General features: G+C 44.5%; 1 protein-coding gene and 1 non-coding gene across 5 annotated transcripts; both read left to right on the top strand.

Moving 5' to 3' along the window:
• Positions 1-32,851: 32,851 nt before the first annotated feature.
• TRNAS-AGA lies at positions 32,852-32,933 on the top strand. Its single transcript has one exon. It is a non-coding gene; the product is annotated as a tRNA-Ser (tRNA).
• A 397-nt stretch (positions 32,934-33,330) lies between these two features.
• On the top strand, positions 33,331-54,450 carry CFAP418 (cilia and flagella associated protein 418). 4 transcript variants are annotated; one of them, XM_036436559.2, is made up of 7 exons: positions 33,331-33,606; positions 35,931-36,018; positions 39,246-39,310; positions 39,849-39,914; positions 45,230-45,325; positions 48,735-48,870; positions 54,264-54,433. In XM_036436559.2, exons 1-7 carry the CDS (start codon positions 33,449-33,451, stop codon positions 54,285-54,287), a joined length of 633 nt encoding a protein of 210 aa, XP_036292452.1. In that variant the 5' UTR covers positions 33,331-33,448; the 3' UTR covers positions 54,288-54,433. The 4 variants fall into 4 exon arrangements, with proteins under 4 accessions (XP_036292452.1, XP_036292451.1, XP_036292454.1 ...); XM_036436558.2 differs by having other exon boundaries at positions 48,735-48,877; XM_036436561.2 differs by lacking the exon at positions 48,735-48,870 and having other exon boundaries at positions 54,264-54,450.
• The last annotated feature ends 17,639 nt before the right edge of the window (positions 54,451-72,089 follow it).

The raw sequence follows: 72,089 nt of genomic DNA, 5'->3' as shown, positions 1-72,089 counted from the left end.
AAGATCTGAGTCAGGGGCTGAGCGAATGGAGTGGCCATTAAGGAAAACAGGAGATCCAGACATAAAATTCAAAGGTGATTCCAAGTTCAGGAATACACCCCGAGCAGCAGTTTGCACCCAGCAATCCATTCAAACAGGTGGAGCAGTAAAAGCTGTGGCTCAGTCAGGCCAGCAGGTCCCGATCAGAATATGTGTTCACAGCAGCAGCACAGGTTTGAGGCAAGGCCCCAATGCCAGAAAGCAGGTCTCCAAAGAGGAAGATAAGGTACCAGGGTCTGCAGTCACAGTCTGAGCCTATGCCCAAAAGAACCTGGCCAAAATGCCGTAAGAGCAGTAGTTATATCTGGCAGTGTGCGACTGAAGAAAACAAAACTATTTCGGCTATTTTCACGGAAAAGGGATTCAGCAAGTGCTGCCTGGAATTTCACTGGAAGGCTGGAGGAGTGGGCTCGGGGCCGAGACTCCATGAATGACTCCTGGAACAACACTGCCCATCAGTCTGCCAGGGACCGGCCTCCTCTGCTGATGAAGAAGGTGGGGAATCAGGAAGCTTCCATCGCCTCCCCTTGAACCCACAAAGCAAGGAAGTGAACACAAAACGCTGCTCAGTCGGTGCCATCAAAACAAAATCCCTGTAACTGTCACCACAGTCACCCTGGACCCTCACTAAGGAGCCAAAGGATAGGTCACTGCTGTCAAAAAGCTCACCTCCTCCTTTACCTTGCTCTAACAGTGGTCGGCAAACTCATTAGCCAACAGAGCCAAATATCAACAGCACGACGATTGAAATTTCTTTGGAGAGCCACATTTTTTAAACTTAAACTTCTTTGAATGCCACTTCTTCAACATAGACTCGCCCAGGCCGTGGTATTTTGTGGAAGAGCCACACTCAAGGGGCCCAAGAGCCGCATGTGGCTCAGGAGCCGCAGTTGTTTGCCGACCACAGCGTCTAGCAGAAAATAGCCAAGCAGTGTTCCAAACATCACACAGGTGTGCTGATGGGTGGCAATGAATTCTCATCCGGAATCCCAGCAGGCTTCCCGCCTCTGCCATGCAGGAAGGCACACTGGAATAAGGGAATGGATGCTGAGCACCAACCCTCTAGGCCAAGACCCAGTCCTATGGAACGGAGAAAGAAATTTCTGCCTGACCAGCATGGCTCTGTAGTTTTGAGTCTTACATTTAAGTCTTCAGTCCATTTTGAGTTCACTCTTGTGTGTGGTGTAAAGTGGTCTAGTTTTTCGGTGTGTTTTTTTGTTTGTTTGCACGTATCTGTTCAATTTTCCCAACACCATTTATTGAAGAGAATGTCTTTACCTCATTGGATGTTCTTGCCCCCTTTGTTATTAATTAACCATAAAGGCATGAGTTTATTTCTGGCCTATACTGTTCCATTGATCTATGTCTGGTTGTTTGTTTTTTTGCCAGTATCATGCTGTCTTATTATAGCCTTGTAGTATCATTTTATATCAGGTAGAGTAATAGGTTGCTCTGGATATTTGAGGTCTTTTGTGGTCCCATGTAAAGTTTTTGAATGTTTGTTCTAGATCTGTAAAAAGTTCCATTGGTATTTGACAATGATTGAATTAAATATATAGATTGCTTTGGGTAATATGGACATTTTAAAGAAGTTAATTCTTCCAATCCATTAACATGGTATATACTTCTAATTATTTGTATCTTCTTTAATTTCTTTCTTCAGTTTCTTAAAGTTTTCCAAGTATATGTGTTTTACATCTTAGGATAAATTTATTCCTATCTAACTTTGAAACTCCATTTACAATGTATTATGTTTTCAATGAAAAATAGTAAAATAAAATTTTTTTTTAATGTATTCCTACAACAGTGTGGTGATTTCAGGCAGAGGAGGGAAAGATGGACAAAGGCATAGAGGAAATAAATGGTGATTGAAAAAAATAAAATATTTTAAAGTAATTAAAATTAAAATAAGCCCACCCAGTGTGGCTCAGTGGTTGAACATCAATCTATGAACCAGGAGGTCATGGTTTGATTCCAGTCAGGGAACATGCCTGGGTTATGGACTCGATCCCCAGTAGGGAGTGTGCAGGAGGCAGCCAATCAATGATTCTCTCTCATCATTGATGTTTCTCTCTCTCTCCCTGTCCCTTCCTCTCTGAAATCAGTCAATCAATCAATAAATATAAATAAATTATCCCTAGGTACCTTTTTATTAAAACAATTATAAATGGAATTGTTTTCTTAGTTTCCCTTTCTGATAGCTCATTGTTGGTATATAAAAATGAAATTCATTTCTGGATAATTATTTTGTATCCTGCTACTTTACTGAATTCATTTATCAGTTCTAGTGCTTTTTTTTGTTGTTGTTTTTTGTGGACTCTTTAGGGTTCTCTATATATAGTACTATGTTATCTGCAAATAATGACAGTTTTACTTCTTCCTTTCCAATTTGGATTCCTTTTTATTTATTCTTATTGCTGTAGCTAGGATTTCAAGTACTATGTTGAATAAGAGTGGTGAAAGGAAACATCCCTGTCTTACTCCTTCATTTTTTAGGTAGTGTATCACATTTACTGATTTGAAAATAGTGTACTAATCTTGCATCCCTGAAATAAATTCCACTTGATCATGGTGTATAGGTTATTCAATGCATTGCTAGATGCAGTATGCTACTATTTTGTTGAGGATGTTAGCATCTATGTTCCACATGGACATTGGGCTATAATTTTCTTTCTTTATAGTGTCTTTATCTGTTTTGGGGATTAGGGTAATGCTGGCTTCCTCTTGAATTGAAAACAGGATCTCAAAGAGATATCTGCACACCCTGGTTCACTAGAACATTATTTATAATAGCCAGGGTATGGAAACAACCTAAGTGTGTCCATCAAAGAATGAATGGATAAAGAAAATGCGTGTGTATATACAATAGTATTTTATTCAGCCATGAGAAAGAAGGAAATCCTGATATTTGCACCAATGTGGATGCAAATATCAGGATCTTGAGGGCACTGTGCTAAGTGAAATAAGCCAGACACAAAAAGACATGTACTGTGTTATCTCACTAATGTGTGGAATCTAAAAAAAAAAAAAGCTGAACTCGTAGAAACAGACCGCAGCTACCAGGGTCTGGTAGAACAGAAGGTGAGGAAAAGGAGATGTTGCCTAAAGGTCACAAACTTTCAGCCATAAAAACGAATACATTCTGGTTATCTACTGTACAGCCCAGTGATTACAGTTAATTATAGTGCACCGTATGCTTGAAAGTTGCTACTAAGGGTGGATCTTAAACGTTCTCACCACAAAGACAGACATAGAGATTGTGTGACATGATGCACATGCTGCTCACGGTCGTCATTGGCAATACGTGAGAGCATCTAATCAGCACGTTGGAAACAAGTATGAGAATGTTACATGTCAATCGCATCTCAAAGCTGGGGGAAATGAATTTTTAATATCCCATCTATATGCTACCTCTGGATTTGCTTTTTCACATCCATCCTCCCAGCTCAGAGAGAGGTAGATTTTGTCATCACCAAGATGAGGCAGCAAGCCCAGAGGAGAACACTTGATCAGGGTCACATAGCAAGGATCTACCAGAGATGAGATTTATAATAGACCCCGATCGTGTACTTTTTACGACATCGGGCTGCTGTCTTTCGAGAAAGGAGGAGTGTCCCATCTATAGTCAACAAGCAGCCAGGAGTTGCTTTCAGGCCCTTTGCCTGAACCTATGAGAGAGTTTAGAACAAAGAGCTACAGTTATTGCCTTTAAAATGTGTTAGATCATCTAAGATGACAAAATCATTTTATTATTCTCACATAAAAAGATCACTGTTTGCACAAGACTCTATTATTTAAACAGGCTTTTTGGCTCAGTGGTCTACAGTCATTTGGTTCACCTTTGAGTAATATCCTGATGTTAAATGGTAAGAAATGGGGCAAGATTTTCAAACAGTGCATGGAAAGTTTGAGTAATATTGTTCCTTGTCTCGGGATTTGGATCATCTTGACTTTCCTGCAATTCTCGTAGTCTTTTTGCAGTGATTCTCGGGGAGATTCTGATTAAGTCATTTGGTGTTTACCACATCCCCACCACCCTATGGTCTCTGTGCAGCCCTTATGGCTAATACAAAATATATGTGGCTGCTTGCATGATTTCCTTTCCAAATCATGTCAGGGAGACAAGACTTGAAAGTTAAACAGACTAGAACTCCACTACACAGCTGGTGAGTATGTAAGTGGGTACCAACCCCCTTGGAAATGTTTGCTTAGCAGTGTGTACTAAAGCCAAACACATGTATGCCAATGACCCAGCAGCTCCACTCCTGCGTACATCTCCAACACTAAGTGACACATAAGAATGTTGCTAGGAGTTTTATCATCATAGTCCAATACTGGAAACAACCAAAATATTCATCAACATTAGAGTGCGTATATAAATTATGGTATTGTGTGCAATAGGACATGACACACAAATGAAAAAGAAAAACCTACAAATACTCTCAACAAAACGGAAGAATATCACAGATATAATGTTGAGGGGCAGAAGCTATACATAAAATACTACATACCATACGATTCCACGTATGCGAAGTTTAAAAAGAGCTTAAACGAATCTGTCATAATAAAAGTCCAAGCAGTGGCTATCTTTAGAGAGAGATTACCAGCGTCTCACGAGGGAATTTTCTGGAGTGTTGGAAATGATCCAGGTGGTGATTACATCGTTTTATATACACATGTGAAAATGAATCGATTTAACCAATGTGAAATTTAAGTGGTAGGTGCAGATGTATTACTATATGTAAGTTATACTGCAGTTTAAAAAATGAAGTTCAGTAAGTTGTGAGAGTTAGCTAAGATGTATCAGGAGGCAGAGTAAGAAAAATTGCCAAGAATATTGTACAAACAAACTCTAAGTATACAAATGATGGCAAGGGGCCTCGGTGGCCGGGGTGGGGTGTGGAGACCTCCACCTGAAGAGTGAGCAGGAGTTCTGTCTGTTCGAACAGGCACTGTTTGCACTGGCAGACTCGTTCCCTCTGGTTTCATTCTCACAAACCCCTGTGGACTCATTGGCCCCAGCCTTGGATCCCTCCTCGAAAATCGGGACTCAGTTCGTGTGGAAGGCTTGAAGATCTACAAGTTCTGAACCATCTGCCTACTGTTTCTCAGATGTGTGTGTGTGTGTGTGTGTGTGTGTGTGTGTGTGTGTGTGTGCAGCTCAGTCCTGGGGGGGTGGAGGCAGTAAAATGCTGATTTCCAGGCTCCCAGTTTTCTGATTTGATGAAATTCTGCATTTTTACCATGCATATCTTGTGTGTGTGTGTGTGTGTGTGTGTGTGTGTGTGTGTTTTAAGGGTGACCACACTTTGAGAAACATTTTGTGACTCTTGCAAACTGGCCCCAAGGCATTTTGACCCAATTCTGAAAACTCCTAATCAGTTCTGAACTTGCCTTAGTGAAACCAAGCTGTATGATTGTCTAATCAGAAGAAACCATGCTGCCAAAAGGCAAGACAAGACCGATGCTCCTGGTGGAAAGTCCTAGTTAGATGGTGAAGTAGGTGAATGCTGTGCTTGCCTCCTCCCACAACTACAGTGAAATCACAAGTAACCTGCAGAACAATAAGCACTGAGCACCACCTGAAGTCTAGCTGAGCAGAAGTCCTATAACCTAGGATATACAGAAGAAGCCACATTGAGACTGATAAGAGCAGTGGAGATTCTTTGACGTCAAGTGGATCTGAATTTTATTATCAACCCCAATATGCACTCTTTGTGTGACCTCGGTCGTAGGCTCCTCTTCTAAAACAAGGACATGAAATCTTCTACCACACCATAAATTAATAGAGGTTACATTTCTAAAGGTCCACAGTGAAGGACTTAACACGGTGCCCAGCACAAGTTCACCAATGATCAGTTTCCCTACCCACCTGGCTTTTCCATTCACATCTCTTCTCAGCCATCTTTCCAGCCTGAAATTATCACTTCCCACCATCTACTCCACAGGGGAAGCCTAAATTCTTCTTTAAGGAACATGCCCTAGCAAACCCTACTCTGGCCCCATTTTTGGTTTCCACATACTTTGCACCATCTAGTCTGGACCAACTACAAACTCATGCCCATGATCTCTAAATACTCTCTTCATCACACATCCCTTCCTTCAGCCTTTATCCCAGAATCCAGGAATATGCACACAATGACCTTGCAATAACTGCTTGGGTGATTTTAATTGGTGAGAGTGGGAAGCACTGGTGAAAATACTGCAGGGTGAACACACTACCTGCTAGAATACTTTTTAAAAATTTTTAGATATTTTAATAAACAATCTATACTTCATTCATGCTTGCCCAAACCTTAAGAGAAAATAAAGTAGCCTCTTTACTAAATGTCAAGAGTAAAGAACTATTAGGATAATTATCCCATAACAAATGCCAGAAATAAGTGGCTATCTTGACAATTTCATAATCACTTTCCAAAGTACATACTCTAGCCTTACAAAATACAGAGAAGAGGCATTAATATTGCTCAAATCTTCCTCATCCATGAACTCCTGGGTAGAAAGCCCTAGGTTTATCTATAATGGAAACCTGTCCGTGGACATAAAAGAAATTCAATTTCTCTGGTTATGTCTTTCCTCTGCTACCAGTGAGCTTCAGGGCATGTTAAACTCCTGAAGGAAGCCCATAAAAAAAAAATAATAAAATAAAAAATCCGTAATTCAGAGAAAACAAAATCCAGCTAGTTAAACTATCACCAATAAGAAGTTTAAACAGAAACCATTTTCATTTGCTTGGAATCAAAACTCAATTTAAAAAAAAAACTTCAAAACAAGAGTTTACTGTTTCCCAGACAGCTGCAGTTGGAAAAAGAAAAAAAAAAAAAAAAAAAAAAACACCCACAAAAACAGTGCTGGAAAGTGCTATCGTTTACTTCACCCTGAGCAATTTCCAGGTGTGAAGGGGATACTGGAGCAGACTAAAAATGAAACAAACATGAACCAAGAGTTTTTTAGGGTCATATTTACATATGACTTCCTGGCGGGTAACGTTTTTGCATGTAAATGCAGCATGTAGGACTCTGGAGTGCTGGTTTGAGAAAACCCTTATCCTGGGGGCTGTTTCAGGCAAATTGCCCTCTGACGAGCTACGAGCTCCGAGCCCCATACAGACTGCTAGCTCAGAGACCCCGCGGGGAAGGACCGGCTTGATACTATTTGTCATTGTCCCTCTGCCTGAAGCAGCAGGCAAAGCAAGAGCCTTTGATGGTGAGTGCCGCCGTTTAAAGAGCAGAAGTGCCAGGCAGCTGTGTGTGCTGTGGAACAAGCAATAAAAAGAAAAAAGCAGGAAGAGGACTGCCAACTTCTTGCAACATGGAGCCATAACTGTCGGAGCCAACCTGGTCATTTTTCCATCCAGCCAACCCCGAGGTTGGCATCTGACATTAGTGTGGAGAATGACATCAGAGAGTCTCCAACCACCTGCTTAACTACTAACAAGTTTGCTTAAGAAATGCCAGGGAAGCCAGAGAAGCAAGAAAAGAGTCGGGAGAGGGAACTGATGTTCAAAAGGCTCTGGATTTTTCTTAAATAGATTACTACTTCAACCAAATGAATAAAGCCAGCCTTACAGAACATGAAAAAAAAAAAATGGCATTTTCATTTCAGAGTTCAAAGGAGAAAATAAGACTAGCAAATTTAGGTTCATGCGAATCAGCTCAAGTCTTAATTTGCAAACCAAACAAACTGCCTTTGGCTGGTGTTACAGACTGAATGTTTGTTCCCCTCTAAAATTCATATGTTGAAGGGCTAATCCTAGTGTAGCTGTATTTGAAGAAGGCAATAAGGTTAAATGAGGTCATAAGGGTGGGGCCCTGATCCAGTAGGATTAGTGTCCTTGTAAGAGACACCAGAGAGCTAACTCTCTCTCTCTCTCTCTCTACACCCATGGACAGAGGAAAGACCATGTTAGGTCAAAGCAACTGTCTTCAAGACAGGAAGAAAGTCCTCACCAGGTTCCAACCTTGATCTTGGGACTTATCAGCCTCCAAGCCTATGAGGAAACAAGTTTCTATTATTTAAACTGTGGTATTTTGTTGTGGTAGCCTGAGCTGACAAAGACAGCTGGCTAACTCCAACCAAAGGAAATGAAGGGCTCACAGAACTGACTAGAGCATAACAGCCAGCCTGAAAACAGGCAGAATCCAAGTCAGTTCCAGAGAATAAGGAATCAGGAATTGAGCGCTGACCAGGACACCACTACTGGGTTAAGGAAATTCTAACTGTTTTCTCATTTTTTCCATCGCTCACTCAGAATTCAAAGTCTCTTGATGATGTGTCTGATTATCTAAGCCTAGGCCATGTAGCACTCCTGACTACACCGGATAGAGAGAGAACATGACCTTCTCACTTCCATCAACAGCCTGTTGACATGTTAAGTGAGGAATAGAGAAGGTAGTAAAGTAATAGAGATGCAGTTCTTTCCTCTATAACCTTGGAAAACAGCAAAACCTACAAACTACGTATATATAAAATAACCAGAGTAAAAGTAGCAATATATGAACAAGGAGGAAATTATTATAAACTAATTATACCAATGTCAATGTATGTGGAACAGTCCTAGATGGAGGTCTTAAATCTGCCAATTGACTTCAGGCAAGTAATGACTTTCCTGGGCCTTAATTTCCTCACCTGTTCAGTGAGGCCAGGATTAAACAACCTATATTAAGGTAGGTAGCTTCCAGCTCAGAGAACATGTCAGCCAATGCTTTTATTTTGTATTATTTTATTGTTATTGTTAATTCTCACCTGAGGATATTTTTTCCCATCTATTTTTAGAGAGGGTAGAAGGAAGGGTGAGAGATAGAGACAAAAAAAAAAACACGTCAATGTGAGAGAGACACATTGATTGGTTGCCTCCCACACCTGCCTGGTCTAGGGCAGGAATCAAGCCTGCCACCCAGGTATGTGCCCTTGACCGAAATCGAACCTGTGAGCCTTCAGTCTGCAGACGATGCTCTAACTGCTGAGAAAAATGAGCAGCTAGGGCTGCTAATACTTTTAATCTACTGAGTAAACAGATTGTGCGATAAGTCAGGGAAGGTTTCTGGAAAGGGGGTAAATTTTCAAACTGTTATAAGACTCTCCACAAATTTTATTACATGAGTCTCCTATACCCACCCAGAGGCCAGATCCAATTCTTGGAGTTCCATTCAGAACTTAGCTTATTTGATTCTTCTGTTGCCTTTGCACTGCTGACCATTTTGCCTTTCTTGAAATTTCTTCCTCCTGATGTCCCCAAGACTTCTCTCTCCTGGTCTTCTGCGCTCTGCCAATCCTCCTTGGGCTCCTCTCTGACTCCCCTTCTTCTACCCCTGCTTAATGCTCCTGATTCCTGAGCTCTACCCTTGGCTTTCCTCTTGTTCTTCCACACAGTCCACCTGGACAATTTCAGCCACACCTATGGCTACAGATACCAAGCTGCATAGTCTCTCACCTTTATCTCTAATGGTGCTTCCTTTTTCAAGTTCCAGATCCATACATCACCCACCATCTGGTAAGATAACATGTTCTCAGATGCCTCATTGACACAGATGCAAAACTGAGCTCATCAATTTTCCTTCAGAATCTTGCCCTTCTTCTAATTCATTGAATGAATAATGCCACAAGCTACCTGGGCACCTCTGAAGCCATCAAAGCCTCCTCCGCACATAGCTGGTCCTTACGTCCTGTCATTCCACATATCTCACAAACGCAGCCTCTCCTCTTCATCCTCACTGTCATACCCCAGCATTAAGCTCTCAGCATCTCCCCCTCTGCTTTCCCCCTCCCCCTCCCTGATCACTCTACCTCCTTGCTCACCCGCGTCAAACGCGCCAGAGACATATTTCCAGCATAATCATGATTTCCCATCACCTGCTCCATATTCTTCATATGTTATTGAACACTGATGAAAAAAAATCTTAATTCCTTTGCAGGTCAAACACCATGCATAGTATTCATGGCATGCTACACCAACGTCCCTGCCTTCATTATAACTTGCTTCGCACTGTACTGTGCTGTAGCTGCTTGATTGTGCCCATGTCACCTTTTTATGCCCAGTGCTTAACATGATGCCTGGACAAAGGAGCTCAAGAAAACACCAATTGCCTAAGTGGATGAATGGACCAATACAAATGATGAATGAACCAAATTTCCCCCCATATACAATTAATTATTTTTATTGCCATACCTTTAATACTAATACCAAGCTAAAATAACAAAAGTAAAGCTATATGCAATTCTCATTTATCTTAGAGTTTTAAATTAGTAAGACCTAAGTGAGCATGTAATTCAGTGGTTCTCACCCCTGGGTCTCCAGTTGGCAGGTGACAATGTGTGGGATTTCTCAGCCTCCATAATCATGTGAGCCCATACCTTATCATGGGCATACACAATCCCATTGTTTCTATTTCTCTGGAGAACTCTAATACAATGCTGAAATTAGAGAATGAAGGAGAAAGGGGGTATTTGCACAGTCTCAAAGGGTATCCCAGAAGAGGCTTCATTACCAAGCAGAAAGGGGTAGCTTTGCAGTGTGAAAGCTTACAGACATCAGCGTGATTGAGTAAGCAAACTTACTCTCACCAGCCATCAGGAATGGACAGACTGATACCGTGTACCCCGATATGATGGCCTGAAAAGGCCACAGCATCAAATCTATGACATGCTCACCAAAAATCTACAACTTTGATTATGAGGAAACATCAGACAAACTCAAAATGAGGGAGAACCTACAAAATAACTACCCAATTCTCTTCAAAAGTATCAAGATCACAAGAGGACAAAGACCAAGGAAACATTCCAAATTAAAGGGAACTAGGGAGATACAATGAAATGCAGTGCCTTAGTCCTGAATAGAATTCTGGGTCACAAAAGGACTTCAGTAGGGCAGTTTATGAAATCTGAATGAGGAGTGTAGATAACAGTATGTTATTCATGTTAATTTTCTGCTTTTGGGGTTACATAACATGTTGATATTTAGAAACTTTGGATTGAAGGGTATGTGGAAAGTCTCTGAACTATTTTTGAAACTTTAATGTGAATCTGAAAGCATTTTAACTAAAAGAGATTTTTTAGTTAAAAATGTTTAAAGTGTGACATTAAGTTACGAACCTGGTTTTTACCCATGAATCTGAAGACACCTCTGAAAGAAGTGCCCAGTTATTTTGAGCATTATGGGTGTCATGGACCTCGCAGGGCCAGTACATTTTAATGAGATGATACCCTTTTGGGTGTATAAAAAGCCATGCTTGTTACATTACCAGTCTTATTTTAGTATAATCCCATGTATATTCTTCTTCTTCAAACCCTATTAAAAAATTTTTCACATATACTTCATTTGATATATCAGAATCTAAGTGACTCCCCTGGCTCACAGGGCCAGGGAACAGCCGAGGCAGAGCAGGAAGCAGGTGGCAGTGTCTGCTCTGTGCTCGGAGCTCCTTCCATTCGACACCTGCCTCTTGGTCTTACTGCCCTTCTGCAGGGCCCGCGAGACCCATGTCCCAAGGCATTTGAAAAGACCAGAGGGGCTGGAGTGGTGGGGTGAGTGTGACAGACGCCACTTTTGTAACTTACTTTGCTTAAAGGGCCATCAGAATCTCTCAGAGTTAAAAGAAAGTTACGGTTAAGGTATAGTGATCAGATATTTTACATTCTGGGGAAGGAGAGAACCCTAATCTCTTCCCCCAAGAGCTGTAATAAGAGTGATAATAAGGAATACTTTCAACAATGAAGATCAATATTTTAAAAAGGGTGATACTACTTAACATTTGTTGAGCAATTACTATGGCTATCATTGCTCCAAGTTATACGTTAGCTCATTTTATCTTGAAACGACCCTCTATGGTAGATATACTATCCTTCCCGTTTCACAGATGAGAAAACTAAGGAACGGAGAGTTTAAACACCTTTCCCACCATCACAGCTCAAAGACGAAGGGAGAACTCCATGAGATCATAATGGTCCAGGCTTTTTTTTTTTTTTCTAGAATATTCAGGATGCGTTTGCCTCTTCTATAAACACTCTTAAAGTTCTGTCTTTTTTTTAAATCCACATCCCCTTGAAAACACTGTCCCCATCACCAAAGCCTCTTTTCAGAGGACTCATTTCAAATACTGAAAGCTAGAGCATCCTTTTGTCCATCACACTGGATAATGTTCACTCTGCCCAAAGAATCACACCCACAAGACTAAAAGGAGACAGAATTTTTTTAATTGTGTGTGTGTGTGTGTGTGTGTGTGTGTGAACACAGTCCCTACTCTTTTAAGTGCTTATAATATCATCAAAGAAATCCTTTAAAATTAAGATTTTTTTTTTTTTTTTACTATGGGAGGGTTGGAAATTACTTCTTCTCTGTTCATAAGGATTTGGTAGAGTGTGAATTAATATGTATTATCAGCCACAATTAGATATCAATCCTACACTTGCCAATGGTCAAGATGCATAATTCAACATGCAGGTTAAAAAAAAATCTTGATTTGCTTGTTGAAAATTATAGTAAAATTAGGAAACCAAGATGGCGGCATAGGGTAGACACCCGAATGCAGCCTACCACAACAAATTTGAATTTAGAACTGAAAAACAGGGGAGCATTGCCCTGAAGCGCCAGACGGCTGGCTAAGAGGAGGCTCTGCCATCTGGGAAGGAGAGAGAAGGCACACTGAACCTCAGGAACTGTGAAGGTACGGAGAACTGTGTGTGTGAAAAGGCGCTGGCTTAATCCTGGTGCCGAGAGGAAGGGCAGGACCAAGATTGCTGCTGGCTTACTCCCTGCACGCAGAGAGGGCGGGCCGGGCTGAGTTCGCTACTGGCTTACTCCTGGTGCGGAGAGGGCGAACAGCTAACGCGGCTGGCTTTCTTGTCCGAGAGGAAAACAGAATCAGCCTATTGCTCTGATAAACGGCCCCAGTCAGGGAGAGGCCAGACTGTCAGGCAGTGGGCAGAGATCTCTTGGAGGTGTGTGAAGCCAGAGGCCATTACTGCGGGACTTGGGGAGGAGCCGAAGGGAAAACAAAGTTTGTCTGCACCAACCCGAGACTCCTCCCTACCTGTGGCTGAGCACAGAAGCTCTCCCAGAGGCTGGCTTTCTCTAAGGAGGGACTTGCAGGAATCCAAAGCTTGTCTGTGCCTTTACCAAAGAGGTGCGTGCGCGCCTGCAACCAATCTTCCAAAACTCTCCACGAACAGGACTTTTCTAAGGCAAGACTGACAGGGAACCAAAGATTGTCTGCACCACCCCGAGACCACGCCCTATTCAAGCAGAGTACGGAAACCCTCCTAGCTGAGACACTGCTGATCCTCACAACCAATTGGCTTGGAGATCAACGCTTCCCAGTGATACCAACAATAAGCAAGGCTTAACAACAAGACTGCACACACAGCCCACAAAGGGCTACACCAAGACTGTCCACTGCAGGTAACTGGGAAGGCTGTGCTACTGGGCTCTACCAGAACACCTAGCACACAAAGCTATTCCATCAAATCAGGGAAACAACTAAAATGCAGACAAGAAGAAGGACACAAAGGAAGGAGATGGAGGAAAAGAAAAGATTGGACATTGAGTTCAAAACTACAGTTATAAGGTTAATCAACAATATCCTAAAAAAGGCTGATAAAATAAATGAGACCTATGAGGATATGAAAAGGGAGCAACTAGAAATAATAAGGGATCAACAAGAAATGAAGAAAACATTGTCTGAAATAAAAAATATTATACAAAGTCCTAAAAACAGACTGGAAGATCGCAAGAATCAAGACAAAGATTTAGAACACAAAGAGCCAGAGGACACTCCTCTGCAGAAGGGAGAAGATAAGAGAATCCAGAAAGTTGAAGATAGTGTAAGAAACCTCTGGGACAATTTCAAGCGAACCAACATCAGAATTATGGGGATTCCAGAAGAGAGAGAGCAAGATACCGAAAGAGTACTAGAAGAAATAGTGACAGAAAACTTCCCCCACCTGGGGAAAGAAATAGACTTACAAGTCCAGGAAGCCCGCAGAACCTCAAACAAAAGGAATCCAAGGAGGACCACACCAAGACATATCATAATTAAAATTCCAAGAGCAAAAGACAAAGAGAGAATATTAAAAGCAGCAAGAGAAAAGCAGGTAGTGACCTATAAAGAAGCACCCATAAGATTGTCAGCTGATTTCTCAACAGAAACCATGCAGGCCAGACGGGAATGGCAAGAAATATTCAAGGTGATGAATAACAAGAACCTACAGCCAAAAATAATCTACCCAGCAAAGCTATCACTCAGAATCAAAGGACAGATAAAGAGCTTCACAAATAAAAAAAAGCTAAAAGAGTTCATCACCACCAAACCAGAATTATATGAATTGCTGAAGGAGGTTATTTAGGAAGAGGAAGAAGATAAAGATAAAAATTATGATCAACAAATACGTAGCTATCAACAAGTGAATCTAAAAACCAAGGGAATTTAAAAATCTGATGAACAATATTAACTGGTGAATATAATATATAGAATCAGAGGTATGGAAGGGGAGTGGACTGACGATTCTCAGGGAAAAGGGGAGTGGGGGTGCGGGAAGAGACTGAACAAAAACTGTGCACCTATGGATGAGGACAATGAGGGATGGGGAAAGGACAGAGGGTGGGGTGGGAACCTGGTGAAGAGGAGCAATTGAGGGGGGGAAGAGGATCACATTTGTAATAATCTGAACAATAAAGATTTATTTAAAAAATAAAAAAATAAATAAAATAACTTGTTCCTACTCAAAAAAAAAGGAAAAAAAAGAAAATTATAGTAAAATTATAGGATGATATATAATTTATATGTATATGCATAAAATATCTCCAGAAAGCCATGGGGAAGGGAAATTGGTGCCTGGTAGAAAAGGGTGAAAGACTTATCTTTAACCTCTTGGTACCTTATTTGAATAACCTAAATATATCCCCAACTGAAATGTAAATAATGTTGTTTGAAATTTTCCAAGTCCCAATTTCAAAATCTGCCTTAGAGTTTAGTTTCAGCATCTGTGACTCTTAAAACCTGTGATTTGTGTTCTCTTTATGTTCCATGGGTACTTCAATTTCCCTTTCTTGACTAAAAGAACTATGTGTCCCTTCATTTGATTTTATAATAAACTTGCTGCTGGCTTTAAGTTCAATTGCCCGAGTTTACAGTGTCCAATAGAGCCAGACACAGAAGATAGCTGCTTTCTAAGGTTTTAAAACACTCAGCTTTCACGTCTCTGGCTCCCTCACAGCCTCCGATCTCGGGCTGCCAGATCCTTCTTTCTGTGGTCTAGCCAAATGCACCGTGGTCCCAGAGTGGCTGTGTGTGAACTATTCTCCCAGGCACAATCATTCGGACCCCGTGCTTCATGTCCAAGCACTAGGTCAGAATGTATCCCCTATCCTTCAAGCTAAAACTTTCTTCTTTAGCTAAACTATCCCAAGAGCAACTGAGATCTTAAATGTATACATAATCAGCCTCTCAGCATGTATTATTGTAGGTGAGAGTGTACTACTGTCGCTAGAATGGGTGTATTATGTTCCATACTTCACGTTCCAATAACTTTCTGTGGGAATGGAGGTGGGATAGTGTGGGGAATCTCACCCTGCAGTGCCCCCTACTGGTCATTTTAAGAAGAGGTTGAGAATGGAAGGATTGGCAGAAACTTTCTAAATAGTGCTGAGAGAATAATCATGTGGCAGGGTTGAGGGGGTTTTTCCCACCTACCCTTCAGATTGGGTATCTTTTTGGTACATATGCCATCTGGTTGCAAGCTTACAGAGTATACTGAGTCACATTTGGTGACAATCCAGTGTTAACAGAAGGGAGAGGCCCTTCAAAATACAGGGAGAGATAGAAGAGAACCCCTTCGGAGAGAGAACAGAATGCCTCACATCTTCTGAAGAGCCCCTCCCTCCTTGTTCCAAGTCCAGACACGGTGGCCACCATGGGACATAAGGTCGGCTGTATCTGCGGAAAATGCTATACTGAAATTTTTCTTGGATTTTTCCCCCCTCATGAATTTTCCTTGTCTTTCAAGGAAATAATAATTCTGGGAGGGTTTTTCATTTGAGTTCATGTGATTTTCTTGAACAGATTGGCTTTGTCTAACAACAACTTGGTTTGGGGTTTGGTTGAACTGAGAGCTTTTAAGACTGGTATTATACAAAGAACCCACAGGCCTGGGGTCCAGCACACCCTGAGTAGCCAAAAGCAGCAGCAGGACCCTGAAAACTTTTGTTCACAAGCTCAGGTCCCAGAAGTTCCACTGTAGTTGGGTCATGATACTGGAAGAGAGTCCTTGTGAGACCCCACAAAGGACAGCTTATTTAATCTCCCATGCTAGGAAACAGGAATTGGGAAGAATAACCACCAGTGTTTGAACAGCACTTTACAAACCACATTCACATATGTTATTTCCTTACTGAATTCCTATAACCATCCCTACTTTAAAGATGAGAAAACCAAGATTCGGAGAGTTAACTTGTGCCTGGGCTTAGGCATACTAGTAAGTGAATTTGAACCTTGCCTACCTGACTCCATGGTACCAAGTCAAGACACCATTCAGAAAACTCAGCTACCAGCTTTTCTGGGGAAACTCTGGAAATTTCAATGGACATAAATGTGGGGGAGGAATAAACTTTCCTCTACCCTCAAGGTTCTTCTGTCTAGTCTAATAATCAAATAGACGTTATACAAATTAGCAAGGGGAAATAACCGAATTTAATGCATACATATGTATGGGAACCCCACAAGCATGAGAGGTTCAGAGATAGAAAGGGGGGTTGGGTATATAAGGCATCCTGAGCTAGGGATGAGGGAATGCAGGTGTGGCTTCAAAGGGTCATTGTGGGAGCATAAAAAGAACAGACATTTCGTGAATAGAAGTTTGCACTGCATACAAATAGTACTTAAAGGGAAGGGTTGAGGTTTCTCTTGAGCTTGAAGCTAAAATTGCCTTTAGCTCAAAGTAATTTGCATACTCCTGAGGCACATTTTAGGGTGGCTCATTCTGAACCCCCACACAAAGAATCTGGCACTTTATTTCCTAGCTACTAATCTATAAATACAATATACTAGCTAACTATTATAAGCTGAGCCCTTTGAGACTTCCCTAAAAATACTGATTTCTTCTATGTCTTCTTAAATTCCCTTAGAACTCTCTTGAGAATTGATCATCTTCAACTACTTAACACACAAAAGGAAGGTCCCTTTCACCTGGTCAAGCTCTGGACCTTTCATTCTTTTCACCTTTTCTTGAGCTTGCCCAGCCGTCTCTGGACCATTTCATTACACAGGCACATACAATGTCCAGGGTTCCATCATGTTTATCCACAGCCCACAGGAAGCTGTCCGTTGTTCCTTAAAGCTGAGTTGGGCTTTTTCCGCACTGACAAATCCCAGCACACGTTGCCTTCATAACAAATTCATTGTACTAATTTCACGTTATATGTAAATTTTAATCATTTAGGTCTCGGATATAGCTTTCACGTTTTCTCAAACAACATGGCAGATTTCATTAAATCAAATTATTTGCCAGCTTACCCTTAGGGGGGAAAGAGGGAGGGGTGACAATTGTAATACTTTCAACAATAAAGATAAATTTTTTTAATATATTTTTTACTGATTTCAGAGAGGGAGAGAGAGATAGAAAAATCAATGATGAGAAAATCATTGATCTGCTGCCTCCTGCATGCCCCCCAACTGGGGATTACACCCAAAACCCAGGCATGTGCCCTGACCAGAAATCATTCATAGGTCAACGCTCAACCACTGAGCCACACCAGCTTGGCAAAGATAATTTTTTTAATATAAAGAAGGTTCCAAGTTCGATTCCGGTAAAGAGCATGTACCTTGGTTGGGGGCACATCCCCAGTAGGAGCTGTGCAGGAGGTGGCTGATTGATATTTCTCTCTCATCAATGTTTCTAACTCTCTGTCCCTCCCTCTTCCTCTCTGTAAAAATCAATCAAAATATATTTTTAAAAATAGAAATAAAAAAAGAAGGAAGACAAGTCCTAAATCCATAGGACAGGCTCTGAGGATGAGTAGGCTGCATAGCTGACAGTGCTGTGCCCAGGCAAAATTCCTCTCTTCAAGGGGTTCAGGCTCACTGAATCAGAATCAAAACCCTGCGATAAGTAATGTAATAGAAAAGAGTACAAAGCAAAAGTCCATTTTGCTAATTTTGGCTCATTCTTATAACCTATAAAAAAAAAAAAAAGTTTTGCTTTTGAGTGAATAACCAACCCAGTTTCACCTTAACCATAAATTTAATAAGCATGTCTTGTAATTTTGTCCAAATTGTTACTTATATTTTGATACTTCAAAATCAGTGCTCTTTGGGTTTGACTGTTTAATTATTGTACCAGGTTGAATGATGGCTCCCAAAAAGACATGTTCACATCCTAACCCTGGGAACCTGGGAATGTGATCTTATTTTGAAAAAGGGTATTTGCAGGTGTAATTAATTTAAGGATCTCAAGATCAGATCACTGTGGATTCCCTGGATGGGTAATGACAAGGATCCCTATAAGAGACACCCAGGAGAGACAGAGAGAGAACACAGTGGTGAGCCTGCTCAGCTATGGCATACTCAGCCCCAGGGCTCCTTATGTGCCACACCAGCTCTGCCAGGTTCAGTGACTCTGAGTGGGGATGGTGAAGGATGGAGAAAAGACAGACAAGAGAATAAAAGCTGGGTCTGGGTGGGACGCTGCTTCTCTCATGGAAAGATAGCACCACAGACTACAAGCCGTGTCTTTATTTTATAGCAGATGCATCAAGGCAAAGTAAGGGCGTGGTCAAGATGTTTACAACCTTCTCGTGGGTTTCGATCCTACTCAATTTCATGCACCTGATTAAGCTTTCCTTGTAGCCTATATCACTGAGGCATGTGGGACCACAGGTTCAAGCTGACAACTACAGCTGTTGGCTATCATTGTGCGGGGAGGGCTCTGGGACTTGCATGTGGCCATGAGAGGACTGTGCCCTCTCATTAGTCCAAGGCTTGAACCTGTCCAAACTCTGTAGCCGCTCTTCACAGTACCAATGTCAATTTCCTGTTTTGATATTATACTCTAGCGTGGTAAGATGTTACCTCAGGGGGATTGGGTAAAGGACTCATCTGTTCTATTTTTACAACTTCCTATAATCTGTAATTGTTTTAAAGTAAAACTTTTTTAAAAACAGAATCTGAGAGTAAGGCGTGTTATTGTGACTCTGATCCATCCAGGAGAGAGGGGGTCTGCTTGTGGGACCGCTGTCAGAATTCGGAGCACATCCCTGGAAGAAGGAAGGCTGGCCCACACAGCTTCCTCCGAGTCCTAGAAACCAAGTCTCCTTGGCAGCTCCTCTCCTCCTCCCGGGATGCCCACTCTAGAGACACGCATAAAAAGCCGTGGCAAACGCTGGGTTCTGGCTCAGGAAACCCTTCCCGGATGCCTCCCCATCGCCTGTTTGGAGCCTTCTCACACATCACACATGGTTCTCTGTTCTCTTGGCTCCTCACTTTGGCTCCCTCTCTGCTTGTTGCTGAGGGTGGAGCTGGTAATGGTGCCCCGGACTCTTGGCACTGACTTAAGGCTTTGTGGGAAAAGACTCAGGCACCACCTCTCAGCTCCAAAAACTAATGTGTCTCTGAAAAACAAAGCCGGGAGTTCAGAGGGATCGATGATGCTTCCTGGTTCCTTATCCACCCAATCTGATGAATTATTTTTAATGTCTTTGTTCTGGTTTATGCTCATCGAGCAACAACTGATCCTGACTTGGTCTTTCAAGTGATGTGCTCACTGGGAGAGAGTGACCAGAGAAAATAACCAACGTGTATGATCATAGCTATTACTTTTATCTTGGTAAATAAATCAATCTCCATTGAACGAATTGATTGATTTGCTGGTTCCAAATAGCCTCAGCAATCTTAAGAAAGAAGAACAAAGTTGGAGGGATCACAATACCATATGTCAAACAAGGCCACTGTAATAAAAACAGCGTGGTCCTGGCACTAGAACAGGCATATAGACCAATGGAATAGAGACTCCAGAAATCAACCTATGGCAATATGGCCAATTAATAGTTGACAAAGGAGGAAAGAACATACAATGGAGTAAAAACAGTCTCTTCAACACTGAGAACACTGGATAAGTACATGCAAAAAAAAAAAAAAAAAAAAGGTAACTAGACCATCAACTTACACCATACACTAGGATAAACCCAAAGTGGATAAAATGCTTACATATAAGTCACAAAGTCATACAAATCCTAGAGGAAAACACAGGCAGTAAAATCTCAGACATCTCATATAGCAGTATTTTCACTGATACATCCCCTAGAACAAGAGGAACAAAGAAAAAAATAAGCTAATGGGACTGTGTCAAACTACAAAGCTTCTGCACAGCAAAAGAAACCACCAACAAAATGAAAAGGCAGGCCACTATGTGGAAGAATATATTCACTAATGATACATCTGATAAGAGGTTAATTTCCAAATTATACAAGGAACTTATGCAACTCAACACCAGGAAGAGAAACAATCCAATTACAAGACAGGCAAAGGACGTTAATTGACACTTCTCCAAAGAGGACATACAGATGGCCAAGAGACATTTTAAAATGCTCAATATCACTAATCATCAGAGAGGTGCAAACTTAAAACTACAATGAGTTATCACCTCAGACCTGCCCAAACGGCTACTGCCAATCAACCAACCAACAAGTGCTGGCGAGGATGTGGAGAAAAGGGAGCCCTCATACACTGGTGGTGGGAGTGCAGATGGATGCAGCCACTGTGGAAAACACTATGAAAGTTCCTCAAAAAATTGAAAATGGAACTGCTGTTCCACACCCAGTGATCCCACTTCTGAGAACATACCCTAAGAATTCCAAAGCACCAACCAGAGAGAATGTACGCACCCCTATGTTCACAGCAGCACAATTCATAATAGCGAAGATCTGGAAACAGCCCAGTGCCCATCAGTTAATGAGTGAATGAAAAAGCTGTGGTACATTTACGCCATGGAATACTAGGCAGCTGTAGAAAAGAAGAATTTCTTACCCTTTGTGACAGCATGTGTGGACCTGGAGATTATTATGCAGAGCGAATAAGCCAGTCGGAGAAAGACAGATATCACATGACCTCACTTATATGTGGAATCTAATGAACAAAATATACTGAAGCACAAAATCGGACCAGAGGTAGTATAGATGAGTGGAACAGAAGGACAGACCTCAGAGGGAATGGAGGTGGAGGGAACGGGAGTGGTAACCAAAGAACATATATGCATAACCCATGGACACAGACAATAGTGTGGGGAAGGCCTGAGATAGGGCAGGGGTGGCCTGGAGGGGGGCAGAGAAAGGGGGGAAGGGGGACATCTGCAGGGCTGCCACCAGTAAATAAATTTTAAAAAAATATTCAACATGCATTACTGCCCCTTTCATGAACCTTGCTACAGCTTCTACCAAGTGACTGCATCCACAGGGTTTGGTGCCCGGGAGGCATGGCACACACTCCAAAGTAGCTTCCCAGAGGTATCAGAAAAATCAGACTTAATGACATGCAGCTCCCCACGCCGCCTCGCCACGTGAGCACCTGGGGGGCCCCGCCCAGGGTAGGGCGGACGAGCCCCCCCTCTCTGTGTCAGAGAGATGATGTGTGTGGAAGAGGTCAAGGGTGATAAAACCTGTTTGGCCGCACAGAAAAGATCTCATCACGAGAAAAACTAAAAGATCTCATCACGAGAAAAAAACTATATGCACCTGAAAATTAGAATTATCGTTAGTGAGAAATGGAATAATTCGTCTGTTTTTGCAGCGGGAAACCGGAGAGGTGTCATCTTTCTGCTCTGAGCTCCTACTGGACGCCCCTAAGGGAGAGCCGGGCCTTTCCCGGCCTTTATCCCAGGAAGCGTAGTATCTACCCAAGTTACAGGGGGCTTCCGGGAAAGAAGGAGTAGGACGCTGAGTGAGAAAAACTCCCACAAAACCTTGTAAAGGACGGGACGCGTGGAGCACCCCGAAGAGAAGGCCTCGGTGGAGTGGGGCTGGAGAGGATTCCCTCTCTCTCCTTGTAACAATTCCAGCACGGAGGGATGCCATGCAAACATGAGAAAGCTGGGCTGGGGGAGGGAAGAGGGTTCTGGGGGAGCGCGCGGATGAAACATATGGAATAAGTTATTGGAAAAGTGGCTCTCGCGGAGTTTATAAAAGCTGAGGAGGGGCAGTTATGCTTCTCTTGGAGACAGGGAAGATTGAGGGTGTGGTGAAAAAATAGCAAAACCTAATTAAGATAAACCAAAAACAGAGGAGAAAGTTGGGCCAGGTGACCTTTCACCTTCCCTGGGATGATTTATGTACTTAGGAACAGCTAGACGGGGTTGGATTTCTGGGGATGGATGGTGCGTGAACCTGCATGAATCGAGCATGTCTGCAGGAATCCTGGGCAGAGCGATAGTTCTGCCGGCAGTGCTAGTGTCAAGCATTCGTGGCGATGAGGCTTCCGACTTAAGTAGGACAAACCGTTACTCTATCTCAGACTTGTGCACCTCCCTCTGACAAGAGAAAAAGGTGAGGGATAGGGAAAAGGCAGGAGGTAGGAAGAGAAAAAAAATAAGTCAATCAGACTGTACAAAATGTAAAGAAAAAAAGGACTCACCATTTTTAATGCCCTCATCTACTCTTTTATCTCTATCGTAGAATAGTTTCTCTGTTTGAGACTTACGAGTATTAGAGGTGAAGAGAGACCCAACTGTGCCTACAGACCCAATCAGAGCTAACCAGTGGATTGCACAACAGTTGGAGCCCAAGAGGTGGGGCAGAATGAAGATGTCAGCCGAATGTCAGCGTGTCTGACGGATGAACGGTCACAAGGGAAAGCAGAAGCCGGGACCCCAAGGAGACGAAATGTCTGATGGAGAGGTTTTACTGGGTGTCAGGTGCGGGTGGGGAGTTTGGGAGGATGCAGAGTCTGAGGCCCAAAATGTCCGTGGAAGCCTGACCCTGAAAGCTCTCCTAAAGGCTGAGAGCCATGGAAGGGTTCGGAAATCAACATGGTCCATTCTGCTCCAGAATTTTTAAAAATAAGACAGGGCAGTGCCCTCGGCGCTCAGGGATCTGTCTCTTTTTCAACAATGTTTGGACCACACAGCCCCAGGGACGCCCCAGCCTCCAGCCCTCCTCGTCCCCTCCATCTCCACCTTCACCTCCCCCTGCAGCCCAGCCCACACACCGGGTTCCCCTTCACCCCTCATTGCTGAACCCCCAGGAGCTCCCCATCCGCCAGAGGGACCCCCCCCCCGCCCCCAAGGGAGGTCGCCCCCCACCCGGCAGAGGCCTCTGCGCCTGCACCCACCTTTTTCGGAGCCTCCTCTCCTGATGAGGAGGAGCAGCTGCGGGCGTGGAGCCTCTGGAAGATGCTGCCACAGTGCAGCGGCCTGTCCTGGGACTTCCCCAGGGGAGGGGCCCCCTCAGGCCATGGAGCCCAGGGCCTGGGGGAGCAGCATGACCAGGCCTTGGGGAGCTGCAGGCCCTGGGCCTCCCCACAGGCTCTCAGCTCCGGGACTTCCGGCAGAACCGCTTCCGGGCAGGAGGTGCAGCTCATCAAGAAGAGGGAACACCTGGCTCCCTCCACAGGCTGCAGCCCCAGGCTGGGCTGGGTGAGTGTCTCTGGGAAAGGCTCAGGCATTCCTAGTCAAGAGCATGGTTACTGCCCAGCTGGCGTGGCTCAGTGGCTGAGCATCGACCTATGAACCAGGAGGTCACAGTTTGATTCCCACTCAAGGGCACATGCCCGGGTTGCAGGCTCCATCCCCAGTGAGGGGTGTGCAGAAGGCAGCCAATCAGTGATTCTTTCCTATCATTGATGTTTCTATCTCTCTCTCCCTCTCCCTTCCTCTCTCTGAAATAAATTATATATTTATTTTAATCTTCGTTTGAGGTAGACATGAATAATGAAATGAGTTGCTACTGACAGAATTCTTGCTACCAAGCGTTGGCTGGAGCTGAGGCCCTAATAACAGAATAGAAAGGGAAAACTAGCTGAGTCCTCACACACTTGATGGATTAACAATCCTAAAACCACTGCCCTTCAGGGTTTAGAATTAAGACAATTAGAGCCCACGTGCCCATCAGCAGATGACTGGATCAGAAAACTACGGTACATCTACACAATGGAATACTATGCTGCCATAAAAAATAAGGAATTCTTACCATTTGCAGCGACCTGGATAGAATTGGAGAACATCATGCTTTAGTGAAATAAGCCAGTCAATGAAAGAAAAACACCACATGACCTCACTCATTTGTGGATAATAAAGAACATTATAATCTGATGAACAAAAAGATAGATACAGAGGCAGTAAAGCATCAAACAGAATGTCAAATTACAGCGGGAAGGTTAGGGAGAGGTGGGGGAGATAAGAGATCAACCAAAGGACTTGAATGCATACATATAAGAATAACCAACGGATGCAAAATATTGGGGGTGAGGGCATGTATGGGAGTTGGGGGGCGGGAAGGGGGGGGAGGGGACCAAAGGTAAGATATGTACACATATAATGCCTCAATGAAAAATATATATAACTTTCCTTATTGTTGGATGACATTGGAGCCAGGTTTTCTGTTGCTTGCTGCTGACTATATCACAGTACAGCAAAGCTCACATGAAGATTAAGTTAGGTCATCTATGTAAAAAACGTTTTGTAGATGGCAGAAGTTTTATAAAAATGACAGTTTTTGCAAAATCCTAAAATTTCAACTAAGATAAAAGGGATTTTTTTTGGGGGGGGGGGGAGAGGGGATTCTTAGCTATTTTAAGCCTCAGTGTCTTTCTTTTGAGACATATTTGTTCTCTCCCTTGACCTCTGAATAAGGATTGTAGACTCTGCAACACCTAGTATATTATCAACACTTAATAAAATGTTGTGTTAACAACAAATTGTCACCAGATGTTCTTAAGGCTTTAGAACCTCAGGTGAAACTGACTGCACAAAATAGAGTTTAATTGTTACATCATCTATCTCAATAATGGCGAGCATCTGACTGTCTTAGGGCTGAAACCTCCAGGTAGGCTGCTGTTGCAGTGTTTAAAATGTAAAATGTTCAATATGTGGTCCCTAAAGGCAGATTTGGGGAAGAGTCTACAGTGAGCTTCTCTCTGCATCACCATCTTGAATTATTTTGTTTGAAGCTCAACATCCGAAACAAGACGTCAAACAAGAGGAGGTCAAAAAAGAACTCTCTGGGCTAAAATAAAGTTTGGGAAGACAAGTACTCCCAGCAGTTGCAGACAGGCAACCAGAAACATTATCCATAAGAGGTTAATTAGAAGACAGGATGACAAGACTGTTTGGAAGATCTAGAAGGAATTGTCGGCTCCTCTGAAGGGTATCGGAAAAGGAACCGGAATCCTGCATCTGCAGACAAGGTTCCTCCCGTGCGGTAGGTCCAACCCTGTTTATAGGTTGTAACCACCTGGGGAAGTTTTATTTGTTTTGTTTGTTTCTTTGTTTGTTTGTTTTGTTCATTTTTAGTACCTTTTCCCAGTGAAATTGCAATTCCTGGGGAACAAGTGGGACTTGATGTATAGACCAACTTCATTAACATAGAAACTTGTTAGAAATGCAGAATCTCAGGCCCCACTCAAGATACCCTCTCAACGCCTACTGAATCAGGATGTGCAGTTTAACAGGATCTCCAGGTGATTCTTGTGCCCATTAAAGATCAGAGCTGAAACCGGTTTGGCTCAGTGGATAGAGCGTCAGCCTGTGGACTGAAAGGTCCCAGGTTCAGTTCTGGTCAATGGCATGTACCTTGGTTGCAGGCACATCCCCAGTAGGGAGGTTGCAGCTGATCAATGATTCTCTCTCATCGATGTTTCTAACTCTCAATCTCTCTCTCTTCCTCTCTGTAAAAAAAATCAATAAAATATATATATTTTTTAAAAAGAACAGAGGCTTGTTTTTCCTCACGTAATAGTTCCTGGGGGGAAATCCAGGGTAGCAGGGAAGCTCGACTCCATGCAGTCATTTGTAGATGCCTGCCTTTATGTTGCTGGGTCATTTCTAGGACATTGCTAACAAGTGCCCGGCCAAAGCTGGATCACTATGGCTTCAACCAGCAGAAGGAAATAGAGGGTTGGAGGAGAACCTTCTATGGTAATAAGCAAGAAACGATGCCCAAAAAAGGATATCCCTGTCAAATCGCTGAATGTTACATTATTTGAGGAAAGGGCTTTTGCAGGTGTGATTAATGGAATAGTTTACCCTGGACAATCGGGGTGGACCCTGAAAGCAATCACATGTATCTTTATTTAAATAAACAATAGCGAGAGCGAGAGACTGAGAAACTGAGAGACTGGCAAAGGAGAAGGCAACATGAAGATTGAGGCAGAGATTGGAGTGATGAGGCTATAAGCCAAGGAATGCTAATAGCCACCAGAAGCTAGAGAAGGCAAGAATAGATTGTCCCTTGGAACTTCCAAAGGGAATGTGGTCCTGAGGACATCTTCATTTCAGGTTTCTGGCCTCCGGAACTGAAAGAATAAATGTCTGTTGTCTGAAGCCACAAAGTTTGGCAATTTGTTATTGGCAGCCCTTAGAAACTACAAGAGCCCTGGACAAGGGTTTGGGGTTTGGACACAGTTTCAGCCCAAAAACACAAGTGGGGTTCAATCTAAAGGCAGAGTACAAGTTCATTGCAGGGGATCATGGGGAAGACAGCAGTGTGGTACTCTGCTCACTGGATACCAGATGGAGGCTCTCCAGACCAATCCTGATTTAACAATGATAGAGAAGAACAAGAAGAAAGGAAAAAAGAACAAAGAGAGAGAACAAGAAAATCTTAGGTTGGCTCAGAGGCTGGCAGATCTCATCCTGCAAGTAGGATATTTCAATACCCACAACTGAGCAGGGCAAACAGACGCTGACACAGAAACCAATGGCGTTCTGCCAATAAATGGTAATTTCTGGTACAACCTGGCCATATGCAGTCGGAGATGATGTTGGTTTCAGAAGAAAACACAGAAGGCCAGGAAATATGCTTTTTCACGGGCCAGGCACATGCCCGCACTGCGGGTGCAGAGGGGAGCACACACCTTATCCTCCCAGAGCTTATGGTCCTCTTTGACTCTCCTCGGTAGCCCGCACAGCCTCCGCTAGCTCTGAGACCCCCCTGCATGCTCAAAGGAGACTAACCATCCTTTAGCCCAGTGTTTCCCAACCTTCTCTCATGATGAGAATCACCTGGTGGAGTTGTTAAAATACAGGCTCCTGAATCCCAACTAAAAAAGTGTAAACTAGAATTTTTGAGAACATATAGGTAAAATTGTATACTTAACTTAGTGCTCTGTCTTAGAGCACCATCTTAGAGCATTAGTTGTACTGATGCTATTTGGCTCTGTTGACTAATGAGTTTGCCGACCACTGGCCTAGCTGAAATTCCTACACCCCCTTTCTAGTCCCCCAACTGATTTTTTTTAAGCAGGTTTAACTTTCTGAAGGTTGAAAATCATAAAGAAAAAAATAATAATAATATGGAACAAAAAAGGAGGAAAGAGGGAGCCATACTCTTATAACTGTAGAACTGAAAGAAACATTTTCATGTTAAAGTCTCAAGAAAAGGCTGGGCTACTAACTCCCCAGAGAGTTGACTGGCTTGAGCGGCAGACACGAGCACTTGCCTGCTCCAGCTGATCCGTTTGCTGGCTGCGAGGTGGGTGGTGATCAAATATCCTTTCGGGTGGGGTCGAACATCGTATTACACTCTCGCAGCACATCTGTGAACGCTGGCCTTTTGAACAAATGACTGCGGTTCCCTAGGCCTTCGCCGTCAGAGCCTGCCTCCCAAATACCAACTTTGAACCTGGCCCGACCATGTGCACACCTGGGGTCAATGAAGAATGATGTCCAAGGGGCCCCACAGCACGAGGAGGTCTGGCGAAAAGTGACGGGTTTTACGCAGGCTGCTGAAGAGAAATGTACTGAGGACAGAAAGACGCGGGAGTTGCATGCCTTTGGAACGTGTCTGTGGATCAAAATACACCCTCACAGATTCTTGGGAGAGCCCCTGGTGGCCGCGTTAACCTTGGCATTGTTATCGTTGAGGCCATGCTCGTTTCTGGCACCTAGCATCGGACACATTGACAGCGATGGGGTTGATGGAAGAGGAAAGAATCTGTTTTTGCAGTTTTAAAAGGAACCAAAAAAAAATAATAAAATAAAATAAAAACCAGTTCTCAGATTTCTCAGGCCACTTGAACTCACGCCAGAGAAATACTCGATTTCAGCATTCTTAAGCTCTGCGATGATGCTGCGAGTGGTGTCCCCCACGTGCGATGATGTATTTCGGGGCCAGAGTTTTCTCAAGACGTTCCAGGCCTGCAGGCTCCTGATCCTCTTTCAAATGATGAAGACGATAGAATCCCAGGGAGGGTTGTGATTAGTCTAAACTCTCCACAGCTGTGAAAGATGGATGTACAAATTCCAATAAAGATGCTGCGTGCTCTGGACTGCGTTTACCTACATGACACCGAGGCCTGATTCAGGGACCACTTAAGAGAACCAGAGCTGCCCGGGCGCTACTCCCTTCTTCCACAGCATCTGCTGCCCCCCACCCTGGGGTGGGGGAAGAGGGAGGAGGCCTCCTCTCACACAACCATCACTGCCCAGGAGTGGGGGAAAAAGCAGGGCTGGGAACATTAAACCCACAAGGATGGGAATTCAAAGAGGCCTTGCCATTTATTATGTGAAGAGACAGGAGGAGGGTACAACACCTTCTAACTCAGGGGCTCTCCACCTTTCTCATGCCGTGACCCTTGAATACAGCTCCTCATGTGGTGGTGACACCCCCCCCCCCCCGTCAAATTATTATTTTCGTTGCTACTTCATCACCGTCATTTCGGTACTGCTATGAATCGTAATGTAGATATCTGTGTTTTCCGATGGTCTTAGGCGACCCTGCTAGCGGTTCTCAACCTGCGGATCTCAACATTACAGTAGCAAAATTACAGTGATGAAGTAACAACGAAAATAATTTTACGGTTGGGGGTCACCACCGCATGAGGAACTGTATTAAAGGGCTGCAGCATTAGAAAGGTGGAGAACCACTGCTAGTGTATTCTTCATTTCAGTTGCTGTACTCTTCATTTTTTTTAATATATTTTATTGATTTTTTTTTTTTTTTTTTTTTACAGAGAGGAAGGGAGATAGAGAGCTAGAAACATCGATGAGAGAGAAACATCAACTGGCTGCCTCATCAACTGGCTGCCTCTTGCACACCCCCTACCGGGGATGTGCCCACAACCAATGTACATGCCCTTGACTGGAATCGAACCTGGGACCTTTCAGTCCGCAGACCGACACTCTACCACTGAGCCAAACCGGCTTCGGCTGTACTCTTCATTTTTGACTGGACCTTTTTCTGTTTTCTATCTCGATTTTTGTTTCCTATATGTTTGCTGACGTTCTCGCTGAGTTGACCTATTCTTCTTCTAGGTCCCTTGATCATCCTTGTGACCAGCGTTTTAAATTCTGCATCTGATAGGTTGCTTGTCTCCATTTTGTTTAGTTCTTTTCTGGAGTTTTGTCTTATTCTTTCATTTGGGACATGTTTCTTTGTCTCCTAACTTAGTTTATTTCTATGTATTAGTGAGTGGCTACATTCTCCCAGTCTTGGAAGCATGGCCTTATGTAGTAGATGTCTTGTAGGCCCAGTGGTAAAGCCTCCCAGGTTACCCAAGCAGGTGCTCCAGGTAGTTGAGCTTTGATTGCCATTGGCACATCAATGACAGAAACTGACCCTCACGCCAATTGGCTGTAAAGAGCAGCCATGACGATAAGGGAGGAGCTGCTCTGCAGAAGCTGAACCTATGGAACAGAACTCACTTCAGGAGGGCTGTGGTGCCCACAAAGTCTTTCCTTTTTTGTTTGTTTCTTTGCTAAACCTCACCTGAGGACATTTTCCCCCTTGATCTTTAGAGCCAGTAGAAGGGAAAAGAAGGGAGAGAAGAAAGAAAAAGATGGATGTGAGACAGACACCTTGAGTGGTTTCCTTCTACACGCACAACCCGGGGTCAGGGATCAAACCAATAACCCAAGTACCTGCCCTTGACTGGGAACCGAATCTAGGACCCTTCAGTTCACAGGCTGATGCTCTAACCACTGCGCGCCACTGGCAGGGCCCAAGTCTGTCCTCTGAGTGTCTCATTCATGGAGGTGGTTGGGTGGTGCCCCAACATGGTTTAATGCTGGCCCCACGGCATCCAGGAGGTACAGGCCAAGGTCAGCCATGGCCTATGCCCTGCCTGGGGCATAAACAAAGTGATACAAAGTGATCTGTAGATGGGTTACCACTTCGGCTGGCCTTGGATGCTCCTGGTAGAGGCCAAGCTGCAAACCAAGGCTGGCTGCCTGCTAAAGGCTGTCCTGAGGCCACACAGCAAGAGGTACGGGGCACACTGAGGTGAGATGTTGCTTGTCTGGGGTTTGTGAACCTTTGGAATATTTTAAGAAAGTTCACAGCATAAACCAAGACAGGCTATTTGTATGAAATAACCACTGGGAGTAGCTTGGATGGGCCCAAACATTGGGTGGGGTGGGGTGTGGTGTGGTGGGATCTCAGGGAATCATCAGGATGGGGCAAACAGTGTTAGCCAGGTTGATGGAGACTCTGATATGGCCCTCACCAGTGCCTATAGAGGGAGGGCTCAGTAAAGGAGCAATGGCTTCTGCAAGCACTTGTGTCTGGGGAAAAGCTGCCCCTCCAACCCTTGCCCTAGAGCCAGACAATTCAGTTCCTCCCCATATGTCCCTGGTGCTTTTTGAGCTGCTGCCCCAGTACTGGACCTCAGGGCAAGTGAGTTTGTCAGCAAGTGAGTCTGTGCATAGGCCCTTTAAGAAGAACACTTGGGGCTCCAGCAATTCTCCTTTTCACTCAACTGCAATCTACTCTGGTTTTCACCATCAGAAGGTATGGGGACCTCTCTTCCTGGCACTGAAAACCTGGGATGGGGGTCAGGGGCAACCTCCACAGCTGAGTGGAACCTGCTCATTCCACATCTCAGCCCTTCCTCCCAAGTGTCAATGTGACTTCTTAATTAGAGAACCTCTGTTCAGCTAGACTTCAGGTGGTTCTCCACGGTGGTGGCTCTGCAGTTCAGTTGTAATTCTGGAGTTGTCGCGGGAGGGTGCAGGTACAACATTTACCTTCTCCACCATCTTGCCCAAAAGCTGCCAAAGAAGTATAGAGGATTTTCCACTGCATAGGGGTCTGTGCCCCTAATCCCTGTGCTGTCCAACAGTCAACTGTACTGACACAGACCATCCCAGATTTCATCTTTTCTAGAGAAAAACCGAATCATTCACTTAAGCCCATTAAACTGGATGGCAACTATTCATTACTCTTCCTGGAACCAGGTGGTAAGGGCAACTTTAGTATCAAGTGGCTTATTCCTGTCTTTCTGCTGGGGGACAATTCCAAATACAATCACATGGCAAGGCAACTTGGGGGGGGGGGGGAGAGTGGAAAAAACAACTTTGAAAAATTGAGTGAGCAATCATACAATATCCCAGGACGCTAGTCACTCAAACAAAGCTGCCGGGAGAATAATCAGAGCACCCTGCATGTAAAGAGAGTTTTGCCTCCTGGGAATTTTGCCTCCAGGGTGGTCGATGGTAACATACATGGCAAGCCGGTAAATGTTTCACCATCAGCTTTTAGGAAGAAAAAGCCATATTTTGTTGTATTTTCGAGTTCCTTAGAGCAGTAGTCGGCAAACTGCGGCTCTCGAGCCACGGTTTGCCGCTCTGTTGACTAATGAGTTTGCCGACCACTGCACCCATGAAGGCTGATTTCAAGTTACCCAAGTACACCACTGAATGGAAACTTAAGAAGAGATTCACAACAGCAAACCAATGCACAGTATTTCAGATACAATAGATGTAAATGACCTCAGCATAAGTTATAGTAAATGCAATCAAGTAACTAGACCAAAGTGATGTTGGGGTAATATTTTTGTTTTCATAGTTAATTTTATTATGCTTATATAATTTAATGTTAATAATGTTTGCATCAACAACTGGCACCCAAATGTGGGGGAAGTGTAACAGTGGGTTCTAAGAAGCAGGTGCCTTGCGCTCCAGCACACTGCTGCCAGTTGCTGTTCAGGGTCATTAAAGTTGTTTTCCACAAACAACAAACGCAATAAATGACGCTACTAAATCATCTGGATCAAACTATCTCGGTTTCCAAGGATGCCAGTCTCTCTGCTACCCCAGAAATATTTAAAGTTCAGGTCACATTTGTGCTGTATTTACCGTAGGAATACCATTAAGTGCCAATACCTTACATTTGCTATCACCCATTACTCTTTTCAAAGCAGGGCTTTCACGGAACTACTTTCGTGGGACATAACGAATTTATATCGGTGGGGAAATAGCATTTTAATACCCTAGTGGATGAAAACAGAATTGTGGGAGCTGTTTGTTTAAGAGCGAGGTTGGGGGGTGAAGCTGGGAGCCATGCAAGGGAAGCTCCAGGGTCGGTCAGCCACCCCAACGTTCCGGATTTCCTCCTGGAAATGGCTCCATCGCTGTGCAAGCAAAGTGGACAGCAGTGCTGGGATCTCCTCCCTCTCTCCTGTTTGCTAACTCTGACTTTACAGATGGACTCCGTTTCTCTGATGGAAGGAAGGGAGACGTTTGGAGGGGAGATGCTCCAAGCGTCCCTTCAAAACGCTAACATGATCAGAGCCGGGACACTCAAACATCCTCTTTAACCATGTTCTTCTTCCGTGATCCAAACGTCCCTGCGGCAGACACGTGCATAGGTTCCATATAGATTTCGCTGCTGAAATTAACAGAGGTAGTCGTGGCCGAGTGGTTAAGGCGATGGACTAGAAATCCATTGGGGTCTCCCCGCGCAGGTTCGAATCCTGCCGACTACGGGAACCGAACTTTTGCTGACAATATTGCTTGTTTTCCTCTCGGAGAGTTTCCCCATTTTCCCCGCAGTTAGGTCAAGGGCTGGAAGATCGGCTTGGAGTACCACAGGGACCCCAGGGGGAAGCCCGGAAGCGCGCGGAGGAAGGAGCTCGGGAGCCGGTGTGTGTGTGTGTGTAGTGACACTCTGGACCCAGGAGGGGGAGACAGGCCCGAAACGCGCCAGACACAACCTGGAACGAGCGACAGCGACGCGCCGCGAGGTCGCGCAGGAAGGCGGCGCCCGGACCTCCGTCCACGGGAACCAGCGCGCGGACACGGAGCTCAGGTCCGCGCCCCGCCGGCGCCGCCAGGGGACCGCGCGCGCATGCGCGGGGGGGGGGGGGGGGAGCGGGAGCGGAGGGGCGCGTGCGCGTGCGCGCGGCGCGTTCTCGCGTTCTCGCGTTCTCGCGTTGCCCCTGGAAACCGTGGGGGCTGATGGCCCCGAGGTGAGCGGAGGGAGACACAGCCTTGTTTCAAGATGGCGAAGGACCTGGACGAGCTCTTGGACGAGGTGGAGTCCAAGTTCTGCCGACCCGACCCGCTGAGACCGCGCCTGGCGGAGCGGCCCGGAGGCGGCGGCGGCGGCGGCGGCCTCGGCCACGACCGCAGCCGAGCGGAGGCGGAAGAGAAGCTCAGGTTACCGGGGGGAGCAGACGGGTGGGCGCTTCTGGGGAAGCCTGCTCCGAGCCCCGAAGCCTCCCTGGGACCCCGCTCGTCCCCCGGTCCGGGCCCCGGTTCTCAGCGCCCACCCCTGGGGCCGCGCACTCCCCCGCTCCGTGTGCGGGAGGTTCCGGGCCCCGCGCGCCCGGCCTGACTCCGCCCAGGCCCGGCCCGGCCCACCCGGACCCGAGGCCGCGGGTCCTAACGGCGGCGGGGAGAGGGGGGGCCGCTCTGGGCCCCCGGTGACCCGCGATGACCCCCGGTGACCCCCGATGAGGCGCCCGCCAACAGAACGTCAGCCTGTTGCCTCTTGACCCCATTCCCCAGGCAGAGTCATCCTTGCAACAATTGTTGCCAAAAGAAAAAGGGGAAAAAAAGAAAAATCATTCCGTTCTGTAGTTTCGAGCTGATTTCTTGTGTGTGTGTTTATTTGGCTCGGAGAATTTGGGGGAAAGATCTCAAGCCGTTTGGCTTTTGATCCGAAACACTTATACCGTTCGAATTGGCCAGTCTTGTCCTTCTGGGTGGGCCTAAAAGGAGGACTTCCTTCTTCGTCTCCTGCCCCGACCTCAACCAAAAAAAAACAAACACACACACACAAATGTTGTGTCTGAAGGAGATTGCCCTTCCGAGGGAGCCGCAGCGGTAACCCCTCGAAGGCGCCCCCCTTCACTGGTTGCTTTGCTGTGCACGTGCCTGACTCCCGCGAGTATGTCCCCCCCTTCGCGGTCAGCGAATTTGCCAGCCTGGCCTCTACTGTAAGGTGACCAGGCGGGACAGCCCCGATTTCTAGTAACAAAGAAAATCAGGACTTTTTTAAGACGCCGCGGGGACACATTGTTCAACATCGGGGTGTCTGGTCACCTTACAATAATGACGTACATCTGTTTACAAAAATCCACCCTCAGAAGACACATGCATTGAAAAGGTTCCAAAGTTCCGAAACGTGAAGTTCTAAAAAGCAGTTGAGTACTAAGCAGCATTCTAAAAAATAATAATAAGTGTAGTGCCAGCAAAATGGACCACGTTGAATGGGCTGACGTTCGTCTGATTGGATGCCTCTGCAGGTATCGCCCATTCATTGGCACATCGATCACACACACGCAGGAGATCCTTTTGTGCTCATTCCCAGCACCTCTGCCTTCCCTGTCCCCCCGGCAGGATCAACTTGCGATTTCTTTCATTCTTTTTATTCGTTCCTTCAGGGAATGGAGAGAATATATCAAAGAGCCTTCCAGTGCCTGTTTGTTGTAGGAGAACTAGGTGCAGAGTGCGTAGGCTGTCTTGGCATCAGGCTGCTTAAAAATGGAAAGGGCTGCTAAGGTGGGTGCTCTCTAAACCCAAGTCCTTTTATTTTTATTTTTTTTATAAGCATTTTTTTAAATATATATTTTATTGGTTTGTTGTTTTTTTTTACAAAGAGGAAGGGAGAGGGATAGATTCTAGAGCCAGAAACATCGATCAGCTGCCTCCTGCACAACCCCCATCAGAGATGTGCCTGCAACCAAGGTGCCTGCCCTTGACTGGAATCGAACCTGGGACCTTTCAGTCTGCAGGCTGACACTCTATCCACTGAGCCAAACTGGTTTTGGCTACAGGTCCTTTTAGACTACTACACTCCATCCGTATTGCTTCTAGCAGCACCCCATCTCACCTTACTACATCAGATCTTTCAGTAATTTACAAAAGCTGTAGCAAACCAGAACAGTTTTCATGTCTTAAAACTTCTTTTCACTTGACAATGTAGTTGTAAAGGTAAATTATGCAACAGCAGCCAAGGCCTAAACATAATACCAAATGCAATCCCTACCGGATCTATAATGTCAAACATTCAAAAAATCTTCCTGAGCCAAAATTGATATCGAAAAGTTAGGAACTGATTTATATTATGAATTTATTAACAGGAGATTCCCTGTCCATTGTATAGTGAAGCAGCCTGTATCTTTTCCTTATGAGTTAAAATACTGAAATCGTCTCTTTAAATGATAGCTCTGCAAATAATAAATGGCCATGGTACATCTGGATACCAGAAACAACTGCTCTTTAAATAAGCAGTCGATGTTTATGCGCCCAGCTTTTTCTTGAATATAATATATAGCTTTAAATGTCTTAAGTATGTAAATTTGTAACTGACAGCTTACATTTTTGTCAACAAACTTAGGTTGTGTCCATCGAGAAAAAAAATTAATGTCGCATTTATCCCTGTTATCAACTCTAATAATAGACTTTAAATAAAACTCTTCTGTTACTGGCTGAATTTATATGTTCTTAAGCTTCAGCTGTTTTGTTTTATTTTTCAGATCAACAGAAAGATTTAAAAAAGAAGATGATCTTGACAGTCTTATTAATGAAATATTTGAAGATCCCAACTTTGATAAAAAATCCTTTGTAAGTCAAGTGTTATAAATATGCAATATTTCCATTTTTAAGATATTTAAAATAGTCTGAAAACTTACAGAATGCACAAGTATCTATAGTTCTTTGCATTCTGAGAAATACTATCATCTAAATAAATTATTCCACAGAGTTGTAGAAGAAATAAAATATTAGAAACCCTCAGTGTGTTTTTTTTTCTATTCATTTCTATTCATTTTTTTTCTATTCGTTTCTCAGCAAGAATGCGAAATTAGAAAAGCTGCCAGAATAAAAGGCAACTCATAGTTGAAGTTGGTTACCTGTATATAGATTCTATAAGAACACTTTTCTGAAAGGCTGAAAACAAACAGCTTTCACACAGGAACGTGCTTAGCATCTCAGATGCAATGCTATTGCTGTTATCCCATAACCCATGAGTAAATTGTTAATATTTTAAATATTTACCCTTAATTGCCTGTGTATCTACATTAGCTTTATGAAAAGCTTATAAAATAACATAACCGTCAATGAACATAAAATATGTTCACACTGAACATATATTAATGTTTTGCCATATTTGCTTTGCTTTAATTTTTTAAATAAAAATTATAACTATAGTTTAAAAAACTCCAAATCCTACTTACTGCCTTCCTACCCAGAGGTAACCAACCTTTCTGCCCATACTTGTATACTTTTATTACATAGGTATTAACCAAAAGTCATTTTCATTGCTGAATAATACCTTGTTAAGTAATTCTTCCACAGTTTACCCACTGTCCTGGTAATGGACATTTAAATTATGCCCAGTTGTCGCTCTTACAAAAAATGCCTCTTCAGATATCTTGGCATTATTCTTTTACGTACAGGAGTTTCTCTAGGATGTATAAACCTTGAAGAGGAATTGCTAGATTATGAGGTGTGCTCATTTTCAATTTTTTTACCCATTGCCAAAGTGTTTTCCAAAGTGCTGTGTCAGTTATATTCTTCTTACCAGTAGTGTATGAGCATTTATATACTTTTAATTTTTATCATGTTGGTCATTATAAAATATATATGTTAGGGGTTTTTTTAATATATTTTTATTGATTTCAGAGAGGAAGGGAGAGAGAGATAGAAACATCAATGATGAGAGAGAGTCATTGATCAGCTGCCTCCTGCACACCCCCCAGTGGGGATCAAGCCAGCAACCCAGGCACATGCCCTGACCAGAATCGAACCTGTGACCATTCAGTCCACAGGCCAATACTCTATCCACTGAGCCACGCCGGCTAGGGCATATTTGTTAGATTTTAAATAAAGAGACCAAATGAAAATCTTAAGCTACAAGGACCACAAAGAAAAAAATCTAAAAAGATAAATATAATACCAAAGTTTTTTAAGGGTAGGGAAGATTAAAGCAAGACAGTGGGCTGAAAATCACTAGGCTGTGCTGGTATTGAGGCTATGGACATGGGCCAACTATGTATTTGTTAACCAGACAAGGAATAAAATGGCTAATATAGATCTTATCTTTATTTCTCTAAATTTAACATTTTCAATTAATCCAAGGTTATTAATAAGCTGATGGCCTCATTATAATAATAAGCTAATGGCCTACATGTCAACCCAATAGCAATGGTGTTGCATAGTCTGTGAACAAGAATGCATCGTAAGTGCCAAATAGCTATGCTGATTTAATTAGTAGTAGAAAAAGTAAACTACATAATGTTCTTGTTGGGATTCATTGATCACCTGAGCAATTAATAATTAAACACTTACAGATGCATATCTGTATGTGAGGCACTATTTCTTCCGTTCAGAGAATTTGAAAAGCAGAAGGAACTATGTCTCCGGCTTGGCTTTAAGATATACAAATCTGAACCCTGGCCAGTGGATTCAGTGGTAAGAGCGTCACCTCAATTCCCCATCCCAGTTGGAGCGAATCTGGGAGGCAGCCGATCAATGTGTCTCTATCATCAATGGTTCATCCTCTCTCCCTCCCTTCCACTGTAAAACTCAATGGAAAAATTATCCTTGGGTGAGGATTAACAAAAAAAGGTATACAAATTTGCAATAAAAGTAACTCTTAACAATCACGAGGAAATAAACTTTTACGTTCTTCTGCATGCTGCTTTTTTAAGTGGTTATATCCAGTTTTCTAGCCTGCAAGGGATCAGGTCTATGCAAAGCACCGCCTGGATAAGGAAAGGAAGTGTCCGCACGGCCCGTCCATGCCCACCTCGTCCCAGAGGCCAGGTCATGCTCCGGAGAGCACCACTCCCTCCCCCACCGCTGGCCCGTTCCGCTGGTTCTGAACTGCTCTCAGGCCCACAGAAGAGCCCAGAAACCACAGTGCACATCACAGTTCGCCAGCTCCCGGTCACAAGCATGAACCTGGACTGTACATGACACATTTGGAGAAACAGGAGACTCCTGCACATGATTATTTTTGAGACATGTGCCCCAAATTTTCCCAGTTCTGTTTAACATCAAATAGAAGAGTTAAAGAAATAGTGAAATGAAATATTTTTGCCTCCATTAAATTTCCTCACCTACTAGGTCAAATGAAGCCATGTTGCTGCATGGTTTAAATTGCCTTTTCTCCATCTCACTTCCTCTCCTTGGCGGTGGTCTTAGTATGTGGGTTTATGTTGTTTGGTACGATACACCAGTTAACACTTAATAAATGCCCGCTAATGACGACGATGTTAGGTAACCATATAGGCACCACTGTATGGTTGAGGCTAGGTAGGTCTACAGTCACCTCAAATGCCTATTGGCTGATACCTTTCCACTTGATCAAAATTAATATTCCTGAAGTTACCCAGGAGTTTAGTTAGTTTATTTTTAGTTCAGGTGAGTACTATTCACAGTCTTTAAAAATGAGTCTGAGGTGTGTGGGGGTTTTTCTTTCCTCAATTGAATTTTTCCAGGATGAGGTTTTAAATAGAAGGTCCTTCATATTAAATCATTGAACTCTAGTATTAATTGAAGAATTATAAAGTGACTCTAAATCTTAGCACGCTAATAATGGCAGTATATCAATTTCCTAGACTAAAAGCAGAGTAATTTGCAAATTCCTCAGGGAGGTCGACTTCCCTTTTGCCTTTAAGAAAAAAGGTTTTGATCATTATTTTTATTGCAGAAACTTTAAAGTGATGCAAATTTTTTTATTTTAAGTCATTTAAAAAATATTCTTGTTACAAAATAAAGAATATTAGTTTTCACGTTACAATTATCTAAGTTACTCTTGGCCTTTCATTGTTTTGTTTTTTTAACAGAAATTAAAATCTAAATCTTCAGGTAACACGTCTGTCAGAGCTTCCATTCAAGGCCTCGGTAAAAGGTAAGCTGAGATTGCTTCGGTGAGTTACACACACTGGTGAGCAGACACTATGAGCATAGTCTATAGACTTTATTGTCTTAAACAACAGTGACATTGAACCACAAAGGCCCAGCTGGCTTTCAGGAGAAAGACCAATAGCAATATCTTGAGTGTTCCCGTGGTCTATGACCTCTTCGTGAATGAGAGATTATTGCTATTGTAAATAATTTTCTGCCAGGTGGGGGGGGGGGGAAGAAAGTGTGAACAGTTTCTTGAAATTAATGTTCTGCTATAGTCTTCAGTATTTACTTTGTCCCTCACGTTATTTGGCAAACACGTTTTCCTGTGACTCATTCTAGCTCTTGGAGGGTTCCTGCACATGCAGGATACATCCAGTAAAGCAGCGATCCCGGGATAAATGCCTCTTCTTTAAAATGGTCGGCTTGCTCCGGAAAGGAGACAATTTGATTATGAGACTGTGGAGTTCACAAAGCCACACTAACGTCTCCTATTTCTTCCTGGCGATCTTCTTTCTCTCCCGTTGGCTGACCGGATCTAGTTGCAGCCCCGTGTACCTTGGTGGAAGCGCTGCTCCGTGCGGAATTGGAACAGCTACTTCACAGAGGTGGGATGTCAGAAATATACTTTCTTACGAGGTTTTCCAATCGGCTACCCTGTTTTTAAAACAGTCATCTTGGCATCGATCCGTTTCATAATCAGAAGTATATTCTTGCCAAGATCGGTTTGGCTCAATGGATAGAGCGTCGGCTTGGGGACTGAAGGGTCCCGGGTTCAATTCTGGTCAAGGGCATGTGCCTTGGTTGCGGGCATATCCCCAGTAGGAGGTGTGCAAGAGGCAGCTGATCGATGGCTCTCTCTCATCGATGTTTCTAACTCTCTCTCTCTCTCCCTTCCTCTCTGTACAAAAATCAATAATATATATATATATATATATATTTTTTTTTAAGTATATTCTCTTAGCCAATCCAAGAGCACATTACTGAAATCTTTTTATTTTGAGGTGATCTCAGTTGAAAGCTGTGATGGTGGTTCTGCTGCTCATTGTGGTGACACTTTCTCTGCGCCCCACGTGAAGGGCCTGGGTCACGCCAGTCCCCGCGTGGCTCCCACGGGACCTGGGAGAGGGAGCATCTGCCTTGCGTTTTCCTTCTGGGCAGAGGAAGCCAGGTGGTGAGACACGCGAGAAGCCGCACGCAATGAGCTTTGTCTAGATGAGGAGAGGGACTTACACAAATGACTCCAAAAATAGCTGTTTAATCTTCACATGCTCTGCAATGTGAAGGGAAAGTACCGAATACTGTAAGCATAGATCATTGGCACCCCAGTTAGTATGAAGGGTTGGAAAATTCTTCCCTAAGCATGTAACATCGAATCAGCCTAGAATATGAAAAAGGAGTAGAAGTTAAGCAGACAGAGGGGACCGTTGGGGCCAGAGGGGGTGCCCTGTTAGATGACCCCTGAGCTGGGAAGAGTGTTGGAGGAGCAAAGAGCAGCTGGGGAGCCACAGCGCAGGGAGTGGGGGGAAGAATGAGAGGTTGTCGAGGGAGATTCGGTTTGTTGGCGGTCCTGTGGTCCTCTGAAGATTTGAGAAAAAGTTGGTCAGAGATGCAGCGAGAGCAAGTGGTGGTTGGTTGGTTGGTTGGTTGGTTGGTTGATTTTTAGCAGGTGGAGTCACCTAATCATATTTGTGTTTCTAAAGAAAGTTATTTTAGCTGCTGAATAGAAAATAGATTGGAAGGTGAGAGACAAGACAGGGAGCCCAGTCAGCAGGCAGTATTGTACAGTGGTCCAGGAAAGAGATGATGATGGTAGCTGTGAGCTGAGTGGTGGCAGTGGCTGTGGGGAAAAGGTGTCGCCATTTGAGCTGTTGAGAATCTAGAATGGACAAAATTCGGTGAATTTAATGGCTAAGAGAACACTTAGGAATGACTGCCAAGTAATGTGCCCTGCCCAAGGTCACATAGAGTATCTCAAAGCAAGGACTCAACTGTGTAACTGAGTCCTGCTCCATTATGCTTTCTAGTAACCTGGTTTGTGGAAGGCCAGGTAATATTTGTAAGGGTGGAGAACCGTGGCTGATTTTGCTTCTGCAGCTGCTGTTCTTTTCCATCTGTCCAAATATCAAGAGTCCCTAGACTACTGTGTAGATCTGACAGGATTTTACTGAAAACCACAGGGTCTGGGCAGAAGATTATATTGGGCCGTATTTGGAAAATTTCCATCATAAACATCTTCAAAATAATGAACATCCTATTGATTGGCTGGACAAAGGGACAAAACTGTTGATGACACCTTCATATTCAATTGCCTCCATATTTTAGAAAAAGAAAAGTGAAGATTTATCTTTCATTGGAATCATTACATTATTTTTAAATATATTTTTATAGATTTCAGAGAGGAAGGGAAAGGGGGGAAGATAGAAACATCAGTGATGGAAGAGAAACATTGATTGGCTGCCTACACACACACACACACACACACACACACACACACGGAATCGAGCCTGCAGCCCAGGCATGTGCCCTGACTGGGAATTGAAGTGTGACCTCCTGGGTGCATAGGTTCACACTCCACCACTGAGCCACACCGGTTGGGCCACTCCTTTATTTTAGGTATGCTGTAGTTATACGTAGATATGGACAATAAATATTTTTAAGCCCTGAATATATGCACTGATTTACATGTCCAGGGCATAAGTGAAATTGAGTCTATTCTGCCTGTTCTCCATGTGTTTTGTTTGATTTCTGGGTAGGGTTCTGGTTTAGAAGTAATACTTAATGATTTCAGAGTGTAAAGATTTGGTTTTTACCCCGTTGGTGGGTAAAGGAGAAAGAGTAGTAGCAGGAAGTGTGGTGGCATTAATAAGGCATAGATAAGACTAAGACGTTATTTTCAAGCCAAATCGAATTTTACTCCTAATTATTTTTTAAACTACTTGCAAGGCCGAATTATTGCATAGACTGGTACTAATTATGATCTAACAAAGTGAATCGTAGCAGCAGAATGATTTCTGAGCTGCAAGTGAGTTTTATTTTTCTCAAAGGACAGTGTTTGTAGGAAACTGTGGTAGTGTGAATAGATTTGAATAAACTACTAAATTTTAAATTAAATTAAAAAGCTGTATGTAACATTATGGTTGAGATTTTACACAGACAAAACGTCAGGAAATTCAAAATTATAGTTCCCACAACAGCAATAATTCAGCCAAATTGCACATATGTATTAAGGCATTAAAGTTAACACTCTGTGCAATCATGTAATAAACTACATATGCATAAGAAAGCACATTATGGCAGCTTTGGGAACCATTTTGCATTTCCTTTGTACATTCAAAATCCAAGTTCAAATGTGTACGAATATAATTGTGTTGAATTTCCATATATACAAGTACAACTTCATAAATTGCTCACAGTTTAAAAGAAAATATGGACTTATGAAACTTGTATAGATTTTGAGTGTTTAGTTACTGTTATGATTAAACATAATTTTAGACATAGAAAGCATTTATTCTCAAAGGAATCTGTAAGCCAAAAAAAAAAAAATTGCAATCTTGAAGTTACCATATTTGAATTTCAAGGAAAATAAGTGAAAAATATTTGGCTTTTACTTTATTATTTTTTAATTACAGAAGGATTGTATCCTTATAAAAACAAACTTGAAAAATGTATAAAGGGAAGAATAATCTCCTTCCTTCTTCCATTCCCACCATTCCTGAGACAGCCAGTGTGAGCTTGATAGTATATTACTCTCTACATTCTTTTCCATGTTCTTACCTTATAAGCACCTTTATAGGGATTTTTTGTTGTTTTACAAAAATAGGGTCATGCTATATATGTTACTGTGCACCTTGTTTTCAGCATCTTTCTAGGTCAGTGGAAAAATTAATTCTCCTTATCAGCTAATATTCCATAGTATAACTATACTGTATGTTATTCATTGTTTTTCCCTTTTAGGTAGGTATCCAAGTGGTATCTTGTTTTTTGCCACTTCTACAATACTATAGTGCAAATTCTTGAGATATATGCTTATGTTGATGCTTTTATTTATATGCAATAGCTTTCCCAAAATGGAATTGCTAGTGCAACAGAAAAGGATAATTTTAACTTTAAAATAATCCCAAAGTTCACCTACCCACCAGAAATATCTGAGGAACTTGGTTGAAAATGTATTTTGTTGTTTCTTTAAATTTTAATTATTTGTTAGATTTTTACCTTTTAAACAAACAGGCACTGTTATAAGCACTTTAACAATATTAACTCATTAGGTCCTCATTGTAATTCTAAAAGATGTATAAAAAATATTAGTATCCCCATTTTACATACAGGGAAACAGTTACAGAGAGACGTTAAGTTACTTGGCTGTAGTTGCACAGCTGGAAAGTAGTAGAATCAGTAGTTGAACCTGGGCAATTTGTGTTCAGAGTCTACGCTCTTAACTACCATTCTACAATACCTGTATTAGTGAGACTGAATATATTTTTAAGCTTTGTCTTTGTCATTTGTAAACACTCTGAATAGTATCTGAAAAGTATAAGTAAGTATTGGACCTTGTTCTGGAAATGTTTTCTCCCACTATTTTTCACTTTGTTTTGTATTGGGTTTGTTTTTTGTGTGCTTGTTTGTTTGTTTTTTGAAAATTTCTCTAAGCGTTTATTTGAACCTAACTGATGACATCCCTGGGAAGCCAGATGTCAAATGCTCCTGTTCTTGGCATCTTAAAAACTCTTATTTCCTTTTAATTTGTAGGTGATCAAATGTATATATATATATATATATATATATTGATTCTAGCTTTTAAATATTGCAAACAATATTCTTTAAAGTAAGTCACAATTATTATACAAATCAAATTGTTTGCAGCAATTCCTAAGTTTTGTCATTTATTATCATTTTATTCCTAAAGTTACATGTAGTGTGTGAGTTTTAAGAATTGTGTGGCATTTGAATTCCTCAGATATCCACTAAGCGTAGTTCTAGCAGTTCTGCCCTCTTTCCTGCATCATCGCTTTGCTCTTCACTGCTTCTTTGCTTTTTTCCCCTCCTTTCTCGTAACCCCACTTCCATTGAAATGGCTCAGCTACACCTTTGCAGCCCACTCTATTTAAAATTGCAACCCACTCCCTCCAGTCCTCTCAATGTTTCTTCCTGCTCTATTTCATTTGAAGCATTTTTTATCTTCTAACGTTGTGATGAGTGCTGTTTACTTCTTTTCTCATTAGAATCTATGCTCTTAAGAGGATAAAATCTTACTAGCACATAGTAGGCTTTCAGTAAATACAGAATGGAGCAAATTAGGTTTACGATTGTTTATGTGAAAAATAATAAATACAATTCTTAGTAAATAATAATATAAAAGTAAACAGTTTTGTGTTCTCACTATAAACCTACTTTTGCCTGTTTTGTCTGTTTTTTAATGAGTGGATGAATGCATTAATGTCAACCACTGAGGAAACAGAAAGAAGTAGGATATTGTCCTAGCACTTATGTAGCTTAAGAGGAGACATTCATTTTGATATAATGTGGCAAGTTCTGTGATAAGGCATTCTTGAAAATTTTATTAGGAAAGGAAGCAACTTAAAGAAGTTAAGGGAAGACTTCCCTCGGGCACAACTTGAAAACCATTGAACTAAAAGATCTACACATCTGATTCCCTTCTCTTCTATCTGTACAATATGCATATGTGCATAAATATATCGGTGTATAAGATCTTAATAAAATAGGTACGCATAGAAATTGAACCTGAAATTTTAGGTATATAATTATTCCTTTAGTATAAAAATTTACAATCAGTTTAATCTTTACTTTTTTGTTGTTAACTCAGTACTTTGTAATATATGGTATGTCCTATGAATAAATCACCACATTTTTATATTTAAACATACCAATAATCTTTAATGTATAGTTATTTTTCTCTAAACAGATCATGTGACCATCTGCGTTGTACAGCGTGTGATTTCTGGGTAGTAAGCTACGACGACTATATGTGGGACAAATCATGCGATTATCTGTTTTTCAGGTATGCTTCTAAAGAATTTCACTGTGAAAATGTACCAAGTGTAACGTTATATTTCTATTTTGCTGTAATGTCTCTTGTGGACTTGGCCAGATTGTGTGGCCTCTGCCTCTTCAATATTCTTCTCACCCATCTCCTTTTTTCCATCTGTCTGCTATCAGCTTAGGTAAAACAAGTTGCTTCTGGACAAGAATCTAGATATTGCCCACCTGGTGTGGCTCAATGCTTGAGCATCAACCTAAGAACCAGGAGGTCACGGTTTAATTCCTGGGGGGGGGGGGAAGAGACTTGATATGCCCAGGTTGCAGGCTTGATCCCCAAGAGATAGCCGATCAATGATTCTCATCATTGATATTTCTACCTCTCTGAAATATATATATTAAAGAATATAGATATAGCCTTCTCACTGACTTTTCTCCCTTTAGTATGTGCTTTCAGACCACATTTTCCTTGTTGAAAATTAAAACATAACTAAGAATGTGCCATTCTCCTACCCAGAACACTACTTCTTACAGAATCATGTCTGAATTCCTTAGTATGGCACCCCAGACCCTCCAGGATCTAGCCTCTACCCATCACCCAGCTTTGTCTTTCCACAGTATTCCTTCCTCCTCCACAAGATTTTAGCTTCATCAACTTCCTCAGTACTCCCCTTCCCCATTAATTTGTACAAGCTCTCCACCTCCTGGGACACCTTACCATTTGATCTAAATCTCAGGTTGATACATGTCTGCCTCTCTCCTGGCAGTTTAAATAGGCTTACGCATACTTTTGCAATTTATATATCTGACAACCTAATGTTTTTAAGATAAGTTATAAAAATAAACTATGCAGTCACTTTTTTAAATAAAAATTAAGAGTTAAAAATTAATAGCGCACATATCATTCATTTTTGGCTTCCCTAACCTGTGCCTAGACAAAGACTGTCTCTTCGGATACAAGTAATCATAATACTTGTAGCACTCTCCCGTAGCAGAAGAAAAAGGAGTTTTCCAGACTCTCCCCACATCCATTCTCATGTAAATCCCTAGGAGTCTCCTCTAATGGAATCATTTTTAAATTTTTTCACATCAAGAACTGTTTTTTAAAATCTTATGAAAATTTTGCATCTTCTCCACACACAAAAGTAAGTGGAAATGTACAAATATACAGAAATATATATATATAATTTAAGAGGTTTCACATTCCTCAATCCCAATAAAGCCTAGTGACCTCCCAAAATCCCAGGTCAGGTTGGCCTACCTTTAATCCCTTATTGGAAAAGTTAACTTTTCACTTCAGGTCTGCTTAGCCTTTTCTGACTTTTCTAACTCCTCTGTAGGTACTCCTTCTGGTTCATCTACAGAGTGATTAATAATTCCCACATGGCACCAAGACGCACCAGCCATTTGTACAGAATAATAGAATGCGTGTAATACCAAAACGGGTGAGCAGAGGCATTAAGTGAGCTTTTTGGTCATTTAGTTGGTACTTGAACTTGCAGCGTCTCAGTTAAGGACTCTAGATCTGTGGTAGCCTGGCTTTGCTTGCTGGTTTGTTTGTTTTGTTAATGAGAAAGAGAAGCTTTATTTTTACACAGGGTCAGGCACAGGCACTGCCAATCACTGTCAGAGGCAGGGGGTGGGGGAATGTGAGGTCTGGGGCATTAAAGCAGAAGCCCTTCTGGAGAGAGCTCAGAGCCCTGAGAATCCTCAGGAACATCCCAGCTCACACCAGGAAAGCGAGAACGGGCGTCTGGGAAAGGCTCCAGGCAGGGCTTTTTGTTGGCTCTTTTGGATTCTGTTTCCTCTGACATCATTTGTCCCCACATCAGATTCCAGGTGAGCAGCAGCCCCCAGATCTGTGGCCACAGCCAGAGGCCCCCGGCTGCTAACCACTACCTTTGTCCCAGGAGTCGGAGCTCTGGCTCTCCTAAACCCCGAACTAAGGATTCAGTCCCTTTCTGGCCTGAGGGGCGCAGTATTGGAGCATCATCCAGTGCACCTAGAGGTCTCGGGTTCGATTCTTGGTCAGGGAACATATTCAGGTTGTAGGTTTGATCCGCAATCAGGTTAGTACAGTAGGCAACCAATTGATGTCTCTCTCTCACATATTTCTCTCTCTCTCCCTCACTTCCTCCCTCTTTCCCTCTCTCTCTAAAAATCAATTTTAAAAACTTTTTTTTTAATTCAATCAGGTATCAGATGTTAAATTTGTCAAACTATATTGCATATTGGATAAAAAAACTTTTTTTCTTCATTTAACTTTTTAGTTTTCATTAAACACATAGAGTTTTGTGGACTTTTTTTTTTCTTTCTGATAAAACTTACGACGATTCATTTCTTCCTCTGGCTCACTATAACCTTAGCTAAGACTTAGCTGGTCAAAGTCTCAGTTTCTTGAATCAGACAGTTGACCTGGAAAATCTCTCAGGTTTTGTGAGGTTCTAACCTTCAAAATTGTGCCTGGATTTTGTACAAAACAGGACTGAGTGTGGTGTCCACCGGCCACCAGAGGGCACTTTGTAGCCTGCCTTCTCCTGCAGTGACATAAAAAGATAGGACTATATCTCTTTTTGGTAATATTTATACTGTGTTTCATCATTTTACTTCTCATTTATAATTTTATTTTGAATGTTCCTATTTTTCTTCTGCCATAGAATAATTAGATAGATTCAGTACATGGATTATCTTGAAAAATCATAATTTACTTTCAATTAATTAAACATAAATTAACTTCTCTAGTCTTTTTTTATAATTACATCAATCAGATGGTTATCATTTTCATGATGGTCCCGCCAATTGATTTAATTATTTTAACACTGACACTTAATGTAGGTTAGGTATTATTTTATTGCTGACACTATAAGTGAATAGCATATCATTAAAAACAAAAGGTTCAACACATAGACATAACAGGCACTTTTTCTCTAGTAATTAAAAATTTCTGTACTTAACTCATCAAAAGAATATTACTTTTATGCCTCTTATACCCCCTCCCTCCATTTGCCATGTTGTTGTTGGCTTTTAGCATTTGATGTAGCAAGTATCTGCGGCAGGAGATGCACCACCACCTTTTCACTCTGTTCTCACTTACTCTGAGCCACGAGTCAGAGAAGTGATTCACCGTATTCTCATATCATGTCATCTCTGATAAAACAAATCATAATGTTTCAGCTTCTTTTAGGTCATTATGTTCTAAACAGCCTTAATAAACAGGCCTAGAGAAATGCCATTGAAAAGTGCTAGGAAATACCATCAGGAAGAACATGGAAGCATATGTGCTGTTGTTTGTGTGAAGGGGACCAAAGTTTGTTGAATGTTCCGTTGTTAATAAAGATGGGGAAATAAAGCAACTAGCTTTTTCTTTTTTTTTTAAAGTCATTAAGCACTGGAAAGGCCACTGTTCTAAAACATTCATGTTTCACTAATAGGAACAACATGCCAGAATTCCACAAATTAAAAACAAAGTTGGTGAAGAAGAAAGGAGCGCGGGCGTATGCCTGCCAGTGCAGCTGGAGAACTGTGGTGGAGCTGACTGACCTGCAGACGGACCATGAGCTGCGTTGGGTTTGTGGTAAACACTAAGAATGCAGACTCTTGCCCTGGCCGGGTGGCTCAGTTGATTGGAACATCATCCCATAACCCAAAAGGTTGCAGATTTGATTCCCAGTCAGGGCACCTAGGTTGTGGGCTGGGTTCAGTCCCAGGTTGGACTGTGTACAGGAAGCATCCAATCAGTGTTTCTCCTCTCCTCGATGTCTCTTTCTCTCTCTCCCCACCCACCTTCCTCTCTCTAAAAACCAATTAAAAAAATATATCCTCGGCCGAAAACCGGTTTGGCTCAGCGGTAGAGCGTCGGTCTGTGGACTGAAAGGTCCCAGGTTCGATTCTGGTCAAGGGCATGTTCATTGGTTTCGGGCACATCCCCAGTAGGGGGTATACAAGAGGCAGCTGGTCGATGTTTCTCTCTCATCGACGTTTCTAGCTCTCTATGTCACTCTCTCCCTTTCTCTCTAAAAAAAAAAAAAAAATCAATAAAATATATATATTAAAATAAATAAATAAATATATATATATATATATATATATATATATATATATATATCCCCTCAGGTGAGGATTGGATTAAATAAATAATACAGACTTTTCTCATTCAGACAAATCTATCCATGAGAGCAGTTTCCATTAATCCTCATAATATTTAAGTAAAGGTACATAGCAGTATTATGCCCTTTGGGAAAAGACAATAAATTTCATTTAATGGCTATACAAATTTTCGAAGACAAATGGACTTAAGAAGATAATGTGCTTTAACGTTTTGGAATTATCCCTTTTTGATATAATGGGCATTTCATTTTGTAAGCAAAGAAGCAAGTTCTTCAATTCTTCCTTGCCAGCCTCTCTTCTATTTAACAAAAGTTTAATTAAGCAGTCTTATACCATTCTATAGCCATTTATCAGTAACTTCAGCATTACTGACTGCTAATACACTTGGTGTAAACATTCCTCATTCACAGCATTTAAATAGAATAAAGCCGGCCAGTGGAGAGAGGGCATTGAGGAATATATACATCCCCTCGTCCAGTCAGAGCTGTTGTTGCAAAGGATCACAATTCAGATGTGGCAGAAGCCATGTAAGCAGTGACTAACTGAAGGGTTTTCAGGAGTGTAGGTATACTGTAAATGATCTGATCTTACCAACTTAAAGTGATATTATGTACAATAATGGTAAGTATGTATTTCAGGTTTTAGCTCCTTTCTCCTCCTTTTGTTTGTATATATATCAGAAGTTACTGGTTTTTTATTTTAGCAAATAACCATTATATATATATATATATGTATTTAAGATATTGGTGCACCTAAAATTCCAAGAAAAAATCCAAATGTGGACAGGTCATTGTTGGTTTTTTCATTACTTTCTAGCTTTTAATTCCTAAAACACTATAATCAAGTAAAATGCACAGCAAGAAAGATATTTTCTCAGGCAGCCTGTTGATATTTCTGGTAGGATCAGAGTGACATACTATGTATGAACAGAGAGACTGAGCATAGCCTGTTGGGCTCCTTCTTGACATTACTGAGACTTGAGAACCTACAATAGCAGCACATTTAGGAAATCAGTTACCTCAGAATTACCAGCTCCCAGCCACCATCAAGAGATTCTGAGAGCTTTCTAACCTGCCAAAGCCTCTTTACTGCCTGTGTCTAATAGATAGTTCAATTGTTGACACAAGACATGCTGAAAAAGAGTAATTGAAGCAAAGTTATAATCATCTTAGTCTTGTGCTTAATCCAGCCACCCTATTAAAGCAAAGAAGAAAGCCTTCTGGTCATTAAAAGCCTTTTCCTAGCCATGACACATTAGCACATGAGTAAAACTCAGTCAGTTTGCAACCAATCAAATCTCCTGATGGCAGAAACTCACACTTTTGTATTATGAATATGCTTATAGATCTTATCTTTCAATAAAAATGTTTTACTCTCTTAAATTTTATCTTTGTAGTGTCCAGAAACAGAAAGATTTGGGTTGAAGTCACCTATTTCAAAAAAAAAAATAGCACAGCAACAAGATTCACACATTCAGAACCCCATGGAATTGGGCACATTAGTCATATGGTGATGTTGGCTTTGTATGCAAGAGAACCAATTTACTAGATTATTAATTTTAAAATATACTTTATTTCATCATAACTGTCCTATAACTTGGATATGTTACCGATGTTCGGCATTTTGTTTATTTATTCCTCACTCGAGGACATGCTTGGAGAAGGTGAAACATTGATGTGAGAGAGAAACATTGATCTGTTGCCTTCCATCGGTGCCCAACCGAGGATCAAACCCGCAATGCAGGTTTGTGCCCTGACCAGGAATTGAACCAGCAACTTTTGGTGCACAGGACAGTCAACTGAGCCACTCTGGCCAGGTTGTATGCCGTTTTATAACATAGTAATTGTAATAACTCCCAATGTCAGAAACAGATATGACTTCACGTTTTGTTTGCAATTTACTTTATAAGCTTTTTAATATTGTACAATTTTAATCTAAAATATAGAATGTTATTTTTTATACAAAGGGATAAATTATTACCAGTTATAATTTAAGCCAAAATGCAGTTAAGTATCAATGTAAACAAAAAGCATAGTTTCTGATGAACTTCGTTTTAAAATGCAAAATCTATGAAATTTAAAAGATGTTTTGCCCGTTTGTTTTCAATGCTCATAATTTTCTATCTTTAGCAAGTATTTATTTTTTGTCAAGCCAGGTAGCTACTTTATTTGAACTGTATTATACTCTCTGGCCCCTACCCTACCAAGAAATGAATAAATAATAAAGATTTATTCTGTATTTAATAACATTTTTATTATGTAGTAAAACTTCCTTATTGGGATTAATTTGAAATAATTTTGACAATTTCTTTTAAAATGTCAACAAAAAAGTTTCCAACCATCGAATTGAACAGATAATTTACTTATTTACATTGGGGAAGAGAAGCATACCATGAGACAGGGAGGGTAGAGGAATGTGTGTGTATGTGTTGGTGTGTGTGCCAGCGTGTATCACAAAATGTGGGTATTTAAAGGAGCCAGGTCCAAGTGCTGGAAGAACAAGCCATGTTGAGATGGTGGTGTAGCATCCTTCTTTTCTTGAGTGAAAGAAGATGTCGTCAGACTATGATTTCGAATTGCTTTTCCTCCTTCATTTACTGATCTGTTATTTAAAAATAAGAACTAGCCCTGGCTGGTTCGGCTCAGTGGATAGAGCGTTGGCCTGTGGACCATAAGGTCCTGGGTTCAATTCCAGTCAAGGGCCAAAGCCCAGGTTGTGGGCTTGATCCCCAGTTGGGGGTGTGCAGGAGGCAGCCGATCAATGAATCTCTCTCATCATTGATGTTTCTCTCTCTCTCTCCCTCTACCTTCCTCTCTGAAATCAATAAAAATACTTAAAAAATAATAATAGAAATTAAAAAAGTAAAAAGAACTAAAAGGTCTTTGTATCTAATCAGTACTCTAATGAAGCTTAGCAGTCACTTTCAAATGTTGGTTTTCCTCAGATGTTATGTCTTAACAAAATCTCTATCAGCTAACATACTACTCCTATTAATCAGCTTAACCTATTATTATTTAAATTCGTTCTTGAGCTCTGATCAGTGTGGCTAAGTGGTTAGAGCATCCGCCCGCCTGCTCACCAAAGGATCTCAGGTTCAATTCCCAGTCAAGAACATGTACCTGATTTGCAAGTTTCATCCCCTAGCTGTGTCCCACTCACATTGATGTTTCTCCCTCCCTTCCTCCATCCATTCCTCCTTTTCACTCTCTCTAAAAATCAATGGGAAAAAATATCCTCAAATGAGAATTACAAAAAAAATAGTTCTTGAAGGGAAGAAAATATTCCAACTATGCAGTCTCTTTAGAGTTAACATTTATTTGTGTATATGACCCCATTGTGTGCCCTCTTTTCAAAGACTGCAGGGGATATGTAGATATAGATATACATGTGGTTGATAAATTTATTTTCAGACTGTCCCCAAATGCCTTGAGATAATGGGTGGCAATATGAAGGGTTACAAAATCAGAGCTGAAAGTCACATCCCTTGGGAAGTTACTTTTTGGCTTCATTTGCCCAAATGAAATGGGGACCACCTTTGTGTAGCTTAAGTATTATGACAACATGTGTATTTTTTCATTCCCTAAATATTCCTTATAAGCAGCTATGCTATTGTTTTCATTTTATAACTAGTAAATGTAAATGTGGCCAGCTTTATCTTTATATAAGTTGAAGCTACAACTTTCAAAAACAAACCCAAAATCCACTCACCCTGGCCTCTCCCTGTCTGGTTTAGAACTAATTGTTCATCACGGAGGCATGCCTGACCTTTCACAGTATCTTTTCAGCTTTATCTGTCTCTGCTTTTTTTCTCTCTTCGAACCAAACCTATATCCTGCCCACGGTCCCTTAGATACACCTTACGTTTTACTGTGTTGATATGTCTTCTCTTTCTTATCTTATCCTATCTAAGTTTGACTCATTTTTCAAAGCCTATATCTTGTCCACCAGTGTTTCTCAGAGTGTTATCCACTCTCAGGGGAATCCCCAGGAGTCTTGTGCGGGGCGGGGAGGGGGGGGTGGGGGGAGGACAGAGGCGGGGGGGGGGGGGGGGGGGGGGGGGGGGAGAGGGAGAGGGGAGCGGGGAGGCCATATGGTCAAACCTGTTTTAGTAACGTTAAGATATTAAAGCTTACATAACATGATCCAAAGCAGTAGCACCAGGCACTTTCAGTGGAAAAAGCCAATTTCACTTAAAAATATCCTTGATAAAGGCAGTAAAAATTATTAATTTTCTTAATCTCAGCATTCAAGAACATATCTTTTTAATATTCTGTTATGACTGTATGGGGAGCACACAGAAAGAACTTGCGAGTTGAACAACTCTTCATGGAATCCATTTTGGCTTAAGAGAAAACTGGCAGATAAACTGTGGTCCTTCAGAATATTGAATATTTGTCCCACATTTTCTCAAAAATGAACTGAGTGAGTCACCTCCAGGAAAATAACTGACATTATTTGTTGGCAATGATAAGATTTGAGTCCTCAAGCAAAAATTAGAATTTTAGAAAAGTTGTATTCACCAGTGACATCTTCCTCATACTCAAAGACTTTTCTAAGACTAGTTGGTGATATGAACAAGTGAAATCTTTGATACTCTATCATGAAACATGACAATATTTGGGAGATCTGTATAATTCAGCAAACCAATATCACCAAATGACCAATGCATGATATCACAAAACTGTTCCTTTAAAGGGCAAGATAGACCAATGGATTTTAATGTAGCAGAATACTAGAAGGTCATTGATGTGATTTCTGTTTCCCCCTTGCACTTAACTTTTAAGAAACTGGCACTTGGAAAGTTTTGAGGTGGTCATGCAGAATAGTCACAAGAGGCCCAATTTTCTCCTTAGGCTTCAACCAAAACAGCGTCTTAAGAGAGTGAATGCAGTAGCAGATGTGCAAATCCAGCTGTCTTCTATCAAGCCAGAGGTTAAAGAGGTTGGCAGAAATGTGGAACAAAAGTCACCCTTCCCGCTATATTTGCTTTGAGAAATACAGATATTTTTACAAAAATTCAACAACACATCATGGGTTTGTTTTTTTAATAGTAGTTAATGTTCTTAGTTTTAATTTCCAATAAATAAATATCCTATATAATAAAAGGCTAACTATGCAAATTGTTCCCTCGACCAGCAGTTGGACCAGGGGGTGGAGGTGGTCAGCCAACTGCCCGCAGGCCCCTCCCCAGCCCCGCCCCCAATCGGCCCATCCCCACTCTGAACAGGGAGGGCCAGCCGGCCCCAGCCATGCATGAATTTACGCACCAGGCCTCTAGTCAATAGATAAAACTACCAAAAAAAACCACAAGCTAGTTGGGGGTTCATAATAATTTTTAAGAGTGAAAAAGGGGCCTGAGACCAAAAAAGTTGAGAACTGTTGTACCCCTATCTAGACGCCCCTCCCTTCCCACAGCCTACCCCAGCCAAACAGTGTAATTTCTCCTTCCGTTTGCTTTTGAATGTTCTGTTTCTTACATTGTACCTTGTATTATTATTATGCGTGTGCTTATTTTATTCTGCTTGGACATTAGATGTCAGACTCTTTACTGTCTGGGATGGTTGTGCCGCTGACTTCCAGGGTCATTGTGAGTAAGCCACTGGGTCTGCAGACTGATCTACAAAATGAGAGTTGGATTTAATGACATAAGTTTTCTCCTGTCTTGCAGTGGTATGAATACCATTCCTTTTGAAATACTTTATGGACCCAGGGTTACACTAGCCATACATTTGGGACAAGAGGAGATACATGTTGTAGGGAAGAACTCGGATTCCGGGGTCAAAGAGATGTGAGTTTCAAAAGGATAGGATCCAGGGCAGTGTGGCTCAGTGGTTGAGGATCGACCTATGAACCAGGAGATCATGGATCGATTCCCAAACATGGCACATGTCAGGGTTGCAGGCTCCATCCCTAGTGTGGGGAGGGGGCATGCAGGAGGCAGCTGATTGATGATGTTCCTCTCTCGTCAATGTTTCTCTCTCTATCCCTCACCCTTTCTCTCTCTAAAAAAAATAATTTAAAAATTAAAATGCATACGTTAAGGACAACTTTCTGCCATGATTCTAGATAGCTCTTCCCTCTCAGCTTTCTTCCTATGTTGATGTAAACATCTTTAGAACCTCCAAGCTTCATCTTACCCATTTAAAGGGAGCTTCCAAGCACAAGTGCATTTCGCTCACAGTGCCCACCTGCGCTGTGCTGGGTTGGTGGCAACGGGGCCCAAAGGCACCCGTCATCAGACAGGAGAACTCAGGGTTTCCTAGGGAGTGGCAGTTATCTGTCTTTTATGTTAGGTGGCTTTGATTCTGGTCAATATCAAACATCAAATACAGACCTCTACAGGCTGAGCCAGTACACTTAGGCCATTTCACAACCTAGTGAAATTCAGCACTGGACATTCCCCATTGGCTCATCATTGATTATCACATCACCAGAATGGAAACCGCTGGCCTGTGTGTCAATACTTGTGCTAGAAACATACATTGCTTCCAGAGGGGAGAAAGGAAAGCTTACCCTTTCCCTTTTATAGTCTAAAGTCCTTACTGCAATTTCGGGTCAGCTGTTGAGTCAAGTTACACGTTCTGAGCCCAACCTCGGCCATCACTGAGGCCTGGGGGGCCGGCCCAGGGAGCTATCCCGCAGGAGCCTTTACAGGGCTAAGCTAGTGACCGCGAAGGAAAAAAAAGGAGACCAATTTGGCTCCAGAGACTTGGGGACTTGAAGAGACCCAACATTCTGAGCCTACAGATTTGGTGAGACTAATAAATTGGGAATCTAACCCATAGGGGGCAGGCGTGTACTGAGGACCCGGTCTCATTTCTCTTCATGGACTTTGGTCTTGGGAAAGCACCCGGAACACTTTTCTAAACCATCACCCGGTCTGTTTTTATCAGAACCTGCCTGCTGTTTTTATCGGAATGGAAATAGAAATTGCCCTTCATCAAAACCACCCTGTCTGAAAAGATAGGCCCCCGGCACTAGATCGGTGTGACCCAGGAAATGTACTCAAAAGCACTTGTCCTCTTGAGCTTGTGGAAGGAAATGGAAACTGATTCACTTCAAAAACCAAATCCATAAGCACTTCTGGGATTCAGAGTTAGAGGTAGCAATGAGACAATCCTCAGCTAAACAAAAGGGGGGATATCAAGGTGACAGGCTCGGCAGAGGCGGCTGAGGAGGTTCCTGACACCCACTGTCTGGGTGTCAGGAGTCTTGGAAATTATCAAGTCCAGCCAGGGGCAGGTGGGTCCCAAGAAAGAATATTTTTGATGCTTTGCCTGCCCTTTGGCCTAATCCTTCTTCCTCTCAACTTGTCCAGTGTGACCTGCTCAGGCCAGATCTCTCCGGATTCTCCCCCTTCTTCAACCAAAACAGCCCATCCTGTTAAGTCTATCAGGGTATCCCGCACTAAAAACAACTCATCCACCAAAAAAGGAACTGATAAGTGCCCGCTGCCAGCTGTTAAGGGCTGATAATAGCTCCTAGTGGTTCAGCGCTTTCTTTGATCTTCCTTTTTAACTTAATTTTTAAGAAGACAATACATTCACAGGGCTCAAAATTCAAACTATATAGAAATTCTCATTCCTACGCCTTTATGCCTTTTATGGAGCCAACTCTGTGGAAGTGGCCATTTTAGTTTTTGTGTATCCTTTCAGAGTTACTTTATACTCATACAAGCAAATGCAGATTATGTAATTACAGAGAAGTCTCAAGAGTTCTCAGGACTCTGTTAGTCCTGCTACCAGGAGGCCTTCAGGCACTGACACCCTCACTGAGCAGCAGGCCTTTCCCAGGGCGCCTTCCAGTGACTTGTGAGTAGCTGCCCTCTTGTATTGATAGCTGGAAGTTCCCTGCTCCATAAAAAAAATGGGTTCCAATGGGATTCCGCCACAAGATCACCACCCAGGAAGAGCCACAGCCCGCTTCCTCAGTTCCAGGAATCAAACGACGAAGTCTCAGAGTTGGAGAAGCTCTGAGGCCTCTTGTTTCGTTGGTTGATTCACTCATTGAACATTCCTATGGGGCCAGTCACTGAGCCAGACCCTGAGGACTCAGATAAATTCCCCGCGTTCATGGCGAAAGGAAGACAATGTAGGCCAAGGCTGTCATGCAGTGTTTCCCAAAGAGTGGTACGCGTACCCCCAGGGGTACGGGAAGAGTTTGGTGGGGGTACGCGTTGCACTGGAGTTTGGTGGGGATATGCACTGCACCGTGCTTAGCTGCGCCTAATTCTACGTTCTGATGAGGACGAGGGGTACTCAGCGTTACGAAAATTATAGAAGGGGTACACATATGTCAAAAGTTTGGGAAACACTGATTTAGAGGAATTCCGTTGCCACTGACAGCAGATCCAACCCAAACAGGTCGGCGTGTCAGAAGGGACTTGATTGGTTCTCTTCAGGGAAATGTGCAAGGATAGAGTTGGCTTCAGCTACAGCTTGCTTCAGCGCTTAAATGTTGTCACGAGGAGCCATCTCTTGGTTCTGCTCACTCTGGGTCGGGTAAGTTCTTCAGAACAGACTCAGCCATGCCCATTTGAAGATCTAATTGGCTTTATGAAGTGACTCATGTGGTGGACAGTATCCCATCTAACAACCGGAAGTGCTCAGAGGGATCATACAAAATGGAAGGAAGATAGAACAAGAGAGCTATTGGCAGAGTAGACTATTTTTAGGCCAAGACAGTTTTATTGGGGGGGTGGACATTGGGGCAGGGGGCAGGGTTTTCTCACGCAGACTGCCTCTCCCCCAATGGGAGGGACGGAGAGGGCCCACACTGAGCACCTCATTGGTGTTGACCAGAATATTCCCAACTGGTTGTTTAAGATCCCATTTCTGGCGTATTCCAAAACTGCAATCAGGCCCTGAGCCTTCAGCACAAGTGACGCCATACTGGGTCTGTGGTTCTCTCTTTTAATGCTATGAATGGTGGCCCACGCAACCTCAGGCTCATACACCATCACCACCTTCGGTCAGTGGAAGTGAGTAATTCAGTGATCTCAGACTCACACACACGTTCACCCCACCCATCCATTACAAGTGAGGTGACCATCTGAAAGGGGAGCTGCAATGTGCACAGAAGAGAACTGACCTGGGAGGGGGTGGGTGTCAGGGACATGCGCCCTGAGGAAGCAGCAGACCTCTGTCAGGTGGAGCCTGTCATTTGTATTCATGGAAGGAGACACTGGCATGAGAAGGTCCAGAGACAAGAGAGAGAACAAAGCCCTTTTGAGGAACTTAGAGCTCTCCAATCTGATGGGAGCGCAGAGAACAGGTGTGGGGGGAGAGGGTGACCAGGGGGAGTGACAAGAGTGAGGCAGGCAGCTCAGATGGGACAGGAGCCTATAGGATGGACCTTGAACCCAAGCCAGACTCCACTGCTGAACTCGACACCTAAGACTTCTCTGGTGGGCTGAGTGTTCAGACATGTCACCCACATGGCTGCTGGGTCCCGATGCTGCATGAATAGGAGGATCAAATCTGACCAGTAGGTCACTTCCCTGCCTGAAACACGAACAGAGTCTCATATTCCACATGGCCGTCGAGGCCCTGCCTGCTCGCCGGGCTCCTGTCTCTCCCCACCTTTGGCTTCTCCCCGGCTGCTGGTCCCACACCCCCACTTCGGAGGGGAGTCAGGACAGGCGTGGCACCAGCTGCGAGCCTGTCCCTAGGACCCGCGCTCAGGCTGTGCTCACCGGGGCTGCCCCTCCCCCAGACACCCACCTGGACACCTGCCCTGTGGACGGCGACAGCAGGGGCAGTGGCAGTGACCGTCTGGGGTCACAGGACCAAGGACCCTGGGCCTACGCACTACCTCTGGGCTCCAACAGCTGCTGGACGCTGACCCAGCCTCCACCCGGAACCTCTGCCGCCATTTTCTGTGACTTCTTGGGAGGGAGCTCCAGCAAATGCGCCGTCTTCAGGGCCACTTGTAGAGGAAGGCAGGCAAAGCAATAAAGGAGAGGGCCGGGACTGTATTTAATGCCTGCTCCTTCCTGCCCTGGGTTCTCTGGTAGAATTTTCTCCCCACTTCCTCTCTTTCCGACATCTGTAAGATGCCCCGTTTACACGTGTGTTTTTAATTATAAGTTGCCTCCGTTACTCTCTGGAAGTAGACTAATAAATGAGAGAAGACCGTCGAGAAAATGGGGTTGGTTTGTGTCATTGCACCGAGGGGCCATGGGTGTAACTAGTTTGCTGTAGACCAGGGGTCGGCAAACTCATTAGTCCACAGAGCCAAGTATCAACAGGACAACGATTGAAATTTCTTTGGAGAGCCAATTTTTTTTTTTTCAACTTAAACTTGTTCTAACGACATTTCTTCAAAATAGACTCGCCCAGGCCATGGTATGTTGTGGAAGAGCCACACTCAAGGGGCCAAAGAGCTGCATGTGGCTCGAGGCCGCAGTTTGCCGACCACAGCTGTAGACCAACCAGGTCCTCCCAGGTTGTAGGGCATTTCCTTGTCCTGTTTAGTTTGTTGCTCGTTAATGCACAATGTACAATTTCCTCCCGCCAGCCAGAGCGTAGCTGCAGCTGCGAGTGCACATCTGTGTTGGGCTAACAGAGCAGCCAGCTCATGCCAATCATCTCTTTTATGCAAAAGCACAGGGAACCTGCAGAGAGCTCCACAGGGCTCCAGTGTTCTCCGATGTGGCTTGTCTGCAGGAATTGCCATCTGCATTTTCTCGTTTGTCAGCTAGAAAATCACCCTCCTTCGGGCCTACTCTCAGAACTGACTTGAGCAATCAGCCCCAGAACCCCCGGAGGCAGAATCCAGACTGTCAGAGCGCACCGCTCATCTCAGCTTTGCACACTTGGTGAATCTCGGTTTTCTCCTTCTCGACATGAGAGCTATGGGAAGCCCGCACAGAGCTGCTCGCTGGCCGGAGCTGGGGCTCCCGGACCTGGGAGAGGCCCAGCCGAGAAGGCCCGTGCAGAACCCGGACCCTGGCAGTGCCCGGAGCCACCCGACGAGGACACCAACCCTGTTCCTCGGCACCCAACGGCCCATTTTCCTCTTTTCTCCAGAGCATCTCCGGGCACTTTACAGAGATGGCTCAGAGCTCCTAACGCAGGACCCAGTCCGTGTGAGTGTCTGCGACCATGGCCCCTCTGTGGCCGACGTGCTGACCGGAGCCTGAGCTGAATCTCGGGGTCCTGAGGACCGGGGTCCCATCCCGAGGGTGGCAGACGGTGAACGGGGAGAAGCCTAGGTCCCTGAGGACTTCAGGAACCCAGCTTCCCTGCTCCCGGCTGTCTGACGCTGAGACATCTTTAACTTGAAGAATAAGATCCGGTGTGCTTGAGGCTGCTATTTCGGGTTTTCTGTCCGCAGAGGAACTAATCCTGAACACTGCAGATGGTGTGGGAGGGCGGCCCCCGTCTCCGAGGAGGGGGAGCACGCAATGAGAGGCTGCAAGAATGTCAGCTGTGGGCTCCAGGCCCCAGGGAGTCCGAAGGGGGGTGAGAGCAAACCACCTCCAGGCACAGGGCCCCAGGCCGCCGTGGTCCTTAGCACAGGCGAGGAGAGAGAGGGGGGCTCCGCCAGGAGCCGGTGCTGTGGAAAGGGTGTGGTCCACGGAGGAGAGTCCCTACAGGGCAAACTGAGAGGCCGATAAGGCGCTCAGTGAGAAGAGCAGTCGGAAGCCGCCCGATCGGAGCCCGATTCCACGGCAGCCACCAGCGAGGCCCGTACGTAGACAGAGGCCAGCCGTGAGCGCCAGGGATCTAGCCAGGCTCCCATTTCTCAGTGGAGCCGCTGGGCTTGTCGGGTTTGGGGAGACTCTGCTCGTTTCCTGCAGCCGCCTCCTGGCGGCAGAGGCGAGAGGAGGCCAGCCCAGGGTGGGGAGGGCAGGCAGGGAGGCTGTCCCTCTGCAGCCACGGCCACCCACCCCGGCATTCCAGAGAAGGGGGCAGCTCCCCACTGAGAGCCCCCGAGGGTGGGACACCGTGGTCTCAGGCTCAGGTTTCCCATTTTCTTCTGTGTTTTTCTACCCTCCTTTCCTTGTTGCCTTCAGAGGCCTCTACATCTCCATTTTGAAGAGCAGACCCTTGCACAGAGTTGAAAATGTGGAGTGTGGGTCTTTAAGAGAGCCGTTTCCTAGGAAGAAGCTTGCCAGGACCCCGAGGGAAACCAGCCCAACACCAGGCTGAAGGACAGGCACGTGGGGCTGTCATTCCAATGGGGCAGCGACAGGGATCGGAGGCCGGAGAGAGCCGTGTCCCGGGATCACCTTTGAGAAAGGAGCAGCATTCCCGACATTTTGGGCAGAACCTTAACGAGGTCCATAGTGCGGGCCCAGGGCAAAGTCCAAAGGCTGGAGATAGGAGCGGAACACAGGGTTGGGTCCATTAACCACCAGGATTCTGCTGATGACGCTCTCTTGAGCGGCCTTGAATCTTCCCCGCGCCCCCCTCCCCGCCCCTGCCTCCTTCCCCACCTCCATCCACCCAGGATGATTCCTGGGCAGTGGGCTCCAGTGGAGTGGGGCTGGATTTGGGGGTGAGATCGTGGTTTCCAACTGTGTGGGGAGAGGAGGCAAGCAGAGGCTAAACATCAGACAGACCCTGACAAATGGTGCAGGAGCCTGCAACCACAGCCACCGCCCCCAAACTCATATTCCTCTTCTCTCCACTGACCTCAAACAGAGGAGCCTCAGCATCCTGCAAGGGCCGGCCGACCAAGTCATGAGCATGGTGCCTGCAGAGCATCAGCTGCCTCCTGCAGGAAGACCTTGGACTCTAGAGGGTATTTTATTTTATTTTATTTTATTTTTAATATATTTTATTGATTTTACACAGAGAGGAATTGAGAGGGACAGAGAGTTAGAAACGTTGATGAGAAACACCGACCAGCCGCCTCTTGCACAACCCCCACAGGGGATGTGCCTGCAACCAAGGTACATGCCCTTGACCGGAATCGAACCGGGGACCTTTCAGTCTGCAGGCTGACGCTCTATCCACTGAGCCAAACCGGTCCCGGCTCTAGAGGGTATTTTATATTTGAACTAGAGGCCCGATGCACGAAACTCATGCAAGAGCAGGCCTTCCCTCCTCTGGCTGCCGGCACTGGCTTCCCTCTGGCACCTGGGACCCAGGCTTCTCTCGCAGCTCTGGCTTTTGTCCGGAAGGTCGTCTGGTCTAATTAGCATATGGTGCTTTTATTATTATAGATCACTCGGTCACTTATAAACAAAAACAAAACAAAGCTGATGTTCAGGCCACACCCCAAACCCATAAAATCAGCATCTCCAGGGGCAGGAATTGGGCCAGGAGAGCTCTCCAGGTGTTTCCAATGTGCAACCAGGGTTAGAAACCGGAGCTGAACTCTGGCTTGGCCTCGTACCAGCTGTGTGATTTGGGGCACTTCCCTCAAACTGGGCTTCCGTTTCCTCCCTTGTGAAATGCAGATGCGACTAGCACTATGTAATGGCATTCTTACAGGTTGAACATGCTTAGGCAGTGCCTGGTATGTAACTCTTCCTGTGCCAAATGCTAGCGACTAATACCAGTGGTCGTCAGGATTCAGTCTGAAACCCAACCCTAAAAAACGGCCTGCCTCTTTGGTGCAGAGGGCCGCCTGAGAAGGCACATGGACATTCTTTAAATTGTTAGCTGAGCCCGAGGCACTGGCAGAGTACCTTTGTCCAGGTGTCAGCAGGGGCGGGTCTAGATATGTAAATCCAGTAATGCTAGAGCCTAGTTAAGAATGCAAATAAGCCCCCTGGACCCTATAAATAAACCTGCGTGGCTTGGGGGGGTTGCCTTTGCTGCCTCTCCATCAGAGAGGTGGCGCCCACCTAGCTCCCAGCTTGACAAATCTATTTCTGCCTCCATGTCTCTTTCTTCTTTCTCTCATTTCTTAATCACCAGCTCCCACTCAGGAACCTGTCGTTTTCCATAATGGACATAGGAAACAGAGAAAATGCCCACCACACTTTGGCATTTTGGGGATTTGTCAAATCTCACGCTTTTCATCATCGGAGCATGATTTGTGGGGGTGGGGATGGGTCAGGTTCTGTGGTTAATTCTGGGGGTCTTGATCCAGCGTCTAGAAAGATTCAAGAATCTGGAGAAGCACTGTGTGTAAATTAAATGAGTCCAGAGACGAAACATAATTTTGGAAGAAGGAATTTGGGGAGGGTCAGAGGAGCTTGGCTGAAGAAACCAAGTTCTCTCTTGTCTCAGGATCCCTGGCTTTTTATTAACACAATTTGTCCCAAGGCAAAGTAGATAAACACTTCAAAGGCCAGGGTTTAGGACACAGAATCCATTATCAGATTGGAAGAATTACCTCCTGGCTGTTCAGGTATTTGGCCAGAAGGAGGCAATAACATGTAGATTAGGAGCCCTGCGCTGTCTGGCAGCAAGCCATCAATTTAGGCATCCTTTTCAGGTTTGGGGAAATGCCCTCAGCCATTTCCAGATGATTCAGCCCTGCTGACATGCTGGAATTGGCTTCTGCCATGTGGTGTCGATGGGTGATCACATGTATTTCTAAACAGGAAAGGGCAGGAGAGAAAACCAAGCCCCACACAGGCTGGTCATTCTGTCTTTTTTGTTGTTGTTACTCCTCACCCGAGGATATTTTTCCATTGCTTTTTAGGGAGAGTGGAAGAGAGAGGGAAAGACAGAGAGGAACATCAATGTGAGAGAAATACTTCAATTGGTTGCATGCACCCCAACCAGGGTCCGGGCCGGTGAACAGCCTGCAATCAAAGTAAGTGCCCTTGACGGAAATTGAACCCAGGACCCTTCGGTCCACAGGCTGATGCTCTTTCCCCTAAGCCAAACCAGCTAGGGTTGGTCATTATATCTTTTTTTTTTAATATATATATTTTATTGATTTTTTACAGAGAGGAAGGGAGAGGGATACCCATGTTTCCCTGAAAATAAGACATCCTCCGAAAATAAGACCTAGCGCATGGAAAGATAAGACATCCCCTGAAAATAAGACCTAGCGCAACTTTGGGAGAAAAAATTAATATAAGACAGTCTTATTTTCGAGGAAACAGGGTAGTTAGAAACATCAATGAGAGAGAAGCATCAATCAGCTGCCTCCTGCACACCCCCCACTGGGGATGTGCCCACAACCTAGGTACATGCCCTTGACCAGAACTGAACCTGGGACCCTTCAGTCCACAGGCCGACGCTCTATCCACTGAGCCACACTGGTGAGGGCGGTCATTATATCTTAAAAGTTAGAAACTACCTTTCCAGGGAATCTTCTATATCTCAGCATTAATTCTTCTCTTTTGGGGGTGGGTAGGTGGGCATACCAGGTTTTTGTTGTTGTTGTTGTTGAAATCTGATTCACATGGTATATGATTCATTCATTTTAAAGCATAGGACTCAGTGGTTTTTGTTCCATTTGCAGAGTAACCGATTCTCGTTGTTTCCCTAAATTCCCTTGCAGGCCCCGGTGGAATTCCTACCTTATCTGACGTTCTCGGTCCAGCTTGGAAGAGCACTGTTGATCCGGCACTGATCCCGTCCATACTGCCATGTGCTCCTGCGCCTGGCTCCTCCCAACGTGACGGTCTGAGCATGACGGTCTGACATGTGATCTTCAGGTCCCTGTTGCAGAGGTCATGTCAGAAAAGCTCAAATCCCAGCAGCAGGGGACTCAGCGGGCAGAGCTGCCATTGGCAGCGGCCCCAGACGGAGATGGAGAACGGTCCTCAGAGAGATGGGGCCGGGGAGGACCGAGTCTCAGCCTCGCCCTGGCTCAGGCTCCCGGGGCCGGTTAGGCAGCCCTTCCTTGTCTCAGGCACATGGGAAAGGGTTCGTTCTCCGCTTCCCGCTGAGGGGCCGGGCTGGGAGCAGTTCTCACGGTTCCTGGGGAACGCACGTTGGGGACAGGCGCCATGGAGGCGCTGAGCGACAGTGTCAGGGTTTATTAGAAGGACGACGGGCAGGGCACCGATGCCCTTACAAGGCCGCCGCTCCTCCCCAGTGGGCCCCGCAGCAGTCTAGCTGAGGCCCCACAGCTGCCAGGGAGAGACCGGGCCTTTGTTAAGAGGAGTGAGCAGCTGAAACCGGTGTGGCTTAGTGGATAGAGCGTCGGCCTGCGGACTGAAAGGTCCCAGGTTCGGTTCCGATCAAGGGCATGTACCTTGGTTGTGGGCACATCCCCAGTAGGGGGTGTGCAAGAGGCAGCTGATCGATGATTCTCTCTCATTGATGTTTCTGACTCTCTGTCCCTCTCTCTTCCTCTCTGTAAAAAAGCAATAAAATAAAAAAAAAAAAAAAAATATATATATATATATATATATATATATATATATATATTTTTTTTTTTTTTTTTTTTTTATTTTTTTTTTTTAAGAGGAGTGAGCAGGCATTCTTTCCAACTGTCTGCCTCCTTCCTGGCTTTTCCGGGGCTTGCATCCTTATCCTGTCCGATGTTCCCCCCAGATTTTCCCACATCCGTCTCCTCCCCTTTATGATGACCGGTTTGACTTCCACTGCTCAGGCACTCAGTAAAAGGACTTCCCCTTAAAGGTGCCTAAGTTAAGTATACAATTCTACCTATATGTTCAGTATACTAACCTAAGTTAGGTATACTTAACATATACTTTACCTAAGTATATGTATACTTTACCTAAGTTAAGTATACAGTTTTACCCAACTAAGAAGTGCCAAACTAGAATGTTTGGGAACATATAGGTAAGCTTAGAGCACTAGTTAAGTATACAATTTTACCTATATGTTCCCAAACGTTCTAGTTTAGCACTTCTTAGTTGGGATTCAGGAACCCGTAGTTTAACACCTCCACCAGGCGATTCTCATCAGCAGAGAAGTTTGGGGAACACTGAAGGCCAGTCTTTCCCAGCTGATGGAGCACAGAACCACCTGGGGAGGTTGTTAAAGACACAGGCCTAGGCCTGTCCTCAGAGGTTCTCAGCGTCTAGGGTGCAGCAGGGAATCTGCGTTTCTATAAGCAGAGCCCGGGATTTTGATGAAAGTAATGGAAGGGCTAAGCTGAGTGAAGAGAAAAGGGGAATAGGCTGGGGGGGGGGGGGGGGGGGAGAGAAGAAAAGAAGAGGGGGAAATGCCCTGAGTGAGGAATCAGCCCTGGACAGAAGGATCAGAAGTCCTCCTTCCTCCCCCTCCCCCTCCCCCCATGAAGGCCAGGGGAAGCTGTGTCTGTGGGGATTTCAGTCCCTTTCTCCACGCCCGGGCATTCCCGCTGCCCCTGCAGCCCCGGCTCCAGGCGCGCCTCCTCTGCGCAGCTGTTTCCCTGTGGCTCCAGGAGGAGCTGAGGCGGCCCCTGGGGAATCTCACAGGCCTTACCGCCAGGCTCCGGTCCATCCTCTTCATCCTCGGCCCAGGGGCGGCTCGCACTGCTCCACGCCCTGCGGGTGGTTTGTGCGCCTGCAGGTGCGGCCAGCACCCGGGGCCTCTGCAGAGCTGCCCTGGACGGGGCGGGCGGGCGGGAGCCAGAGGAGGCCCCGCTGCCCAGCAGAGTCCAGGGCCTGAGCAGGTGTCCACAGGCTGTCACTGCCGCTGGGCAACACGGCCACCCCCGCCAGGGCGCCCAGCCCTGAGCACAGGGCCCGCCAGCGCCTCGCCCAGCGTTAGGCACGAGGTGGGCTCCCAGCCAGGGATGCTGAGGTTTCCCGAGCGTTCACCTCCATCCCGGGCGGGCGGCAGCGCCCGGAGGCTCTGTGCACAGGATGGGGGGGGGGGGGGGGGGGTACGTGAGGTTCCCGGGGAGAGAAGGCCGAGGCCCAGTGGTTCCGGAGGCCGGCCTGGTCTCAGGAGGCACCTGCCCGCCACGTCTCTGCCAGGCAGTTTGCATGCGTCTCCTGGGGCTGCCGAAGGGCTACCAGCGCGGTGGCTGACAGCAGCACAGGAGACACGTGTGTTCTCCCGGACCTGGAGGCCAGAGTGTGGAAGGGACGTCACCGGGCGGAAAGCAAGGCTTGTGCTCCCCCCGACGGCTGCCTCCTCCTGCGCCGGCCTCTGCCACGCCTGTCCCACCTCCTCCCGTGCAGAACGACACCTGTGTGCTCTGCACAAGGGGCACCTGGCCAGCCCGCAACCACCCCACCCCCACCCCCGCCCACACCTGCTCCAGCGCACCGACATCCTCCGTGTGCAGGAGAAGGTGCCGCTCAATTAAACGGTGTTGACTCAGAGAAAACAAAGAAAAAACACTGGGTGTAGGGACCCGGCTTTTAGGGATGGGGGCCCACCCTGAATCCAAGAGGCTCTCATGGGGAGTTTGTTAGACACCTGCAGAGCCCTCTGTTCCAAATAAGGTCACAGTCACCGGTGCCAGGGGCTAGGACTGGGGCCTCCTTTGTAGAATGGGGTGGGGGCGGGAGTGGGAGGGGGGGGGGGAGACACAATTCAACCAACTACACCAGTCTCTCACTAAATGTGTCATTGCTTAAGTACCCCACACCCCCTCTGTTCCCCACCTCCACCCCCTGTGCAAACCGTTCGACCCCGGAGGCTGGCGAACCCCAGGCCTGCCCTCCATTCCGGCCGCTGGGGCCGGGGCGGGGACAGCAGGGCAGGCGGAGGACGGAGAGAGTCAGGAGGCCTTCTGCTCTCACCGGGTGCCAGGCCGCCTCCAAACAGGACCCGGGGGTCACTAGATGCAGAACCCAGGGCGTGAATGCCATTTTATATGATGAACAAAACCGTGAGCAGCATCCTTAAAGTTTTATTGGAACACACCGGAGTGTTCACGTGGCCATTTCTTCCAGAGGTTTAACAGTGAAGCCCTTTGCTAGGATACCGGGCTAGTGTAGCTCTTTGATAGAACTCTCTGGCAATGAACAGAAATGCAAGCATCGCCGTTGAAACCGGCACATCCTTAGAGAGCCAAGATGTTGGCAGAATCTAGATGGCTCTCATCTTAAGGTTTAGTTTCCTGAGTGGGGCCAACAGCACACACATCCTGTGTGGCCGATGAAGAAGATTCGAGTTTTTGGATGGCAGCTATCAGGGTCACCCTCTGTGGAAAGGCTGCGGAGCCCGTTGATGAGACCTGCCCCATCTCCGCCGAGAGCAGTGGTCGGCAAACTGCGGCTCAAGAGCCACCGTTTGCTGCTCTGTTGACTAATGAGTTTGCCGGCCACTGGCCTAGAGCAAACATGCCAAACTCTCGAATATTTTCGCGATCCAGCCAATATAACGGTAGGTAAGAAACGTTCTGATAAAGAGGAAATGAAATGCCATAAGGATGTGAGGTCTGGGGCCAGGCCGCTGGGTTTGAATCCCAGCTGTGCCGCTTTAACAGCTCTGCAACCTTAGACAAGTAACGTAACCTTTCTGTGCCTCCATTTCCTCTCCTATAAAATAGAGGTGATAGCATGCTGAGGCTGGTTTGGCTCAGAGGATAGAGCGTCGGCCTGTGGACTGAAGGGTCCCAGGTTCGATTCCGGTCAAGGGCATGTACCTTGGTTGGGGGCACATCCCCAGTAGGGGGTGTGCAGGAGGCAACTGATGGAGAGCATCGGTGTTTCTGGCTATCTCTCTCCCTTCCTTTCTGTAAAAAAATCAATAAAAGGTATATTTTAAAAAGTAGAGGTGATAGCAGAACCTACTCATGAGGCTGTTGCAGGATTGAGTGAGGGGACACACTAAGGCACCTAGAACAGTGCCAGCTTGTTCCTCCGCCCCCTCGTATTGACTCCTGGAGATGGGCCTAAGCCAATGCCCATCCTTGGGGCCAGCACCCTCCTCCTCTTTGCCTTCAAGTCGGGGAGATTTCAGATTGTAGTCCCTTCCTGACCAGGTGTCTGACCCCTTAGTACAGCCAGCAGGATGGGCCTGGGAATGCCTGTATCCAACAGCTGCAGCCCACACCCCATCCCAAGTTATTATTCCATCCGTATTCTGTGGCGAGCCAGCACGGCCATGGCACACTCAGCCCCAGGGTGCCATAAGTGCCGCACCAGCTCAGCCATGTTTGGGGACCCTGAGTGGGGGTGGTGAAGGATGGAGAAAAGACAGACAAGAGGATGAAAGCTGGGCCTGGGTGGGACGCTGCCCTCTCTGATGGAGAGCTAGCCACAGCACCACGGACTGCAATCCGTGTCTTCATTTTACAGCCAGATTCCACGAGGCAAAGTGAGGGCATGGTCAACACGTTTACAACATTCCCGTGGGTTTTGATCCTACTCAATGACATGCACCTGAGCTCTATCAAGCCCACGTCACTCATGCACGTGGGACCACGTGTGTGGACCATAGGCTCAAGCTGACAACTACAGCTGTTGGTTCTGCCCTCCAGGCTGGGACTTGCACTTGGCCATGAGAGGACTGTGCCCTCTCATTAGCCCGAGGCTTGAACCTGTCCAAACGTGGTGGTCGCTCTCCACAGTATTCCTAGCAGGTCTACCACACAGCAACAAAATTAATTCCCAAGGTGACTGGATAGAAGCCAGCCACGATTTAGGCCATAAACATTTTCTGATCCAGTGTTATTATTTTGATGGACTAGGGAATTTTATCATTAAAATCTTAGACTAGATAAGTGCTACCTACAAGATACGTTAAGTGATACAGTACTTGGAATCTAGTTTTTAGATTCTCAAAAGTCATATATCCTTGCAATTTGGTTCTTGAAAATAAAATTTAAGCATGTTTACAAAGGTTTAGTTTTGTAATAAGGTGACTGATTTATCTATAGCTGCTGTAGCAAGCTATTGTAAAACTTGAATTTTTATTAATGGTGAACTTTAAAATGTTTTTTAGCTAGTTCATTTGCCTTGCCATACATAAAACTTTTAACCAGTAAGGCTAAGAACATGGTGTTTAAAACTGCGGTCAACTAGTGGGCCCATGTGACCAGTTCTGTCCAATGGACTGCAAGCAAATGTGACAAGTGTTGCCCTAGCCTAGTGGTCAGCAAACTGCGGCTCTTAAGCCGAGGTTTGCCACTCTGTTGACTAATGAGTTTGTCAACCACTGACCTAGACTCACAGGCTGTTGTTGTTTTTGTGATTAAGCCCCTATCCCAGATTTTTTACAGAGGGGAAGGGAGAGGGAAGAGAGTTAGAAACATCAATCAGCTGCCTCCTGCACACCCCCTACTGGGGATGTGCCCGCAACCAAGGTACATGCCCTTGACCGGAATTGAACCTGGGACCCTTCAGTCCGCAGGGTGATGCTCTATCTATCCACTGAGCCAGACCGGTTAAGGCAGCTCTTTTCTTTTTTAAAAAAAATATTTAAATATTTTTGTTCAATAAATAATTTTTATTTTTTAATTACAGTTGGCATCCAATATTAGATTAGTCTCGGGTGTACAGCCCATTATATAACTTACTAAGTGATCACCGGGTAAGTCTCGCACCCACCTGACACCATGCATGGCCATTCCAACATTACTGACTATTCCCTGTGTGCCCTTTACCTCCCTGTGGCCGCGCTGTGCCTCCCGGTCTGCAGCACTCTGAACAGGTTTTGTAGACCGCCTTGCAGTACACAGCGGCCTTTCCAGGTAATGTTTCACTGACTTTACCTGAAGCCTGAGAGATGTGAGGGACGGGGTACTTACCTTTGGTAGGCAAGGAAACAGGCTCTGGAAGACAGCTGTCAAGCCTCCATCACACTGCAAGGAGAACAGCAGGAAAAACCCCAAACCCAGAGCCGAGTGCCGAGTCCTGCCTGTTCCCACTGCACCAAGCAACCCCTGCTGTGCGGTGCCTCATGGGCAGCCCACTGAGGCCTCGGAGTCCACACAGCCGCCCCAGCCTGCGGCTCTGGCCGGGCATGCCCCCCCTTCTCCTCCCCACACCCACCCTTACCCCCACCTCCCTCCCACCTTCCTGGCAATTACTGCTGGAGCAAATAGATTAATTGGGCCATTAGACTCTCTCCAGCATTTGGTCAGCATTCACCTGCCCCTGGCGGGCGGGGAGCAGCTAAAATGAGAGGATTAGCCATTCCTGTCCACACTGGCATTAGAATGTGTCACTCCCTGCACTTTCCCCCTGCTTTTTGTAGAGAAAGCATTTCACAAACAGGCCAGGCTCCGGTGAGTCAGACAGAAGCCAGTCGGGTCTGCTGAGGTCAAGAAGACGCAGGTGGAGAACCGCTCCCCGCAGCCAGCGCGATTGTTTTCACGTGGAGTTCCGGGGGGAGCCCGGCTCTGTCTGGGGAACGTTCACAGAACCCATCCAGGAGTTTCCAGGCACATGGCTCTACACTAAGGTGACCAGATTTTAACATTGGTAAAGCGGGACACCATTGACCAGGGTGTGTGTGTGTGTGTGTGTGTCAATGATTAAAAATTTGGTCTATATGGAGCAACAAAAATTTTCATAGAATGCAAAAATAGTATTGTAATAATTTTTTTTTACATTTCAACATAAGTACAATTTACAGATATAATAAATAAATAAATAAAAATTATGTATAGTGTCACTTTCAAGGCCGACACTAGACTTTTTGCCACCACTATACAGTAAAATATAAATAATACGAGTACTGTCCGCTAAATTCAAGAAAATTTATGTATTTATGAAATAAATTACGTAAATTATCTGAATAGCTGATTTGTAATGATACCACTTGTTTAACTAGCTTACTAGCACGCAGTACGATGTGTATCGTCTGAGAGACAGTTACAAAATGTTTTCGTCGTTGCCAATCCCAAAAAATGCCATTGTTCATTAAATCCAAGCAATGGTGGTCGAATTCTAACAACTGATC

Source organism: Pipistrellus kuhlii, unplaced genomic scaffold (assembly GCF_014108245.1).
Source record: "Pipistrellus kuhlii isolate mPipKuh1 unplaced genomic scaffold, mPipKuh1.p scaffold_m20_p_14, whole genome shotgun sequence".
Lineage (NCBI taxonomy): Eukaryota > Metazoa > Chordata > Mammalia > Chiroptera > Vespertilionidae > Pipistrellus > Pipistrellus kuhlii.
This window is presented reverse-complemented; position numbering and strand designations above follow the sequence as displayed.

Bases quoted from the DNA above. Each gene is read 5' to 3' on its own strand.
- CFAP418 (XM_036436558.2), top strand. From the start codon at position 33,449: ATGGCGAAGGACCTGGACGAGCTCTTGGACGAGGTGGAGTCCAAGTTC. The intron at 36,019-39,245 runs GTAAGTCAAGTG...TTTTTTTAACAG, and splicing joins ACTTTGATAAAAAATCCTTT to AAATTAAAATCTAAATCTTC. The intron at 45,326-48,734 runs GTATGCTTCTAA...TTTCACTAATAG, and splicing joins TGCGATTATCTGTTTTTCAG to GAACAACATGCCAGAATTCC.